The 72,089-nt window shown below is 42.1% G+C and overlaps 1 protein-coding gene across 1 annotated transcript; it reads left to right on the forward strand.

The window, feature by feature from the left end:
* The first annotated feature begins 3,053 nt into the window (after positions 1-3,053).
* On the forward strand, positions 3,054-50,545 carry LOC124259088. The gene is made up of 4 exons (XM_046693175.1): positions 3,054-3,181; positions 38,764-38,854; positions 45,970-46,030; positions 50,101-50,545. Exons 1-4 carry the CDS (start codon positions 3,173-3,175, stop codon positions 50,282-50,284), a joined length of 345 nt encoding a protein of 114 aa, XP_046549131.1. The 5' UTR covers positions 3,054-3,172; the 3' UTR covers positions 50,285-50,545.
* Positions 50,546-72,089: the final 21,544 nt, after the last annotated feature.

Consider the following 72,089-nt stretch of genomic DNA (forward strand, 5'->3'; position numbering starts at 1 on the left):
GCGGTTATATTTAGTAGTGAGCTTGGTCCACACGCTTCAAACACTGCATCTGCACATCCTCTTCATTTCAGATTGAACTAGTAATGTACGCATACTACATTCGCCGCTAAATATAGCTGTCCGCAGTCACTGTAGTCCTGTATGGAACCCGTGAAGATCCGGGTTCGAATTAATCTTCAGTAACCCAAGCCATTCGTCACCACTCGCCCCTTTCCGTAAACTCCAAGAAGACTCAATTCGTCACCACTCGCCCCTTTCCGTAAACTCCAAGAAGTCGCTATTCGGCTTGTCCCGGAATATCACGAGTTGGTCACGAATGTAACCCAAGCCTGTCGTACGAGGCGACTAACGGGATCGGGTGGTCAGGCTCGCTGACTTGGCTGACACATGTCATTGTCTCCCAATTGCGCAGATCGATGCTCATGCTGTTGATGCACTGGATTGTCTGGTCCAGACTCGATTATTTACGGACCTCCGACATATAGCTGGAATATTACTGAGTGTGGAGTAAAACTCTCACTCACCCTGTATGGTATCTTAATCAATTGGAGATGCTTTTCGTGATATACGTGAGTGATTGTGCATGATTTTATTCCGCTGTTGAGTAACGAGCGAACACTTTAACCACAAGCCTACTCCACCGTCCTTACGCCACATTTACTGCCGTAGAAATAAGAAGACCGTATGCACACGTGTTTGACGGTATCTAAAACCAAAATATACGTGAAGTGTATTTTTTCATGGTGATGTATGTGATACGAGTATCAAAGTTGGGTGTTTGGGACCTAAGGTTGCAGTGCTCTGTTACTTAACATGGCAGTGTTACGGTCTTAGGTCAGTAAAGTTATGATATTTTGGGGTCAAATCCAGTGTTCAAGTGAAATCTCTGACCTGACAGTTAATATCGACCCGGGGCAAGATCAGTTGCAATGTGTCGATATATCGATCGTTACATCCTCAATTTCGCTTGGGTGTTGAGTTTACTTAACGCCGTAACAACATTTCCTGCAATATGATCCCGATTTGTAAAACAATCGAGTATAGGGCCAGATAATCCAGTGATTGACATGATAAGAATCGAACTGCTCGACCGGGATACGATTCCATGGAGTCAACAAAACCTCCAAGCTTGACAACCCAATCCATGTAATCGCCACCGAGGACAAGCCATGGTTTGTAGGAGCCTATGAATCCCAGTAGCTTCTCATGAATATATAGGGACGGTAGGGTAGCCTAAGCCTAAGGGTTAAAGCGTTCGCTCGTCACCGTTGCATATTACCGTTATTCAAATTTGTGAACAGAACAGGGCACCGCCTAGCATTTGTCTGATGTTTATATAAGAAACAATACTGAACCGCACTGAGATATATTCCGGATTCAAAATCGTACGGACGGACGAACGAACGAGCTCGTCTCTGACCCTCGTTAAATAACGTTTAGGGATTACTAGTTAAATTAGGGTAGGCTAATGGTTTAAGCGTCCGTTCATCACGCTGAAGACCCGAGTTCGATTCCCCACATGGGTACAATGTGTGAAGCCCATCTCTGGTGTCCACCGTCGTAATATTGCTGGAATATTGCTAAAAGCGGCGTAAAACCATGCTCACTCACTCACTTATTCCACATGGATATATTGTCACGCATAATTCATATTTGCTGTTTCAGCAGCTGTAGGTTATTCACATCATAATGCCAGCCCCGAGATAACGAGGGAATATGAAGATATATATATTAGGGCGGCATGTAATACCTGACACGATGGTTACTTCAGCCTGCCACGGTGATTTATAACATTAACAGAGATAGCGATGGGAACGATGTGTTACATTCATTAGCTGTTGTCACCTTGGAGTCATTGGCAAGCGCTGTGTATTCACGTGGGCGCTGTTTTAAGTGTGCTCACTGTTGGTGCACGTCCACTACGGGAGCGGCAGGCAGTCGGTGTGAGTTTGGATCAATAGATGGTTGTATTGTGTTGGGAGGGACTGGCTTTACAAGGCATTTCCTGGGGTCGAGGTGGTGGTTCGGTTGAGGTACGGGGAGCTTGGGGGCAAGGAGTAAAATGCTTAGGATACTGGGAAACAGAAACTTGAGGAGAAAGTGATTGGAGAAAACGTTAGGAGACGGGAGTGGAGACGAGGGAGTGTGGAGGAATGGGTAAACATGAGCGGGAACAGGGAGTATGAATTATGTGTTAGAGGACGTGTTTGAGTAAGAGATGATATAGTGAGTGAGTAAGGTTTTACACGGCTTTTAGCAATATTCCAGCAATACCACGTCTGAGGACACCAGAAATAGGCTTCACACATTGTACCCAGGTGGGGAATCGAACCCGGGTCTTCAGCGTGACGAGCGGATGCTTAACCATTAAGCTACCCCACCGCCCCTGAGAGAAGGGAAAGCTAAAGCTAAAGGGAAAATGGTCTAAAACCAACGTTAAAAACACTACAATGTTATTTCAATGAGACAATATTGTATATATTTCCAAACTAAAAGTAGAGCATGGGTTACACAACAACAGGAAGTGCCTTAGGGAGAGGCATATATAACTCCTACATACAACAAGTTTCCAGTTGTTACCGCTCAGCAAAATAAACGAAGTTGAATGGTGTACCAGAGAAAACAATCCCCACAGGCGCGCGCGTCATACACCCACACCACGACATTGGGAGAAAGCCAGGAACGACCTATCTCTGAGTGAAACCTAGATCGTAATGTGCAAATCGTGCTGTCTGCGTTTACCATGGCACATATGTGTAAATATAAAAGATATCAACGAAACGGTCCCAAGCACGGGTTTCCTGCTCACGTAACCACTGTCGTCACTGACATCCCCGACCCGTACACATCCTCGCGCACCATCAACAATCAAATATGACGTCTTACCCCTTGTGGAGATCCCCCACACTACCTCCCCACTTCTGCCGAACCGACCCTCCCCTCAGTCGACTTCTGGGACATGATTGGAGGAAGCCTAACACTTCGAATGCTGTGTGGTTTAGGCAAATAGAAGGTGCCACTGACTAGCCAATCAGCGTCCACTTCCGGTCCACCTGTAGACCCCATGCGACGGCGTGATGTTGTAGGTTGATACTGGCGTGTTGTAAACGAGAACATAGTCTGTGAATCTTCTCTAATAAGACTGGACGCCACTTAGCAGCTAAAGCACAAAATGAAAAAGGTAAGCCTGTGATATTTTAATAACGTCGTTTTTCTTCTGTTCATATGGACTATTCAATGAACATACACATGAATATTGTTTTAATAATTAGAATGGGCATATTTATACTGCGCCCTATCTTTACCATAAAACCACGCTCAAAGCGGAATATAGCATAAAAATACTGTATATTTATGAAATACAGAAAGAAACTCATGACGGATCGATGAAGATGGGTCAGTTTATGTCAAAGTTGGTTATATTGATTTTTCTTATATATAATCCACATGTTTATCAAAGTTGTTCTCGGTACTATTGCCTCGTGCATACTCTAGATCTGAGGGAGGGTCATGGATTGACCTCAAGGTTTTCATTTCGATGTTTTTATCCAAACAAAGATTGGCATGCTTTAGATACTCGATATTCATTTCGACAAACGTAACGGTTTGTTAAAATACAACGAGAAATTCTCATCTATCCTTTGTTCTTTGGAGCTCGAGGATGTGCATGTGATTCTTGCCTCGCGGATTTCTCGTCACACGTTTTATGTAAATAGGTCGATTTACAGATACAGGTGTTGTAGACACACCTGCTCCGAAACACTCTGACATCTCAAACTTTAAAGGCGTGATGGGATAGTCTTGTAGTTTAAGCGTTCGCTCGCCAAGCCGACGTCCCGTGTTCGATTCTCCATATGCGTGTATTAGAAGTCCATTTGTTGAGTCCCCGCCGCGGTATTACTGGGATGTTAAACGGTGTTATACGAACCTCTGATACCCATTCACATAGTCGGCACTTATTGTTTCCCTTCCGGGATAAAACGGTTTAAGAGATTAAGTATGGCACGGAGTAAGTATATTTAAACAGCGTCGAAGTGGGTATCAATGATACATTTGCGGCAGTATATAACATTGGTCCGACTAGAAGAGGCACACACACAAATACACGAGCACGTCACCGTATATAAGCGCTACACTCTTGAAGACGATGGTACGCAATTTCACCACCGCTACCTATAACACTTTCACATGTTAGTTCCTCCTCTGGTTATTTCCATATTTGTAGGGCGGTGGGGTAGCCTAGTGGTTTAAGCGTTTGCTCGTCATGCCCAAGACCCGGGTTCGATTCCCCACATGGGTACAACGTGTGAAGCCCATTTCCGGTGTTCCCCGCCGTGATATTGCTGGAATATTGCTAAAAGCGGCGTAAAACCATCATCGCTCACTCACCCTTAATTGAACGAAAGTGTCTAGGTTTGATGTTTCACCATGACAACCTTATTGATGTTCCTTGAGCCTCCTCCTCCTCCTGCACGACGTTTGACCTGTACAAGACCAGTTATCATTTTATTCATCAATCATATGACCAGTCACGTACCAACGGAACGGACGCGACATTATACTTCCCCAAACCAGAGTTGTAGTCTTAATCTGAATTTCATGTTCTGATGACCAAGAAACGGATTAAACGCATGTTTTTGAGATCTATTCGCCAGTAGACATTTCACTGGCTCGGATTTAATGATTCGTTGACTGAATTCGTGGGATGATTGAATCATAAATCCTATCGCTGATACACATTAGAGTCAGGTTGTGTTTAAATGTCATCACGGGGATTTTCGTTTGTCGACTTCATTAACCAACAATGAGATCTGCTTGAATGGATCTCGTATTTAAGAGGTTCAATTTTCAATGTCAATATTTGAAAATCACCACAAAACATTATAGATTATATATGTATTACATTCATGTTTACCTAAAGGCTGTATGTGGATCAGTCAGTTAAAACGAAGCAATGCAAAGATACAGCTGTAAAAGAATCGGATGATAGTTCTTTCGATTTCTAGATTAGCCGTGGTTTTGATAGTTTAGGGGTTTGTTGTCAGGTTCTCAACTAACACGATGGGATATAACTGAAATGGGCTGCTATTCCAAATACACCTCACACTGAGCCATTGCACATTCCATGAGTGAGTGAGTGAGTGAGTATGGGTTTACGCCGTGTTAGCAATAGTCCAGCAATATAGGGTTTACGCCGTTTTTGCAAACCACTAGGCTCCAGCCCATTCGATTCCAAGATTCTACATGTCTTGAGAGGAATAGCTTCGCCGCGCTCACGCACGCACGCACGAGAAAACGTTTTACGATTCTACTTCACCGTTGAGAAAGTGACTTCGTTTCCTTGGTGTACCGTGTTATGTTTGGGGTTACGCTTTTTCTATAAGTGTGGGTTCGAATCCAGAATAAGATGCCACCTCCAAAACTCGTAGAAAGTCTACTTTACAGTACAACCAGAAATTATTGAAAATTTAAAGATTGTAATTTATGTATTTTCTCACTCATTACTCACGTATTAAATGTGAATATTAGCAGAACATAACTCCAGATTCAAAGACAGTTAGTATTTTGTCAAGTCACCATGGGCAGCAATGCAGGCTTCAATGCGGCGGGGCATACTACTGATACTTCAAAGAAGTAAGAAAGTCGTGGCCCATGCTGTCCCAATATCGGACCACCTCTTCTTTCATTTCAGCAATATTTGTCAGATTTTTCTTATTGACACTTTCCTTCATAAGTCCCCAAACATTTTCTATTGGATTTAGGTCAGGGCTATAGCTTGGCCAATCTAATAATGTCATATTTTGGGTCCGAAACCAGGCCTGTGAATGCTTTGAACGATGTTTTGGGTCGTTGTCCTGCTGGAAAATCCAAAAAGTTCCATAGAAAACGTAAGCAAATGGAAGTAAATGTCCGTCGAGAATATCTGTGCACCGCTCACTGTTCATATTCCCTTCAAATACACAGCGGGGCGTTGCCCCTAACACAGATATGCCACCCCACACGTTAAATTTCGGGCTGTACTTTGGGCGCTGATACAAAGGTTTTTTCAGTTTGTTTGGTCCAGAATTTCAGTGTATTAGGAAACAGCCACACAGAACTTTCATCTGAGAAAATCACATTGTCCCAGTTAAAATTTCTATGCTGTAAGTACCAGTTCAACCTTCGCTCCTTTTGTTCAGGTTTCATGATCGGTGATTGAATTCCTCGACTTTTCTGCCAACCTATTGCATGCAGCTCAGTTCTAATTGTCTCCTTACAGACACCCACAGTTCCTCTATCAATCATATCCAGCCTTAAGTTTTCTAAACTCCTTCGTTTGTTGTTAGAAACAAGAATACCAAGCCGCCTCCTGTCACCGACAGTCAATTTTCTGGGCCTACCTGCGCCTCCCTGGTGCTCAATGCCATATCCATTTGCAATATTTTTCAAAACACGATAAACAGTGGACAAAGGGATGCTTACAAACGTTTGGTTACCGGGTTGAATATGGCGACAACCATGATGAACTATGGCCTAGAATTACCACTGTGAAAACTATGACATGTGACGCTTTTAGTTAGCGGGTTGAACACAGCTGATCTTAACCATTAGGTAATATTAATATGTGTAATACGTTTTTATGTGTGGAGTCAAGTGGGCATGCTGATTTAATCATAAACATTTAGTAATATTTTAATCATTTTGGGTAGACCGCACTTAAAATGAGGCGGAAATGAAATGGACCTTTATATTAGGCGGTATTTTGGTAGTCTACCTGAAGGGTACATCAAACATATTAAACGTGTGTGCTCGTATTCGCTAATGGCCTTGAAGGATACAGGTGTGAATAGGTTCTACAGGTGCTAACAGTCTCACGTTCATGGTTAATTTGGGAGTGTTTCACGTAAACCATCTACAAACTCAAAGCCGTATTCATTAATATAAACTACAGATGCTAATTGATTTTCGTTTCATAATTTAAGCGTTTTATGATTTATGTCTCGTTTGAATATGAAAGCCATGTGCATTAGCCTTCTGTACTTTGTACATCACGTCATACAACATATATACGAACAGATAATATTCATACTGAACAGGGGGCGGTGGGGTAGCCTAGTGGTTAAGGCGTTCGCTCGTCACGCTGAAGACCCGGGTTCGATTCCCCAGATGGGCACAATGTGTGAAGCTCATTTCTGGTGTCCCCGCCGTGATATTGCTGGAATATTGCTAAAAGCGGCGTAAAACTAAACTTACTCATAAACGTATAAACTCACTCACTCATACTGAACAGTGATTCCAGTGGCCTTAAGTACTAGGAATAGAACCACTTGTCTGTCAGTCAAAACATTCAACATTCATACATATTCATGTAAAGAACAAAATGCTTCGTAAATGGAAATACATATCTCTTGCACGATCCGAAAGTCATTATACATCCTTGCATTGATTTTCCGTGTGAGGAGAAATGTCAAAAACGTCCTTTGTTATCCAGGGATGGGGATGATGATAAGGATTGTTACAGTTTGTGCTCTAATCGATTAGGTTCGTCTTATGCTCCAACTATCGGTCTGTCTGTCCAGACTCGATAATTTTCACAGTCATAACGAAACTTCAATATGGCTGACAGTTGCTGAAAACAACATTCACCCACTCACTCTCTGGTCTGAAAGGAGATCGCAGAGTTGCATCCCTCTGAAGTTCCCAAAACCAATAATTTTGGTGTGTATGCACAATACTCACGCTCTTGGATTTTACTAAATGTAAATGTGTTTTACCTTCATCAGTGACCCGTGAAGATCCGGGTTAGAACTGGTCTTCAGCAACCCACGCTTGTCGTAAGAGGCGACTAACGGGATCGGGTGGTCAGGCTCGTTGACTTGGTTGACACATGTCATCGTATCCCAACTGCGCAGATCGATCATCATGCTGTTGATCACTGGATTGTCTGGTCAAGACTCTACAGACCGCCGTCATATAGCTGGAATATTGCAGAGTGCGGCGTAAAACAAAAAACAAACAAAACCTGCATCAGTTGAGGCTTGTACCCCGACATGAAGCTGACATACTGAGCATACCGTACTGGAATACTCTCTAAAACAGCGTCAAACCAATCTCTCCTTCCATCTCGAGGTCATACAACAGTGGCGAGAGCAGGAAACCGCGCCTATCGATCTGCCTTCAATGGCGGATTTTGCTCTTAACAAAAGCAAACAATAGTATAGACCGATCCCGGTGTATTATTGTATTGTCTGCTCCCTCCCTCCATCCCTGACGGGTGAGACAAGGCGTTGATTCAGTGTATTATTGTGGAGGCAGATCCACAATCAATGCATCGGGTTTTGTCGGCCAAGGTTCAGAGGGTTATCAAGAAATGTTGTATTAACAGACCAGATGTTAATATGATGCTATTTTCTACGAAAGATACCCTAAAACCCCTGTGTACCTTGGGTGTTTTATTGAAATGGTATAGCAACAGCTTTATAAACGGCAGATTAATATTTGCATAGATTTGATAAAATACTACTGTCGCGATGATAAATCTTTACAGATCAAGTAGGATAAAGGTGGGCGTTGTCGCCGGTTCGTTTCCTGTCATGAGTGGGACAGTAGGGTAGCCAAATGGTTAAAGTGTTTGCTCGTCAGGCCGAAGATCCGGGTTCGATTCCCCACATGGGTACAATGTGTGAAGCCAATTTCTGGTGTGCCCCCGCCGTGATGTTGCTGAAATCACTCCTGTCATGAGTTCAATTCTCTCACTTGACTATGACTGACTGACTGAGTTTTGGTTTTACGCCGCTTTTAGCAATATTCCAGCAACATCACGGCGGGGGACACCAGAAATGGGCTTCGCACATTGTACCCATGTGGGATTCGAACCCGGGTCTTCGGTGTGACGAGCCAACGTTTTAACCACTAGGCTACCCCACCGCCCCACTTGACTATGAACTATATGTTTAAATAATACTGAAACGACGATTACAACACTTGACAATGTACTATGTCATTCAAGCTATTTTACGGCGATCTGTAAGCATGTCTGACTTCCTCAAACGAGTGAGTGAAAGCATGAACACCGAGCCCTGAGGTCTTAAGACCGTGACACAGTCAGTCAAGTCATGGCACTTCACCGCCGCTTCCAAACTGTAGGCGACGTTTGACGTATAGACTCTTATGACGTATTCGTGACGTATTCAGAACTGGATCCGCCCACAAGTGAAATCATTAAATCCTTATCGTTCTAGTATCATTATTCTCTCGTCTTAAGGGTTTCTTGATAAACGAAAACTACAAGGAACGAAACACTCTTTGGTCCAAAAATAGTCACGTCATTCACCTGCTGCTGAAATTTGACATATCACTCACAAACTCACATTGGGGGGCCTGGGAAGGAAAATTGTAATCATACTTGATATCTTATCAAACGCCATCCCAGAGCTACTGGTTTGATACCACAGAAGCATTGTGGCAATGGTATATAGATTTGGGGGACAGAATGCTCTGATTTGCATTGGTGACCAGATTCCTGCTGGTATTGGTTCTGAAGAACAGTCGTCCTCAAGAGTGTCAATCAATACGAAATACATCATAGATGTTACACATGAGTGAGTGAGTGAGTTGGGTTTTACGCCGCTTTTAGCAATATTCCAGCAATATCACGGCGGGGGACACCAGAAATGGGCTTCACACATTGTACCAATGTGGGGAATAGAACTCGGGCCTTCGGAGTGACAAGCGGACGCTTTAACCACTAGGCTACCCCACCGACCCGTTACACATGATGAAGTACAGATAATTTGCTAAGTGAAGGAGTGCGTTGATTGTGATGTGGCCTAAACTGTATTCCACTTGTATCACGACGAGGAGGAAAGCCCTGAGTGATGCAGTCCTAAGACATTTACATATGTGGTGCCAAGAAACCTACAAACATAATTGGGGCAAACGAATATTCGAACCTCAATCACAAGTTCCTGGCGTGCCAAAGGGACGCTACTCTTTACAGCAAAAGGCAGCGCCTCCGACGACTGGTACACACGTGTCCCCAATTTCGTTGAGAGTATTTCACGAGTTGATACAAGAAACCAAAATCATGCATATTACCGTAATTGCAAAGTGTTCGCTCGTCACGATGAAGATCCGGGTTTGATTCCCCACAAGGGTTCAACGTGTGAAACCCATTTCTGGTGTTCCCCGCCTTTGATATTGCTGGAATATTTCTAAAGGGGATCTACAACCATACTCACTCATCATTGTTTGGGGTCAAATCATTTTTTCAAGAGTATACTTTCTTTTGACCTGTAGTGTAGATCCTTGTCACGTAGGGACGGTGGGGTAGCCTAATGGTTCAAATGTTCGCTCGTCACACTGAAGACCCGGGTTCGATTCCTTACATGGATACAACGTGTGAAGCCCATTTCTGGTGTCCCCCGCCATGTTATCATTGGAATATTGCTAAAGGCGGCGTAAAACTAAACTCACCCACTCACTTCTTGCCGTTTGTTTCTGGAGAATGTAAAACCATTACATGTACACCTTACAACAAATGTCGAGCAATAACCATCGGTTTATGTACAGCCGATTCAGTTTCGAGGCATGATCTCACGCCGAAGACCCGGGTGTTCGATTCCCCACATGGGCACAATGTGTGAAGCTCATTTCTGGTGTCCCCTGCCATGATATTGCTGGAATATTGCTAAATGCGGCGTAAAACTAAACTCAGTCAGTCAGTCAGTCGAGGCAAAATCCATGAAAAACATAACAATAGTATCTCCGCCGATACACTCGATTCAGTGATGTTGGAGATGTTGCACTCACACGACGTCCAACGTTGCCATTGACGTCCCGAGTCGTCTATTTCAGTCTGATTCCCCCAGATGTCCAAGATAACCAATAAGTTAGCCCACGAACACAGGACACAGTACCGAGAGGCAAAGTTTAATCTGATTAATACGGTAACAATCTCATTTCACCTGTTATTGGTATCAAGATTAGAGTGAAATACAATACCATCTGGACTGCCCACCTGGTCGCTGATCAGATTCAGGCAGCCATACCTCGAGCACGGGGGTGGGGATAATTGGGGCGGGGAAGATAACTCATGGTAATTTTGTACCTAATGTAGATATCACGAGAGTAAGGAAACTCTCATAAGTAACGATTCTGCAAATGAACAATTTCATCACAGAAAGTCCTTGACGTTGTCGCCACCTCATATTATCCAGATTTCTAAATCTGATCAGTCGTGTACAATATTCACCTTTGCTACAGCTACGCCCCGAGTTGATACTAGCTGGACCTTCAATAATGGTAATTTAAGTGACGGAATTATAGGATTCATGGTGACAAGATGATTCACGGTATTGGTATGGAGTTTGTGGAATCTAGTTCAGACGCCAACAGATTTGAGTGATTTCTCCCACCTAATTGTTGTAATTGTTGCCATCTATTTGAAGTTGTGTAGGTTTGACTTGTTAAATGTGAATAATTAATGGGAAGTTAATTCATGGTTCGGAATACACTGCCACAACAACAGTCCGACGTCGCTCGCTATTAAAAAATATTTTAATGAAAACTCCTATTTTGTTAAAATTAAAGGTGAACCGGTAAATCAACCTAGATTTCTTAATAGCAGGGTCATTATTAATTGAGGAGCTAAAACAATCGCCCTTTTCACATGTATAAATAACAATAAGTATTTTTCTCCGATTTCATCTTATCTTTAAATCAACAATTAATGAATCGAATAATCTCAATTATGAATCTGAACAAAAACACAGCTATTTCAACGGTGCAAAAAAAAGCCTGCTTTGATATGCAAACTCAAAATGAAATCAAATCTCTTTCTCATATATAAAACTGATCTACGGCAAGATCTGGAGACACCGCCATAGATGTTTGTATTTGGTGTAGAATGCGTGGGTTTCTGAGAAAATCAAATGTCAATTTTCTAATGAAAAACTGAAAAGATCGGCTTCATTTCATTACTGCCTTGATTCGAATTGGATTTAACTTCTTTAGCAAACAGCAACAGAATACAAATATACCCTCCGAGTTAACCCTTTCGGTCATAGATGCCATGTTGCTTTCCAACAAGATGTATCAATCGTAAAGGCGCGAAAATCGTTTTCACATTTGGATTTAATCGAATTATATTCGGTTTCGAGTTACAGAAATCAGATATGCTAACATAAAAGCAGAATAATTCATAAGCCAACCAGTGCAGTACACGATGGCTGTAATTACAAGGTCTGTGTTGGGCCGACTTTAATAGCTAAGCGTCCATCGGGAATAGAGTACAATTGTGTCTAAGCCAGGATCTATCTGACAATGTCGTCTGGCAATCACAATCGATTACGACAGTCTTTACAGTGCATGTGTTCGATCAGTACATTCATGGGGACGCTGTTGTGCCCGTGTCTGTTGCGGTAATATTTGCTTGGTTTTCTGGTTTGTCAATGAGGTGAGGTGAGGTGAGGTGAGGTGAAATTGGGTTTAACGTCGTACTTGAGAATATTTCGCTCATATGACGACGTGCATGCGTGTGTATGTGTATGTGCGGCTGCTTGTACTAGCCCAGACTTAAGCTGGTTTTATAGTGCTAGCCCACTGAGATACCATGCCGCAGTGAAGCATGAATACCCCACTCAGACACATTATACTGACTCCGAGCCGACCAGTCCTTGTTGTACCCATATACAGACCAACGTGGGAAATCTACCAACAGTTATTTGATAATGATCATGACAGCTTGGTATGACGCGGCCGGGGATCGAACCCGCGACCTTCCGCACTCCGGGCGGACGCTCTAACCACTACACCACGGAGGCGGTCTTTGTCAATGAAGATTTAGATATACATACAAAAAGATAACAAAAAACATAACAACAAAATACAATATATCAGAAGTCGCTGTCCATGAAATTGTCCATCTGTGTTGACAGAATAATTATAGTCATGTGAAGAAATCGGGTTTTCTTTGATTTTGTTTGTGTGCGTGGTAAATATTCAAAACGTTTGATCAGTCACAGGAAAGTGGTATAGTTTGGTTGTTGTTTAACGCCGCATTCAGCAATATTCCAGCTATATGGCGGCGGTCTGTAAATAATCGAGTCTGGACCAGACAATCCAGTGATCAACAACATAAGCATCGATCTACGCAAGTGGGATGCGATGACATGTGTTAACCAAGTCAACGAGTCTGACCACCCGGTCCCGTTTGTCGCTCTTAAAAGCATGGGTTACTGAAGACCAATTCTAATCCTGATCTTCACGGGTCACAGGAAGGTGAGCTACGAACCTTTTCTGGGCCGAACCTGCCCGTGTCTAGCGTGCTATACATGTATATCTACTTTGGAGCACACCCTCTGTTATGCTCAGTCGGTTAAAGCTGACATAGAACAGCGGCCCATTATCAGTCGTCTCTAATGCTGGTATCCGTTATAGGTGGGTAACATGGCCAACCTTATTTGGTGATGCAACTTATTGCCATGGTAATGGTCACATTAAATGATAACGATTTAATTAAACAACAGACGTATTAGTATCCTGTTACTGCTGCCTCGCTACAGAATCCTCTACTGCTGTTTGGAACACATTCAAAGCCGAGCAACTGAAGAAATGAGAATCCAAATGGAAAAACCGATTGAGCTTTTGTCAAATTTCAGCTTGTTATTACACAATACTTGATCAAATACGGCAATTTGGAATCTGAATTTAAATAAAATTCCGTTTTATCCTAACAGCTGTAATCCATTTTAGAGGATAAGTTAATTTCGGGTCTCATAAATCTCCCTTCTGAATACATTGGACTAACTTGCAAGTGCGAGGGTTCACTTTTCACATTATCAGTTCTAGCGAAGGCAGGGCCTTGATTAAACGTCCGTTACAGTTTCACAGATTTGGAAAGTAAATGAAATTAATGATTCTGTCTAATATAAGCGTGAGCGGGTATCAGTTCCAGACACGATCCTAGTCTGTTTGCCCCTATTTCTAGAAGCATGAAATGTATCTGTCGTTCAGATATGCCATTACACCATATCGCTGCTCTCCGATATTGCCTGTCAGTTATACAGCCTCGGAATGACTCTACCATAGTCATTCGGAGCCCTTCGGCTAAATCCGTCAAAGGCTGAGACACGTCGAGTAGCATTTGAGAAGGGATAATATTTTGTTTTTCACGCTCATAACCCACTACAAAAACGATATTTACTCAAATAATTTTTCATTCTTTGTGATTTTGTTTGTAGTTATGTGGCCTCGCTTGAATGACATGTGAGTGTTGCAGCTGGAGTTTTTGAAATCGTGGAACTGGATTTGGGCAGTTTTGACTGTCACACGCTTAAGCAGTTTCAACTTGTCTTCACACTACCGAAGATAATACGTCAAGTCTCTCACATTCCCTACACCTGTGAAGGTCCGGGTTAGAATATTGATCTTCAGCAGCCCATGCTTGTCGTAAGAGGACTAACGGGATCGGGCGGTCAGGCTCGCTGACTTGGTTAACACATGTCATCGTATCACAATTGCGTAGATCGATGCTCATGATGTTGATCACTGGTTTATCTGGTCCAGACTCGACTATTTACAGACCGCCACCATATAGCTGGAATATTGCTGAGTGTGGCGTTAAACAACAAACCTACCAACCAACCACATCCCATGCAAAACACGTAAGGATCTGTTGAACTTTTACGAAGTGTACATATAAGTTTCTAACTGGATTCTTAAATCTCAACCGAGGTATCGCTTAACCGTCATTCACGACAACCATGAGAATTATTTACGATTACATAGTAAGCTGATCGTATATTTATTTCAACAATGGGAACTGCAAGTATTTATGTTTATTAATCTTCAAATCGAAATTTGCGTACGCAACTTTAAACATGAGGCCATCAAACAATTGAAACTTTAATTGATAAAATTTTAAATAATGAGCTTCTTAATTGATAATGTAATCTCCAAGTTTCGGCATATTGGGCATTTTCATATTGTTGCACCAAATGCCCTTAATGACGAGATAATCAAATATGTCAATTATGGAATTAGAATTTGCTCACAGTAGCCTAAGCTTATTGTACTGGTGTCGTGATCAGACAACTCAACGTTATACTTTACTTAAAGAATATCATTTATATCATTAATCAAGGGATTTATATCACTATCGAGGGACTGCAAGGGAGTGGTGACACGGGAAAGTTGATTATTGTTCCGGAATCAAAGGTTCAGTTGATTTCTCCGACTTCAGTTACATTGTGCTTGATGTATTATATTTTCTTGATGTATAAATTATTTTGCATAATGACCTGTATTTGCGTCAGTTTCATACCTTCACAATTAACAGTGTTTCCTGTCTCAGAATGAACAGCAACAATCGCGTGACGACATCTTAATCATTTTAACTGTGTCGCATTAGATCACGTGTTATTTTTATAACTGCTAGCCTCTGTGCATCGATCGATGGCGCCCTCTGTATCTTCGAAATTCCAACACCGTGTTGAATATAAACATTTCATTTGAATGCAATGAGTTTTATGAGGATATCTGAAACATTTAGATCATTATCATGTAATATTATACTCTCCAAGATCAATCTTATCCTGAAATAGATAATGAAGCCAGATTCTCTTGAAGTCGTGAAATGCCTTGTGGATCACATGTCAGCATATATATCACGATAACATTCTCTATTCGTGAAGTGGCAGTCGTATGGATAAAAACGCATGCAACAACGTTGTGTTTTCCAATGTTTCGATATGTAAAAAAAGGGGTTCAAGTGGAATTCTTAGCCTTAATTTTAAATGTTTCATAAATGTTTGTTTCTAATTCAGAGGTAAAGTTTGTTTTTAAGATCGCAATGAGTGTTTCTAATAGGTTTTTCTTTCCTGCATTTTTTTTCTATAAATCATGATCTTTCCAGTGTTTTTTTCTTTAAATTTTTAAAATGCTAAGTATCAATTCCAGGTGAATGAATAATAAAATGCACAATATGATTGTATGTATGTTAACACATTTCGAAAATCGCACAGGGCGCTTGGCTGGTTGAAGCGTTAGGCGGTCACGCCGAAGACCCGTGTTCGATCCCCTACAATGTGTGAAATCATGTTAGATGTTGCTAGAATATTGCTAAAAACGGCGTTAAACCCAATTCACTCACTAAACAATCGTTGTGGTTAAATCCCGATAGCCCGAGTGTTAGTGTGTTGTTTTATCAATACAGCTAATTATCGAGCCACAGCTAGAAGAGAAATAATATCAATGTAATTACAAGGGTTGATTTGTTTGTCAAGACGATGTCTCTAGGCGCTTCCTGATATCTGCGGTAGTGATTGTTGTAGAGTGGGTCAGACAGCGGTCAGCAGTGGCAATTAGCTTCTCTCTAGACATGGGATATATTGAAATAATCCTAGTTATTTTCTTACGGTAAATTATGATCTATATCTCACAGGCAGGATTAGTTTCGGAGATACGAGGGATGATGGATTTTAAACTTGATTGATATAAAATCTCTGATTATCTGTAATTTATACGATCGATAAATATGATAGATATATTTCATATGATATGGTACTGTATATATAATTATGGTGTAGTCTGTAACAGACAGACCCTGGAACAAGTACACTACTGAAGCCCATGCAAGTCTAGAATGTGTGACAGTTCAGGAACGAAGAAAGTCTATGGGCTCTCTTTTGTTATATCACTTTAAATAATTTTTGAACTGTTCTTTGTTGTAAAATATGGGTTTTAGAGACTAGATGTAAGTCTAAAATGTGGCAGTATGATATGGAACCTCGAAAAAGTGAGTCAGCATCAAGTAACGTCGCATCGGCCTTGTTTCAGCCATATAGCGACCATTGAGGGCGACCTTCACTATGGTGTGAAAAAGACAAAGTGGTCAATCAAACTCTCAAAAAACAAACGGATTTAAAGTCAAAATCAAGATAAAATAGCGTTTATGCCATAGCGTTTAGAAAATTCATACACGCGCACGCACGCATTCACGCACGTGCGCACGCTCACGTCTTGAAAGAACAGTAACATCACGGCCTGGGCCTAGATTTTCGAAGCTCTCTTAGCGATAAGATAGTCGTAAGTAAATGTTAATGTATGCTACTTACTTGGTTAAGGAAACAACACACTGAGGGTATTAGACCAGTGGTTTATCTGCCATATTGAGTTGAGTTGACGTATGTAGTTCTATTTTCTCCTGATGGATGTAGGGCTCAAGGACTGATAAAAGGAGAGATACGTATGCACGGGGGGTGGATTGAATATATTTTTGATAGATGAGTTATGTGGATGAAAAGAATGACGGAATGATAGGTGAATGAGAAAAGGGATAATTATTGAGACAGTGGTTTCAGTGTTTCTCACTTAGGGACCGTTCATAATTTATGGCGGTGTGTGTGTGTGTGTGTGTGTGTGTGTGTGTGTGTGTGTGTGTGTGTGTGTGTGTGTGTGTGTGTGTGTGTGTGTGTGTGTGTGTGTGTGTGTGTGGTTTGATGATTTTAAGGGGTCACTTATTTTGTTCTGGGGAGCTGGGGGTGGGGGTGGTGTCAGCAATTTTGTACATTAATATATGTTTAATATTATGCTTAGAATTTATGGGAAGGGGTGGGGGTCATTGATTTTGTACATGACATACAGGGGTCACTTCTTTTGTACATAAATTTTAGGGGTCCATTCATTGTACATGCTTCTCCATAAAAATCATCATTTCCCCCCCCCACACACACACACCATAAATTATGAACGGTCCCTTTCGCCGTGTCTAGAATATTCCTGGAATATCACGGTGGTGGCACCGGAAATCTGCTCCACATTTTGCCCCCATTTGTAGATTCGAACCCGGACACACAACGTTACGTCACTCCGTGCGGTTTTTTATGAGTCGTTTTTATTTCGTTCTTTTTTTTCTACTGTTTAAAGTCGAGCTCAGCTATTATCCGGTTGAATAAAATGCCGGATAGTAAACAACCCTGCCTTGCAACAGCATTGTGTAATCAATCCTGCCTTGGCCTGATAAACCAGTGGTTGATATCATGACCAACAACCGACGCCGTAGACATGCGATGACATTCAATCAACTATATCACCAAATCGGACCACCCGATCCATCAAATAGCCTCGTCCGACAATACGGCAGGCATAGCTCATGGCGGTGGGTTAAACTGGAGGTTAAAGCGTTCGCGCTGGATTCGATTCCCCACATGGGTACAATGTGTGAAGCCCATTTCTGGTGTCCCCTGTCGTGATATTACTGGAACATTGCTAAAAGTGGCGTAAAACTAAACTCACTCACTCACTCAGCAGGAGATCAGACTTTTGCCCAGATGTCCTTAACTTATTTTGAGTAGTATAGGGAGACTAGTGCGAAGGATCGAACAGGATGAATTCTACCGTTATAAATCCGACTCCGACATATGAGTATTATTGCGCCTCCTGGTGCCCACGAGAACCCCGACAAAATGAGCTTTATTGCATTCCCGGGAGTTGTTCGTCTGAGATGGTCCACGCGGAGACTAATGGTGTTAAGTCGTGCACACGATCCGATTTAATGGATGTAGATATCTATAATGGAATATAACTACCATTCGGACCCTTCTATCGATCGTGTATGAGTTTATTTTCAGAAGACTAGGCAATTGTCCTAAGGTGGAATGTTACAATCGCAGAATATGCTCAATATTCTTTTGTCTTGCACGTCATGACCAGTCGTTGGTGGCGTGTAACGTTTGCATTCTTGAACAAGTTCTGGTGGACCCGAATCTTAATCCAAGGTCAGCGGAATCAAACCTGAACCCACGGGATTCATCCCCACTCAACTCCTCCTCTATTTAGCCACCCTTCGGATATCACCCAACCAACAAACCACCGCTCTGACCCCCACCCCGTCCAGCCACTGCTTGGACCACCAACTCCATTCCTCCAGCCACAGCTCTTATCATCACATCACCCCTATAGCCACGGCTCGTGTCACCAGCCGTCCAACTACCGATCGCTTCACCACCCCCTATCCTTCCAGCAACAGCTCGGAACCTCACCCCCCTACAACCACTGTTTGAACTACAAGCCCCACCCCTAAAAGCCAAGGTTTGGACCACCTGCCCCATGCCTCCCGACACCGCTTGGACCACCCTTCCAGTCACCGCTTGGACCACCACCCTCATAGGCACTACTTGGACCACCACCCTTCCAGTCACCGCTTGGACCACCACCCTTCCAGGCACCGCTTGGACCACTACCCTTCCAGGCACCGCTTGGACCACCACCCTTGTGCTGATTCCGCCTTTTTTCTTCTCCGGATTCAAACCCAGTGTAAGGACAAGACCAGTTGTTTCCCCAAACGTCAATCGTATACAAGTCTCAGAAATATTAATCGTTGGTTCCAGTCGGAGTGTATTCCTAGTTTTGCCATTGGTGTGGGTTTAAAAAGAACTTTATCTTCCTCACGTATTAACCGGACACGCCTTGAAGTGACTGGAATACTGTTCCAAGCGCCATAAAAAGACACTCACTCATACAATACCGCCTGGAAAACATCACATAGAAGTGGAAACACGATTGATCGCTGTGATTAAATCGCGACAGTTGGTCTGAGAATCACGACTTTCCGGCAGTCTGGAAATACCACTGGGAAAAGTATCCAATCATGTTTGAGATATATAAAATACCTTAAATGGCGATGGTTTTCAGCCATAGTGCAATTGAAACTCGAACCAATTTCGTTAATCTGTCATGTAAGCGAGGACCAAATATGAACTCCAAGCAATCCGGGCTTGCAAGAAATACCGGCGGTGATTGGCAGTTCTTGTCTCAGATTACTGTATGTATTGGAATTCTCGACTGTCCAACACATCGCTATATAACTCCCCGTATCCATCAGCCATGAATCAAAGTTATTCGTCCTTTAGATTACACTCCAACAATAAACCTAGAACCGTCTCGTAACTTATCCGCAGACATCACTGATATATACTGAACAACATTAGAAACGCACCACCCATATAATACGAAGTATCCCCGTCAGTCTGAAATGTACCCATGATATCTGAGCATCGTCGGTGCATTTTAGTGTGGTGCGTTTCTAATGTTGTTCAGCATATTTTGAAGATGTAGAGCGCAGTTAGCTGCATTACCGCCACACATTTGGTTGCCGACTACACAGGTCGGGGGAGGTGAGGTGAGGTGAAATTGGGTTTAACGTCGTACTTGAGAATATTTCGCTCATATGACGACGTACATGCGTGTGTATGTGTATGTGCGGCTGCTTGTACTAGCCCAGACTGAAGCTGGTTTTATAGTGCTAGCCCACTGAGATACCATGCCGCAGTGAAGCATGAGTACCCCACTCAGACACATTATACTGACTCCGAGCCGACCAGTCCTTGTTGTACCCATTAATGCCGAGCGCTAGGCAGGGACCAACAAGTACCATATTTTAACGTCTTTTGGTATGACGCGGTCGGGGATCGAACCCACGACCTTCCGCTCTCCGGGCGGACGCTCTAACCACTACACCACGGAGGCGGTCACAGGTCGGGGGAAGACAAACATGTGGACAATAGTGTGAGCATCTAAAATAGCTTTAGATATAGGAGACAATATGTTTTTTGTTTGTTGCTTAACCCCGCACTCAGCAATGTTCCAGCTGTATGTACAACTGTAAATAACCGAGTCTGGACCAAACAATTCAGTGATCAACAGCATGAACATCGATCTACACAATTGGGATACGACATGTTTCAATAATGTCAGCGAGCCTGACCACCCGATCCCTTTAGTCGCCTCTTACGACACGCATGGGTTGCTGAAGAACAATTCTAACCCGTATCTTCACCGGTTCAATACATTTGAGAGTGCAAAATGGACTATACTCACACTGTGGTACAATTACTTCTGGGTTAAGTCAGATAAACGTTGCCCGATTTTTGTATCGTCTTGATTGTAATTTCTATATGAGGAAAAGCCAAAATTACACAATTAGCAGAATCCAATGGTTTTCACCTACGAAACCTACAAACACGGATCACAATCAGAATGTGAATTTGGGATTCGACCCCGTGTCAGCGGATCCTGGAACGACTAAACGACGCAACTCTATACATTGAAATGAGCTTCAGAACAAGCATGATGCCGTTGTGGGGAAGGCCTCCGGATGATCTATCGGTTTCGGTCATTGACATCAATGTGGCTGAGAAAATTAATCCCATTTTCAACCCAGTGCATATTTATTTATTTTATTATGAATATTTCAACACGTAGCACCCCCTAACACGTACTCCCGGAGATCGCCGAAATATCCGCGAAACACTACACCAATCCTAATACCAACTAATTAAATCTGTATTGGGCTCAGAGGAACAGTCTGTCTGGAATTGGACTCGAGTAAGCAGATTAATTGTGTTAAATCGGGCCGAAGAGCCTTCAAATTGCTGCAATGATATCGTACGTGTCCTTGAATATGTTCTCATATTTCATAGACGATTCACTTCATCGCGAATCCTACAGGATTTCGGGCTATTTCGCTCCAGATCCCCGTCGCCATGGAATCAATTAATCTGAATTTTTGACACTGATGATATTGTGTGTTTACTGATATCAATCACAGTGATTAGATTGTTGACTCTATAAACAGGAGTAATCCACTTAGGTCCGTGTGATGGTGCGGATACATCCATTCTCATTGTGCTGTCAGTCCAAAACATATTCACCGAGAAGACATTCAATTCCAATTTCAATGTACTTTATTTTGGAATGGTTGTATTGTCTCATAACCTGATAATTAAGTTGGCAAAGTTGGTTCAGCAGATAAGTGAGTGAATGAGTATGGTTTTACGCCGCTTTTAGCAATACTCCAGCAATATCACGATAACAGTGCGTGAGTGAGTTTATATTTATCGTCACATCGGCAATATTTCAGCCATATCGTGACGACACGATAACAGAAGTGGACTTCACACATTGTACCTGTCCAGGAAATAAGTGGGTCAAGGGAGCCTGGGTAGGGGGGAATAACAAGTAGACCAGGGTTCGATTCCTGAAATGGGAACAGCAGTGTCGCGAATTACCTATAACATCACAATTGGATTCTGATTCATAAAACATGCTTTTGCAGTGTGTTGTTTTTTTATTGTGTTGTATTAGTTGTTTTTTGTTGTTGTTGCTGTTGTTGTTTACGAAGCAGCCAGCAATTTTCTAGTTATATATACTGAGAATAAAAAGTTAAGCGCCACCCAGTATATTTGCCAATATAAACTGAGGGGCAAAAGAAACGTCCCCGATCATTTTTGTATCATAAAATGATACAAACACGTGCAATTCAATGTTGAAATGTTTGATATAATTTTAGAACATATTATGCAGACTGTCATTACAGAACAATTGAAACAATTTGCTGTAAGTAGAGTTTTTGTGACGTTTTTCACAGGAGGTTCAAATGTCCGGTTTTCGATCATGACAACACATGCACATCAGTACTGACAGAGTGTCTTTGAGTGTCCAACTCCTCAGTAGCGAGTGTGTCCACCTCTTGCAGCGATACATGCTGCCACACGACGTCGTGCAGAGTGCACAAGACGTCTGATCACGTGATGTGGGATGCGACGCCATTCTTCCTGTAGAGCTTGAGCCAAAGCATTTCTTGTCTGTGGGGGATGTTGACGTTGCTTAACCTGACGGCCGAGATGATCCCATAGGTGCTCAATAGGTGATAAATCGGGGGATCTTGCTGTTCAGGAAGTTCCGGGTAACAACAGCAGTGTGGGGAGTAGCGTTATCCTGCTGAAACAACACGCCTCGATTCTGCTGGAGGAAGGGTAACACGACAGGTCGTAAAACAACATCAATGTATCGACGGGCATTCAGGTTTCCCTCTATCACCAACAAGTCAGTCTTCCTCTCGCCACAAATCCCCCCCCACACACACACCATCACACTACCGCCGCCAAACGTCTCAACTTCCTGAACGCAACAACGTGCTGTGCGTTCGTTCCGACGTCTGTAGACTCGTACCCGACCATCAGCTTTGTTCAACTGGAAGCGGCTCTCGTCACTGAAGAGTACCCGGCGCCAGTTCCGCGGCTGCCACTGCCGAACTCTACGTGCCCAAGCCACCGACGACGTCGATGTTCACGCGTTAACGTCACGCCCGGAATGGTCTGTAGGCTCTGATACCGAATCGGCGGAGTCGTCTGGATATGGTCCTTCTACTGACTGGATGGGTAAGGCTGGTTGTTGCTGATGACGTCACAGTCAGGAATCTGTTGCGCAAGTGAAGCACCCGTAAATGGCGGTCTTCCTGAGGGGTGGTTACGGGTGGTCTCCCTGTCCTAGGCCTGTCTGCAGTCCGACCTGTTGTTCTGAAGCGTGTCATCAGTCTGGTGATGGTTTTCTTGCTGCAACCCATGATTCTTGCAACGTGACTGTGAGAAGCACCCAGCTGCAACATCCCAATAGCTCGTTCTCTCTGTTCTGCCGTGAGTCGAGGCATGTTCTTTGTGTCCAACGTATTGAAGTGATGAATTCGAACAGTCGAGCATAATTTTTATACTGTACTTTCATACGGGTATGTTTCCACAGAAGCATGCAAAAAACGTGAATAAAAGCAATTTTCATGCTTACAAAAAACTCCACGTGGATTTCCTTTCTGTGAGACGTGGGGATGCGTTCGGGAGATGTGTTCCTAAATAAATTTCCGTCATAACGAAAACAGAAGAAATGTTTTTTACAATTTTACTTTGGGGACGTTTCTTTTGCCCCTCAGTTTAGGTTGTCTGATAGGAAATCTTTAAGAAAAAAACATTTCCACAGCATCACATCTTAGTTTTGGCGCTTAGCTTTTTCATCTCAGTATATGACGGTGGAATTTAATTATCGAGGACCAGACACTCCAGTGATTGACATCATGAACACCGACCTACGCAATTGACATATCATGATATGCATCAACCAAGGCAGAGAGCCTGACCACTCATCCCGCTAGTCGATTGTTACGACAAGCAAGGACTGCTGAAGACTAATTGTAACCAGGGCCCCGTTCCTCAAAGAGATCGTAGCGCTAAGTTGATCGTAACTCCCATACTTTAACATAGACTTACGACAGTCGTAGCGCTAAGTTGATCGTAACTCCCATACTCTAACATAGACTTACGACAGTCGTAGCGCTAAGTTGATCGTAACTCCCATACTTTAACATAGACTTACGACAGTCGTAGCGCTAAGTTGATCGTAACTCCCATACTCTAACATAGACTTACGACAGTCGTAGCGCTAAGTTGATCGTAACTCCCATACTTTAACATAGGCTTACGACAGTCGTAGCGCTAAGTTGATCGTAACTCCCATACTTTAACATAGACTTACGACAGTCGTAGCGCTGAGTTGATCGTAACTCCCATACTTTAACATAGACTTACGATAGTCGTAGCGCTACGATCGCTTTGAGGAACGGGGCCCTGGATCTTAACAGGCCCGTGCAGGATTGCAGGGTGACCAGAACAGCGGATTGCCACTGGTGGTAGCAATAGCATGGGTGACTCCACAAACGAGGTATCTGATGAGCTTAAGATCGGAATCGCTCAATCAGTCTTACACGTATAACTCCAGAGTATTGAAAGAGGACATTGGTTTTGGTGGGGCTGTGTGGTGTTATATTTCATTTACAAGGAAGCTAGTTTCAAGATCAAGAGATCAAGATTTCAGGTTAAAGGCGTGTTAAAAATATCCATGCACTCAATAAATTGTGTAAAAGATCTTAAATAGCAGCCGTATCGAAATATATGTTTTAAATAATTCCAGTAGCAGGTTGAGCAATGTATAGGATGATTATTGGACGGTTACAACGCTTAATCACGTTCACTGCATGTCATACCGGTATTGAATGTTGTCATCAACCTTTACGTTGCCCTGCCCGGACTGGATAGGCGGAAAACAGCCGTTACACATCCAATATATTGATAACTGCAGCTTTAAATAATAATCCAATATATTGATAACTGCAGCTTTAAATAAAACTCAGCAAACAACATTTGAGACGGTAAATAAGGTATCACGTCCAAAGAAAATAATGCTGACACAGCACAAAGAGGATCGTCGGTGTACCAGGTTGATAGATCGATCTGCCTCTTGGTTGACGGTATTTTGAATTCAATGCGTACTGAACAATTTTTTAAAGAAATGAAATATCCATTAAGAGTGTATCAGACTAATTACTGCCTACACGTTGTGTAGTTTCAAGTAACAAATGTTCAAATCTCCGCGGCAAAAAACCATTCGAGTCTGGAGAGACACATGATAATTTGTCATCAAGAGTTACACGCCCATAGGTCAGATAAAAAGCAGTTGCCTCGGAAAATGCCGCATTGACGTCAGACGAATAGATATAGAAGACACTGTCTAGATTCGCTCAAGTTGTGCGTAGGCTCGTCTTGTCTATAACATAATCCCGTCTATACTTGATATCTGGTTCCGCCTTGGGGTGCATGGACGGATCTGACTGAAGGTCAGTAATACCCAAAGGAACTCGTCACTAGAATTATTCGCCATTACTGAATACAATATTTATTGACCCAACAGATATATAGGCATTTTTCTTTTATTCATCCATTCAGTTCATTTCGGTATTAAAAAGAATCAGTAATATCCATTTTGTTGAATTCAACATGCAACTGTCCAAATTACAGATCCATGTTGGGCCCCGGGGGTTAGGGTTGAAGAAGCTAAGCCTCTGGCTTGCTATCCCAATAGGGTAAAGTGTGAAAAAGTATATCTTGGAGGGAAAAAGAGGAGGCGCCATGTTGACATGCTGAATACACGTACATGGTTTCACCATCCTACTGTTGTTACATTTCAGGATGCATCATTCTAGTACCAATTCCTCTTTTTAATGATAGAATTCGTTTTCCATAAACTGTGAGATCCGGAATGACCCGAATGGATTACGTGATCTGGACATAGAAACATTTTGGAACACACCTTTACATACTGAGGAAATCTAGACTTGCTTTATTTAGGGCTTTAGCACTGCAGAGAGGGCTTGGCAGTAGGGAAATTAATGTGGTTCAGGGACTGTGAGACAGACTAACCTTTACACTGCAAACGATATAAATATTTTGGAAAAGGCAAATAGCATGTTATTTTTCGTAATTTTCCGTCTTAATTATGATTACGCTTGAACGAAATTCAAAACGGTGGAACCAAAAAAGCCAAATGCAAATTTTATTTTTCGAAAGGATTCGTTTCTTGCTTAAATAATCATCATAAAAATCCAAAATTCAATATATTGATCATTTGGGATCATCGTTCCATCCATAATACATAAATCACAATCACCGATGAGCTGGAAAAGTTGAGAAGATTAAATACAGCGAAAACCGGACACTTAATGTCATCTCAAAATGAACCGTTGCTCGGAGCAGCAAGACAGGTCCTGCATGAATACAGAACAGTTTTCTTTGGTGCCATAAGAAACAAAAGAAGTGATATAAAGGGACAGCGGGTATATTTAATTGAAAGGAAAACTAAATATAGAAAGAGGCCGGTCAAAATCAAAGTACTTTTGGTTCCTAGGGAAAGTTGTGAATGAAAGTTCAAAGTGGTAATGAATATTCATGAGGAGATGAAGTCATGTATAATTCATGACACGGAACTACACTTTTTCTCCTCTCTCTCTCTCCTCTCTCTCTCTCTCTCTCTCTCTCTCTGAAGTGGAAACTGCAAACTCATAGTCTCGCGATTGCATACGTTTTATGATCTTTACAAGATCAGAAACAAATAAAATCATATTCAATATTCCGGATATTATTGTCTTATCAAAGACTTATGAAGTCTCTCTTCTACTGACAACATTGAGATCAAACGAAAAACGGCTCATAGAAAAGGTTTTAATAAATATATTGCTTTCGCCCGTTGTCATCAAAAGCGTTAATGCTATGATGGATTGAGATCTGGTTTGTCTTTCGCATCTTTCTGAAAAAAAACCCACCACAAACGAAATGTCAAAGTAAAGTTGTTGTGTGGTGATTACTGCCACCCACGTGTCAATACCAAGTAAATCAAATGACCACAGTACACTGGGAAAGCGTTAAGATACTGACAGCCTTTCATGCTGAGAACATACACTCTTGGACTGCCTAAGGGACCGTTCATACTTTATGGCTAGGGTGTGTGTGTGTGCGTGTGCGTGTGTGTGTGACATGATTTTAAGGGGGGGTCACCCAATTTGTTTTGGGGAGCTAGGGGGGTCAGCAATTTTGTACATACGTACTAGGCAGAGGTGGGCAAGCAATTTTGTACATAAAAATATGTTTAAAATTATGTTTAGAAATTATGGAAAGGAGGGGGTCATTGATTTTGTACATGACTTGCAAGGGGGTCACTTATTTTGTACATATATTTTTTGTATTTTAAAAAAAAAAAAAAATTAGGTCATTCACATTGTACATGCTTCTCCATACATATCATCACCACCCTCCCCTAGCCATAAATTATGAACGGTCCCTAAAGACCATACCACTCACAGTTTCGAAGGGATACGAGAGAGTTTATTCCGATCAATGAGTGAGTGAGTAGCAATATATTGCTTTTAGCATTATTCCAGGAATATCACGACGGGGGCACCAGAAATGGGCTTCACACGTTGTACCCATGTACCCGTGTGGGGAATGTCATTCCGTTGAGGAAACAGGTGGCCGCTTTGTCTAAAACACTGTCATTCGCCATATCAGGTCGGGTTCGAATTCCATATTCACCGATAATATTGATGATTATGATGCAGGGACTCAGCGTGTTCGGTCCACACAAAATACACACAATATATACCCAGCTGACAATCCTAATATAATAGCAATCATAATCATACATATCGATTTCTCCATATAACGCCATTTTCTATCCAATTATGCTCAAGAGGTGGGTTAGCCTAGTGGTTAAAGCGTTCGCTCGTCACGTCGAAGACCAGGGTTCGATTCCAAACATAGGTACAATGTGTGACGCCCATTTTGGTGACCCCTGTCGTGATATTGCTGGAATATTGCTGAAAGCGGCGTAAAACTAAACTCACCCACCTCCATTCATGCAGGATTATCGATTTATAGGTCGAAGCCATCAGTGGCACATTACACAAACATTCAAATATTTACTCATTGTTTCCTAAATGCTGCCGAGCAAAAATAATATTTCATTTTCTCTGAAGTCACTGGTGGGACCACATGTTAGTAATGGCTTATCCGTACGTTCTGCGTGCAGTCATTACATGGTGTTTTCACACTTATAGCCTATGTTTAAACATAATTACTTCACTTCCCCCCAAAAAGTTCTTTTTCTCGCAAGAGCTGTTTACTGTAATCGCCGACGTCCAACATTTGTTATTTCAAAGGCGTTTATCTACTGCAACATTCTTCGGCCCAGCCATGGCTTCTGTTTAGAACATCAAACAAAGAACTTTGTGTGATCACGAAATAATGTTATAAATAGTTTACACGAAAGGTGAAAACATATGAAAATATACTACCGTGACAATCAAGTGCTCTTTGCAAGTATTTTCGTGCTATCATTACCTTTACACAGCTCAGCATGGTGTTTATGGCCCCAAATAGAACCAAAATGTCTGTTTACACACAGGTGCTCATTCCTCGTAAACAAAGGGTCTCAATTTGCTTGCGGGACCAGATTGTCTGATATTCGCAGGAACGGCATAAGTTTCTTCGTGCTGCACGTGCAGCTTTATAAAATCAACTAGATTTAAACTGGGTTAAGATATATTTGACGCTGAATTGTTGTGCGCTTTGTTTGTTTGTTAACGCCAGAATCAGCAATGTTACAGTTATACGACGGTCGTCTATGAATATTCGATTAAGGACCCGACAATCCGGTGATAGAGATACAGAACATCGGCCAACGAAATCACCGAGTCTGACAACGAGATCCCGTTAGAAAAATCACTTTATTAAAAGCTTGCCGAGGACGATGCCTAACCGCGATCATAATACCGTATTTCCTCTAATAAGCACCCCCCGGCGCTTATTTTTTCAACGGACCTCCAGACCCGGCGCTTATTAGAGGCCCGGCGCTTATTAAAATACCCTGTATTTTTAAAAGCGAGGATGAGTACAAAGCCTTCGTTCTGTCCATCATTTAAGGGACCATTCCTTAATATATTTATTTTTAGACCAAGGGAGAATACATTTGCGAAAAAATGCAAAGGTCTATACCCGGCGCTTATTAGAGGCCCGGCGCTTATTTCTTAAAGCACTGCTTTATCCCCGGCGGTTATTAGAGATCCGGCGCTTAATAGAGATCCGGCGCTTAATAGAGGAAATACGGTAAGTCACGTACTTTGTGACGCCAGTTGTTCAGACCACATGTAGTGCCTCGGTGAAATAACCTAAGATAATTGATTAGAGAATTATTTTCTTTGTAATATAATTAATATGTAATGATTGTCAGCCGCTTGACATAGCACTACAAACACGAAACGCTGACGCCGTTTTCAGTATTATCACATATTTATTCATATGCGTTAAACTATAGCGTTATTAATATCATATGTTAATCTCTATGTACTTAGTAAACTAAGGATTGGTCCTAATTCACATGTGTCGACTCAATTCGTGTTTATTGCACACATTACTCGGAACAACAACGAACTCGATAACCTGGCCTGTTTTCGCGGAAAGCGGGCACCTTGAATCTGTCTGCACGCCCTGCCTACTCAGCACGTGCTGCACGGATTGTACGTGCAATAGACACACCTAATGACCCCTTTATCCAGCAGCTGGGTGAATGAGTAGTGTTACGTCATGCGCTTTGTCAACCGCAGACCGTGATAGCGCGCGAGAAGGTTATCGGTCGGTACTTTAGGTGTAAGCAGAGACCAATATAATAGAATAATAATCTATTATATGGTCTTTGGTGTAAGAATGAAAAGAACAAACACAACCAGCAATACTAGTTATTGATGTGGAATTTTATCTGAAGTGGGAGACTGTTGAAATGTGCATCGAGTGTGTTATGCGTTATCGAGGTGTGGGCGAATGTTTTAATAGTCCTGAAATATTTCAATGCAGTCCGTATTGAGATTTGTCAACCGTGTCTTTCTGAAACACCCTTTGAACAATTTGGATTTTTGTAACCACACGTTTTTAACTCATTTGACGTGCGAGTTTAATAACTCAGGGAAGTAAGATATATTACATGACAGTTGACACTCCGTGATGTGAGTGAGTTTAGTTTTACGCCACTTTTAGCAATATTCCATCAATATCACAACGGGGGACACCAGAAATGGGCTTCACTCAATGTACTATTTAGGGAATCGAACCCGGGTCTTCGACGTGACGAGCGAACGCTTTAACCACTGGGCTACCCAACCGCCTCCTCAGTGATATATTGGAATTGCACTCGAAGCAGCGTTAAAGCCCTGTTCATTATTTATTTTCCTTCAATGCGTGACGTATGTTATTTTGTTGAAGTACGAGAGGGACTTGATTAGATCCCCGTCTCGCTCTCCCTGTTTTAATTCCGCAAATCACATGGCTGCTCCAGAAATAGTAGTGGGCAGGTACTGCTTAGTGACTCAATTAGCTGCCAAAATGGACAAACTGCTACCTGTGTCTTGCAACATGATTCACACAATTAGTCCTGCAAGGAAAACCGTGTGTTGTATCACGAAAAAACGACGTATATAATCGTAGTGCGTAGGAGAATGTTGAAATCATGGCCACTTTGGCCAATATCGTTAAACGATGAGCTGGCATTTTATTCTGTTTGACATGATACACAGGCAAATAGATGACGTGCTGTTTGATAAATAGCATATTACAGCATATCGGACTTGATAACTTACGCATTAATCGCATTTCGGAGATAAATGGAAAGTCATTTAGACTGCAATTTTCTTCTTCACGCATTCAGTCCGTACCAGAATGATAGAATTTTAATCATTTATCATGTGAATCGGTAATTTGCATTTAGGAAATCGATATTTTCACATTCCTTTGAAAATAGATATCCCACGCACGCGATTAGAGCGTGTTTTCTTTTGAACCGTCCGTCTGAAGTATAAATTATCTATGAAAAGTTCAGTTTTATAGCCCTGACACAAAGAATAAAAACAAGTCTTGACACAAATTTCGTAAATTCATGGGAGTACTTTGGTTCTGCGTATGTCAATTGTATTTTTACCCTTGAAGTGAAAGACAGATTGGAATGGATTGGATTGGATTGGATCATTTGGAATGACTCGAGCAGCCCGTAACTGTCATTCGGAATACATCGTGTTACATTTTTGAGGTTACATGATTAGAAAGCACATTCCGACTGTCACTTTCCCGATCTGGTCAGAAATCTTGTTGAGTGGTAATGAGAACTGAGATTTAACGTAGAATACCTTAATCAGAATAGCAGGCCGGACCACAAAGCGACGGTAACGCTGAGACGATCACAATTCATACTTCAATTCAGTGAGTGAACGAGTTATGGTTTTACGCCGCTTTTAGCAATATTCTATCAATATCACGGAGGGGACACCAGAAATGGGCTTCACGCATTTACACTTGTGGGGAATCGAACCCGGATCTTCGGCATGTCGAGTGAACGCTTTAACCACTAGGCCACCCCACCGCTCCCTTAAAACAGACTTAAGACGGCCGTATCGCTGCGACCTTTGTTGAGTCTGGAGTCTTTTGTTCGAGGATTGAGTGGTATGTCAATATCGAGTAAGACTTGCCATTCAGTGGAATTCCAGAGTTACAAGACAAGTTAATTGTGGGAGTGGAGCGCGAAGCAAGGGTGCGCTAGACTGACATCAGTGTACCCAACACACAGGGTAGGGCAGTTAAGCCAGAGTAAAATGTCCGAGTTTCTCAAGATAAAAACTCCGAGGGGACCGTGATAAGAAACGTTATGGGTAGTTTGTTAATGCTACAGTAGATTAAGAGTTTGATTGAGTGGCCCTACTCTGCGAACTGGCTGATAAATAATTTCAGGAAAGTGAACATTACGTCGCCCGTTTCGTATATTTAATCAAAGGACATATCAAATTTGACGGGTGGAAGGGATATCCCAGACTGGTTCTGTTAACACAAGACTCATAGTAACGGTACGCTAAACTTACGTGTATGAAATAAGCCAGAAACCCAGCCAGACACCAGGGCCTAGATTTTCGAAGCTCTCTTAGCGCTAAAATAGGAGTAAGTGACATACATTAACATTAACTTACGACTATCTTAGTGCTAAGAGAGCTTCGAAAATCTAGGCCCAGGGCTGGTAATTTCAAAATGTTACCAGCCCAAAATGGATTTAACCAGACCAAAATGGAATTAACCAGACCAGACAATCCAAGAAATTGCAATTTTTAGTTACAATGAATACTTTAATGAACCTGAGACATATATTTTCTGTCTATCAGTCTATTCACAACAGTCATTTTCAAAGAAATCCGACTCCAAGTTTTCAGAACTCCGCGCATCGATAGCTTTCAAACAGTAATTGACAACTAGTGTCAAGTCTAAATGTAACGCTCAATTTGAAAAATAGGTTTTAAGATATGGTGAATTTACTCAGATGTATGGAACATGTTATCTAAAATTTGTACCAGACCATCGGGCTGGCTAGCTGTAAATTTAGACCGCCCGTCACAAATCTGGCCCGTCTCGAGCGGTCGGACGGGCCTTATTTCATACACTGCACTTACATTAATTTTATAGTTAGGTTCAAATGTGGTAGTGCTCGCGCGCCTCTCTATTCCTTCATTTTTTTCACACCAACTCTGCCTCCGAACAACTACTGTCTCCTCCGAGGTCCGCGCGCCTCCAGTGCTGATGACTGCTCACTTGACATGACCGACCAGGGAGAGAAATGATGTAAAATGTGGAAGTTGAAAGGTGGCGATTTCCGTTTGTCTGGGCCGTGAGTCTCACCACGTCCGTGACATATGTTTAAAGTGTAATGACATTAACTAACCAGCACGTTGATGGCAAACAGTGCAGACAGAGGCACTAAACTACCCCCAATCCCATTCGGAAACTGCCAGGTCTAAATTGCGTTTGAGTTTAATCGAATTTCCAGACGATTAAGAAAGAATAGACTACTTTCCTCACGTTCCGCTTTCTTAGGGACCATATCAGACTGCAGACAGGTATTTTTTTAATTCTGTAGTTTTGTCATTTCCAGCTTATTTGAGAAAAGTTCGAATTGAATTCCTCTTTCGCTTTAAAATTTACCGACATGACGAAGAATGCATGAGTGTAAACCTTTCTTGTATGTTGTTGCATCAAAGACGTTTTGAAATCTCCTTCAACTTTTGAGAGAAACCCCGGACTGCAGCGTGCACATTGGGTTACATAATGGCTACTTCAGGGGAAGGGATTGGCTTTTATGTAATTTTCAACCCCTCCTAAAAACAGCAAATACATTTTCAACAGCAGCAGAGGTTGGAAGTCTGGTTGAGTGCAAGGGCAAACGGAAAAGGAGGGTTTCTCACTGACGCGTTTAACAGACGTAACACTAACAAAAAAGACGATTACATCCTGCGCTGTGTTCTTATGTTCAGCTGTTCCTTTATTTTCAAAAATCGTGAAGATCCGGGTTAGAATTGATCTTCAGGAACACATGCTTGTCGTAAGAGGCGACTAATGGGATCGGGTGGTCAGGCTCGCTGACTTGGTTGACACATGTCATCGTATCCCAATTGCGTAGATCGATGCTCATGCTGTTGATCACTGGATTGTCTGGTTCAGACTCGATTATTTACAGACTGTCCCCATATAGCTGGAATATTGCTGAGTGCAGCGTAAAACAACAACCAACCAACCAATCATACGCTGCGATCGCTTTGACGAACGGGGGCAGTGGTGTAGCATGAACGGAATTCCTATTCCAAGACTTAAACATTCAAAAGAATCCTTTCCATCTGCAATATGCTCTTGGAACAATTTACCAACCACCGTTCGTAATTCAAAAAGTGTTTCAACTTTTAAATCATGTACACATGTATAACTGATAATCATGCATATGCACCTCAGTTTTATTCGTGTGGTAAAAGAAGATCAAATATTATTCATACCAAGTTGCGTTATTTTGTTAGTTATTTGAACTTTGATTTGTACAGAGCTGGAATGAAAACTGATCCCATTTGTATATGTGGTGATTTTATTGAGAACTCGTATCATTATCTGTTTGAATGTCCACTGTACAAACAACAAAGAGTTAACTTCATGTTATCAGTTAAGCGCATTTGTTCATCAGCAGATATTTCAGTCGACCTTAAACTATTGTTAGAAGGAAGTGCAGACCTATCATCATGTGAAAATGCAAAAGTATTCAAGTTAGTGCAATCGTTCATTAGTGAGGCAAAACGATTTGTATAGCATATTGATATTATTCTGTATAAGCTCTATCTCTTTTTAGTTATTCTACTATCTTGTCCACTATCTGTCATCTTTATTGCGGAAATCTTAAGTACCTATGTACATACCAAGGAGAGGGTATTCTACGTTGGAGAACTTGTTCCTAATCCTTTTCTCAGTGAATAACATATGTTTAAAAAAAACAAAACAATCATACGCTGCGATCGCTTTGACGAACAGGGGCGCTGGTGTAGCATGAACGGAATAATCTTTTTTGCGTCACATAGTTATCCAAAGCCTATTTATACTCGTGCCATAGATATGGTACTATGTTAAAGAGGTGTCATATTCTCTTAACATTAATCTTTTGAAGGCGTTAACGTGAGGATCAAAACATAAGTAAGATATAGGTTTATCTATTGTTCTGAACCGGACAACGTTGACGTATGTTTGTCAGTGTCATCGACGTTGATACAAGTTTGAGGGGCGATGGGGTAGCCTAGTGGTTAAAGCGTCCGCTCGTCACGCCGAAAACCTGGGTTCGATTCCCAACATGGTACATTGTGTGAAGCCCATTTCTGGTTTCCGCCACCGTGATATTGCTGGAATATTGCTAAAACCATACTCACTCACTGATACAAGTTTGTATCACAGCCATTAAGCGTCCCTCCGTTGAACACCTGGATTTTCAGTGATCCATCCCAATGATTTTCATCCTTATTTTGCCTTTGACGTGTTTCGATACTGAATATTCATGGAGTTGACGTTTGAAGTTGAAGTAACCGATGTTCAAGGGTACCCACCGGTTAACAAAGTCATCCTGGAGAAGTGAATGGGTTGGGTTTAAATCCGCAGTACGTTTGTACGTTATGTCACGACCGCCTCCGTGGTGTAGTGGTTAGAGCGTCCGCCCGGAGAGCGGAAGGTCGCGGGTTCGATCCCCAACCGCGTCATACCAAAAAAGACGTTAAAATATGGTACTTGTTGGTCCCTGCCTGGCGCTCGGCATTAATGGGTACAACAAGGACTGGTCGGCTCGGAGTCAGTATAATGTGTCTGAGTGGGGTATTCATGCTTCACTGCGGCATGGTATCTCAGTGGGCTAGCACTATAAAACCAGCTTCAGTCTGGGCTAGTACAAGCAGCCGCACATACACATACACGTACGCATGCACGTCGTCATATGAGCGAAATATTCTCAAGCACGACGTTAAACCCAATTTCACCTGACCTCACCTCACGTAATGTCACGATACGCTAGCTAAACGAAGTAGACGTTCGGAGCTTTGGGATCGTGGCCTAATGGGTAGAGCATCAGTCTGGACAGCGGGAGATCGTTGGTTCGATCCCCGCTCGCATCGGACAAAACGCTTCCTGCCTAGGGAACGGTATTAAGGGGATAGAACTAGGATTGGTCAGTTAGGGGTCTGTATACTGTGTCAATAATGTTAAACTTTGGCATGGTGTCTCAGAACCATAAACCGTTTATATTCCGATCTATTACGCTCACACGTGCGAAAAGTATATATGTGTGCATGCGTGCGTGCGTCTCCAGCTATTTGTTTGACGAACCAACGATCCAATATCAACAACAAATATCCGATCAATTATCACCTGGGGCGATGGGGTAGCCCAGTGGTTCAAGCTTTCGCTCGTCACGCAGAAGACCCGGGTTCGATTCCCCACATGGGTACAATGTGTGAAGCCCATTTCTGGTGTTCCCCGTCGTGATATTACTGAAATATTGCTAAAAGCGGCGTAAAACTAAACTCACTCACTGATTCAAGTACTACCTTGAGCGATATTTGAAAACAAGGCCTGCTTGACAGCCTACCATTAGTTCAGAGTTGCGGCTATGAAAATGATTTAGCACTTCACGAAACACATACGTTAAAGATCATTAATATGTGTCAGGGGATGTCTTTTGTAGTGATGACTGAGCACACAGTTTCAAAAATATCCCTAAAATATTCATCATCCCTTTCCCTGTCTATTTCAGCGTATTATAATCTTTATCCTTTAGGTGGTTCCATCCAGACATTTCATGTCGAATACTCGTGGGAGTGCATACTGATGTCAGTAGCTTTTAAGTTTTAGATGCCTCGTATCTTAAGCACGGCTCTACATCTGGTGTGTATTGGCAGAGGAATACGATGTGAAGAAATTACTTCAATAATTCAAACGTTACCCTAAAAATGTCAAAGTTGCTGACGCATTTACAGAAATTGTCCATTATTACCTCCGATCCCCACCTCTATCGCCATGAATAATATGTGTAAGTGGCACATAGTTATAACCCACGTCCATCAATAATCAATAATCTTTATTAATATAAACATTATTCATATAAAATGACTCTATTTCTGTAAATATCCAACGATACTGAACATCGCCTGAGCAAAACAGGAAATATTCTCGCTCGCTTGGAGCGGCCATAGAATAATATGGTCGGATGAGATCAAATGAAATTTGGAACTGTAGAGGGATTAGATGGAAATCACCCAGTAGCAGATGAAGCAATTGTCAGCGTGGGAGGAAAGGGAGGCTGTTCTGATTGATGAGCTCGTATCCTTATCTGGTTTTAGCAATTATCTGAGGGCCCAAAGTTGCCTTTTGTAGATTGTCATAAATACCATAATTTGTCGATTCCTTTGAACCCAGCGTCTACTTGAAGAGACATGCCCCGTGCCGTCGTACGGACCCTAGCCATTTCCTCCACTGTACGGGGACTGTGCTCAGTAATGTGTTCAATTTTGTCTGTGTCGATGTCTGGATGTTGTCTTGGGGGTAAGGGGCATTATCGTAGACTTGAGACGACTCGTAGGTATAGTGTACATGGTATTTGCTGACGTGGCAAAATTGTAACTAAATGTAATAAATTCGGGTCCAGATGGTGCAGTATGGTGCTCGTGATATAAACACTGATATATTTGGTTCCAACTCTGATCTGTAATAACCATGCTGAATATATAATGTTTAATACTTAAATAATAAAGTTCAGATTATGTGTACTTTCACACCACGTCATGGATACAAGATTCCCGCCGCGCAACGGCTGTTCAGTTCTTCAATACCCGAAAAACCGTTGGGCCGGGAAAAATCTGACGAAATCACTTGTTGATGTGCATGTGCGTGTGCGTGTGCGTGTGCGTGTGCGTGAGCTAACCACCATACTGTACATATATATGTGAGGGGGTTTACCTCCACTGAACGTACTGAACGCATATAATGTCAAGCATATATCTGTGATATACTTACTTAACACGTGTGTCTGAAAATGTACAGGTTCGTGGATATTTCAGGTTAAAGCTACCGAACGTTCGTGGATATATCTGCGTTACACGTACTGAATGTATGAGTCCGTTGATGTCTACGTGTGCTAAACATACTGAACATGTTTATTTTAGTCTATATACTTGTGATAAATAGAGAATCTCACCCAAGTGTCTTCTGATATCAATTATATCAACACGAGTTGATAAAGTTACAAATATCCGAGGCTTGCCGAGGATATTTTTACTTTTATCAACAAGTGTTGATATATTTGATATCAGAAGACACGAGGGTGAGATTCTATTTATCATCCAAAATCACTCTTCATTAATTTTCAATGAAAAATGTACATCTCTGAACATGGTACTGCCATTAGACTTGCAGTGCTGCGATGTCATAGCATTGTGACGTCATCAAGTACATGACGTCATAGCATTGTCAGGGCATATCGCTTGTGTGAGATCACCTAGGAGATATCGTTTGATCTCACACAAGCGATATCTCCTCTGGAACACAGTTTTGGATGATAAATGAAAGTTCTGTGATAAACACACTGAACGAGTATAAGGTCACGGATATATCTGTGAAGTCCATACGTACATCTGCGATTAACGCACTGAACATGTGTAGGTTCTGTGATAAACTTTACTATCTATTCTGTGATAGAAAATACTGAACATATAAGTTCGTCGATATCTTAGTCTGCCTAACATTCAGGGTGCAGTTGTACAAAACAACCCCAGCGCTAAGACTACCTTAAGTCTATGTTAAGGTATGGGAGTTACGGTCACCTTGGCGTTAAGATCGCTTTGTACAACTTCATACCCGTGAAGGTCCGGGTTAGAATATTGATCTTCAGTAACCCACGCTTATCGTCGGGATCGGGTGGTCAGGCTCGCTGACTTGGTTGACATATGTCATCGTATCCCAATGTTGTTGATGCTCATGCTGTTGATCACTCGATTGTCTGGTCCAGATTCGATTATTTACAGACCGCCGCCATATAGCTGGGATATTGCTGAGTGCGGAGTTAACCTAAACTCACTCACTCACTCACCTGTACAACTTCACCCTGAACATTTATATGCTAGTGATCTGTGTAAACCTACTGAACAAGCTTATATGTGTGTGTTCGATGTACTGTAGTCGGTGTCTCGTGTTGTAGAGCTGGTGGAAGGTGTCGCTGCTGCAGCTGTCCGGTGTCGTCTACGTCCTCCTGCTGCTGTTGGTCCCCGCGTCCTCCCAGTACGACAGAGGTAAGGTGAGTCTCTCCTCGCTCTCCCGCCATTAATACTTTCTCCTTCATCTCCCAGTGTTAATACTATCTATCCACTCCATCGTCTGAGGGGGCGGTGGGATAACCTAGTGCTTAAAACGTTCGCTCGTCACGCTGAAGACCCGGGTTCGATTCCCCACATGGGTACAAGCCTATTTTTGGCTCCCCGTCGTGATATTGTTGGAATATTGCTAAAAGCTGCGTAAAACGTAACTCACTCACTCACTCACTCACTCATAGTCTGTTGAGTCGATCGAACACTACAAGAAATTAATTATACGGTTGTCTCTTATTTTATTTTCTAAAATGAAATGCATAATGCATCACAATGTTTACGCTTTAATTTTACAAAGTAAGAAATGAACGCAAAAAATGATTTACTGGAAACTGGAAAAATAAGTGATATGCGAGTGGTCTTTAAGATGGGCAAGGATAGGCTGGTATTACCGTACATTTGGCAATGAAGCTTAAAGCGTATTGTTGGTATAAACGTAATTATTATGTTTCTAGTGTTACGTCTATCCTATTCATGAGTGAGTGAGTGAGTATGGTTTTACGCCGCTTTTAGCAATATTCCAGCAATATCACGGCGGGGGACACCAGAAATGGGCTTCACACATTGCACCCATGTGGGGAATCGAACCCGGGTCTTCAGCATGTCGAGCGGGCGCTTTAACCATTAGGCCACCCCACCGCCCCTGCTATTCATGACTTTAAGTGGATCAGCCTTGTAGTAACAAGGTTCGACAGCAAGTCAGACCAACAACGTTTGAAAGCATAATGTTTGAAGCCTAAGCTTGGTCTTCCCATCTACCCCCAGCCGTGATAGACGAAGAATATTGCTGGGTATATGATAGTGGAGTCAGTTGATGGTTGTGGGGAGGGGGGGCGGATGTCTCTGATACATACCCGTTGTAGGGTAGGCTTACTGTGGTATAAACTCCAAGTTACATATATAATGCCCTGGAATATACATTTCTCGAATTTCTTGAATTTCCCGTAATTCACTATTTCACCCTAGGCCGCAGAATCCAATAATCTTGAGCTCGTCTCGCAGATTCGGCCCGATTTTGATTGTTTGTTAATCGGCTGTAATGTTCGTGGATCTCACCCAAGTAATAAGTGAAATCTGCATAACATTTGACTGCCGTACCAAAACTGAATTAAACCGTGATACTCCTGAAATATCGGTTCGAAGCGCTGTTAAACCAAACTCACTCACTCAAGCAGGGTAGCACAGTGGTTAAAGAATGGCTCCACGTGTCGAACCCGTGTTAGTTTCACTATATGGGCACAAAACCCAACTGTTTATTACTCGGAGGGTATAATTTATTATAATATTTGACAAATGACAAACAGAATAATAATCACAAAACATAATCCTTGAATTTGGTTTATTAGAATGGTGCTAAATAATATCTGCAACCTTAATTACTTTGAAGCTCCATTGCATCATATCTTTTATTTGAAATTAAGTACCACATCGTGTTCAGAATCAAAGATACAGCGAATGTTATTGTTGAACAACATGAAATGATTGCACTATTTACGAATGTGTTTACGCGCAAAACATTAGGATACATTAATAGGACGTCAGAGACAGTGCTGTTATCATCTTTGTGAAAACAAAGATAGTCGTTACACCAACAATTACTATGTTTGACGATTCCTTCGCTTTCATGTTTTCTCTCAGATGATTTGATGGGCTTTAATATTGATGTAGCTGGATAAACTGTCAAATTGTTCAGTCGATATAAAACGAATCATTATTCTGACGAACTTATTATTTCTGTATTGAAATGAACGTCATGATAATGTTATTATTCGTTTTTTAAACTCACGATGGATGAATATGTTCAGCCGTTGTTGTCGGTGTAGAGAGCGTCGCTCTGTCAATGTACCACTGTAACAGAGGAGGTGAGGTGAAATTGGGTTTAACGTCGTGCTTGAGAATATTTCGCTCATATGACAACGTGCATGCGTGTGTATGTGTATGTGCGGCTGCTTGTACTAGCCCAGACTTAAGCTGGTTTTATAGTGCTAGCCCACTGAGATACCATGCCGCAGTGAAGCATGAATATCCCACTCAGACACATTATACATCATACAAAAATTATATCGAGCCGACCAGTCCTTGTTGTACCCATTAATGCCGAGCGCCAGGCAGGGACCAACAAGTACCATATTTTAACGTTTTTTGGTATGACGCGGTCGGGGATCGAACCCGCGACCTTCCGCTCTCCGGGCGGGCGCTCTAACCACTACACCACGGAGGCGGTCCTTTTATGTACAGAGGAACAGTGTTTGAATGTCTACTGCCTACTGTGATAAACTTAAGTGTACCTGTTTGATATATGGGTTGGAACTGGTCTTCAGTAACTTATGTTTGTCGTGAGAGTTGACTAACGGGATTGGGTGGTCAGGCTGGCTGGCTTGGTTGATCGATGCCACCCTATCGCAGGAGATTGATGATCGTGATGCGAACACTGAATTGTCTGGTCTCGTCCTGATTCGATTATTTACAGACCATATAGCTGCAGCTTTAACCAAATGAAAGTAAAATATTCAGAAATATGTAAGAATTGTGCTATGCTGGAATTATTATGGCTCTGTCGTCCCGGAATCGCAGCTGAGTTAGCTATCCTATCTGTGGATCATGGACAGCTATGAACACACAACACGTAGAAGACGTAGCACTTGGTAATTCTTCATCCCTGGATGGGGCTCTTGGGCTACTATTTGGTATTAGTGATGAACGACAACTATACGTTTCCACTACAAACAAGGATTTTAACTCTGATTGACATTTAGAAGTTGGTGCACTAAGGAAGGATGATATTTGGAGTGATGTGTCGGTGCAAGTTCTAACTTGCTTGACAACGGTGTCAGAACCGTCGCTCTTAATTGTCATGAGAAGTTCTTTTTCTAGATATTCCTGATTAAGTTAGGTACAGATTATATAGCTGTAGCTTTAAACGAATAAAAGTAACATATTCAGAGATATATAAATAGTATGCTGTGCTGGAATTGTGATGGCTAACTGAAAGTCCTGGAATGATTTCTGTAAAGTGATGGAACAGGCAAATGAAATTTGGAGTGGCAAATAAAGGATGATATATATGGATGGACAACACCTTTCACAATTAGGAGCGACGTTTCGGTTTAAGTTCTTGACAATGGTGTCAGAACCAAAAGTGAACCATCGCTCCTAATGTAATAGAGAAATTGTTCTTCCATACATTTTAGCCTTCCTCGGAAGCTGGCAGTAAATTCGAAAATGACAGGACGGCTGCAACAGTAACAATCACACCACCGTCCAACATTAAGGCATGAACTTCAAAAAGCGGCACCAAGATCTGGACAAATTCATCTCTGACCCTTGCTGACCATCGATTCCGGGGCGTTACATGTCAGGACGGCGACAGGGGGATGTGAGAGATTGTTGTAGGGGTGATTAAAGAGATGAACTTCAGTAAGGGGGCGGGGTGGGGGAAATCGGCTTGTGTGGGAGGATTTAGTGATAGGTCGTGGGAGGGGCGGACTAAGCTGACCCTTATTGATCGAATGACCCGCTACTTCTCCATCGTGGTATGCAAACACCAAACATCGGAGTGATTATATAGCACGGGTGTTAGTGTATCGATTACAGGAATGGAACCAAGGCGTTCTGCAAGAGGCATTTCATCTGTATGAATGACTTGGGGATTTATAGATCACACTGGTTGTCCAGGATCGATATTATGATATGTGTGTGAGAAATACGCTTGGTATAATTACTCCGATATCCGCACCATTAAACAAGCCCGTTGCTAATGACCCTCATTACGAGATGTAACTGATCAGATAATCTAGCCCTATGCTTGTGATGCTAATTCAGAACTCATTTTGGCAAGAGATGTCACATGTACGATAACATTCCGATATAAATCATCCGAAGAAAACCTCTTAAGGAGCTAGTTGCAACGAAATGACTTTGCAGTGTGGAAAGTTACTATCGCTGAGAGACAATTCTATGTAGGCCTGGTACATACGAGGGTTGGGATGTGTTTCAAATTGGGAGTTCTGGAAGGTTTCAGAGGCTTTATATCGCGTGCTTTCAGTCCTCATAATTCTGATGTAATTCCTCTTAACATATTGGGGCGGTTGGGTAGCCTAGTGGTTAAAGCGTTGGCTCGTCACGCCAAAGACCCGGGTTCGAATCCCCACATGGGTACAATGTGTGAAGCCCATTTCTGGTGTCCCCCGCCATGATGTTGCTGAAATATTGCTAAAGCGGCGTAAAACCAAACTCAGTCAGTCTTAACATATTGAACATGGCATTGGGATATCTACTCCACAAATGGCAATGTGTTCATCCACAATGAGGACATAGATTGCCTAAAGAAGTCTTTTCTTCTGTGATATATTCTCGTTTAAAACTGGAATCTCAGTTGCAACCATTCCAGAAAAAGCGTGCTAAAGGGCCCAGATTTATAGGTTTATGACGTCAAACACTAGTAATGATTACTACGTGTGTTGTATATCATTTTACGAGACCAGTACCAGTTTATTCCAGTCACTATGACGGTTGTATATGGAGTGTGCCATTTGTCTGTTGATTCTATGTTTTACGGTTTAGGAACATACTCATCTGCCAGTATTTAACATTACCAGCTGCAATAAAATGTGAGGTACGATACACATGCGATACACAGAAAGAATCCGATATCAGATCAGTCTTCATATTGATTGAGAGGAGATTCATTTCTACATCCTCAGTCGTAAACAAGTTACCGCTTCATTTGTCTTCGTATAAATAGTCTCTGCCTTGATACATAACCTTATAGTGCACAGGGGCATTCGGCTTTTATAAACAACGAGGTTGCTCTCATCGAGTGTGGAGCAGCCATTGTTATCTATTTCTGGCGACCTGCTGTGGAGTAGGCTAATGGTTAAAGCGTTCGCTCGTCACGCCGAAGACCCGGGTTCGATTCCCCACCACTATGTGTACTATGTGTGAAGTCCATTTCTGGTGTCCTCCGCCATGATAGTGCTGTACTATTGCTAGAAGCGGCGTAAAACACACGCACTCACTCCCTGTAGTTAAGGCTCGAGTTTGTAAGGTCTGGTGACTTACTTAAACACAGACTCGACCCTATCCATAACGCTATTGTCCTGGGTGCCGTTGTACAAAGCAGCCTCAGTTCTGAGCTAGTCGGGGCGGTGGGGTAGCATAGTGGTTAAAGCGTTGGCTCGTCACGCTGAAGACCTGGGTTCGAATCCCCACATGGGTACAATGTGTGAAGCCCATTTCTGGTGTCCCCCCGCCGTGATGTTGCTGGAATATTGCTAAAATCGGCGTAAAACCAAACTCAGTCAGTCAGTCAGTCTGAGCTAGTCGTAAGTCTAGGTATGGGTATATGTTAAGGTTAAAGTTACGGTCGCCTTAGCGCTAAGATTGCTTTCTACGACGGCACCCTGGAATGACACGAATGGTCATGAATGCTAAATATATACATTGGCAAGTTACGATCTCAAGTTTTCAACATAACTGACATCATTAACATTGACACATAGGTCGAGTGTTTAGACCTAAGGTTATACTGACAGGTTGATGGATAGTCGAATTCTCTTAGGCAAGGGGAGGTGGAAAAGGGCTTAACGTTGTGTTCAGGATGCGTGGTACGGTCCCTTGCAGTCTGTCCGTGCATGCATGCTTGCTTGCTGGCACTCGTTCAGACTTATGCTTATGCTAGCATATTGAGGTACCATATCGCAGTTTAACATGGATACCTCACTCAGACTCAGCAAAGTGACGTCATTGCGTATCCCCTCAATGAGGAGCGCCAGGCAGGGCACAAACAAGTATCATGTTGGTATGACGCGGCCGGAGATCGAACTACTGACTCTCTGCTCACCAGGAAGGCTCCTTATCCACCAGACCATGCAGGTGTCCCGGGTGTAATAAATAGGGGTGGGTATTGCAGAAAATTTCATATTGCGATATATTGCGATGCGAAAGCATATATTGCGATATGTATTGCAGTTATTTCTTTTGTCAGTTTTGAATTTGCCATATATACCTATGTATACGCCTATTTAGCATGCATCCGAAGCTCCAAGTTTAATCTAAGTGAGTGAGTGAGTATGATTTGTAGCCGCTTTTAGCAATATTCCAGCAGTATCACGGCGGGGGACCCCAGAAATGTGCTTTACACATGTGAGGAATCGAACCCGCGTCTTCGACGTGGCGAGCGGACACTTTAACCATCAGGTTACCCCTCCGCCCCTTTAATCTAAGAACGTCGACTTAAAATACATTGGACTAATTACCCTCAACGCTGTATGTCGACTTCACGCGCATGGCAGTGCGTCGACGTAACACACAACTTAGTTGTACCCATTTGGGGAATCGAACCCGGGTATTCGGTGTGAAGAGCGAACGCTTTACCCAATAGGCTGCGCAATCGCCACAAAGCGACCGTAGCTCTATCGCAAATGTACGTTAGAGAATTGGAGTTATGACCTCCTTGTATTAGCGATAGGTTGTTTACCGAAGCCAGAATCCGAAGGCGGTTTGTAACGTAGCCAGCATCCCTTGAAGGTGTATCCTTTCTAACGTTTTCCCACAGAAGAGCCAATGTTTGTTGTCGACCCCCTTTAAGAGATCTATAATATGCTTTTAGTATATATTACAGCTTTCCTATGAGCGTGGGTGATTCACCCTGCAGTTACCATCGACCATATTTTGATAAACGTTATAAGGAATGTCCACATTTCCCATTATTATTGATCTGTTTGCTTCCTAGGTTTAGTTTTCATGTTTGTTTCAGTATTTCCCATTAGATAGATGTATTAACACACGAGAACATTACATTAGAAATGGAAACACTGCTTAATGTCTCTGCTATCATCTATAATGTTCTGTGTGCGTTGGTTGTGAGGTATATGGTTACAACTGTTACGTGCCAATATAAGTGAAATTAGGGAGGATGTTGTAATGGGAATTTGGTCCATTGTAGATGGATGATTGACATGTCCCCATCATCCCTTATCGTCAACAAGAAGATGCTAATTTTCAACTTGCAATCTAATCCTGGTATTTTGTTTTTCCAGACTTGATAAACAGACAGAGAAGGAACGATGAAGCTCTACAACAACTTAGGAGTATAAAAAGGTTGGTAACCATGGAAACCTATCTATGCTTGAGGATATATCCCCGTACTCTAAGGTCATTTGTATGAAGCCGTTGGCTAACATGCCATCCACTGTTGTTAAGCTGTGTCCCGAAGCTTGGTACTAGAATCATCTTTGATGTGCAAAGCCAAGGTTTCCTCCACAGATACTGTAGATCTACCGAATCAGATTGTGGTTTCGCAATTAAGGTCACGGGCACTACTTGACTCCTTTTCGGGTTCAGTATATGGCCATCTTGGAACAAGTCAGCGAGCCTGACCACTCGATTCCGCTAGTCTCCATTTTCGAGAAACATTTTACCCATCAAAAGTTTAGACTCACTAGTGTAAATATAGCTACTTACTTCAGGCAACTGTTCTAAACTAAATTTTGAAAAATATTCCACACTGTTTAAAGGTATAGTTTACACATGAACTGATGTATTGTAAAACAAATTCGTAACGTTGAAAAGATTATTGTCATGAGTTTAATAAATGATACAAATCAGTGAAAATTGGCGAATTCTTTACAAAACTTTACACCAAAACGCAGCTGTTAACATGCACGATCTTTGCACATGCTTTTCAGCAATTTGATGCATGATCCTCGTGCAATTCATCTGCATAAAGTTTGCAGTTAGTTCCCCCAAGTTAGTGCAGAAATCAATCTTCGATGTAACCACATATAGGAAGTATGGTTTGCTGAAGACGATCAGGATTAATATTAATACCTGCTCTTAAAAGCATGGGAGCAACGCATCACGTGTGCTTACTTTGTTGTCTAACAGCTATATTCAGCATTAATCCTAAGTAGTGAACCCGTTAGGGCCTCTTACGATCAATTAGGAGACGATACATGTGTTCAACTTTGCCACTGGGACTTACAACCCGTTCCATACGTATATTGAGTGAATTGGGTTTTCCGAAGCTTTCAGGAAAACACCAGCAATACAACCAGAAATGGGCTTCACTCATTGTACCCATGTTGGGAATCGAACCGGGATCTTCGGTGAGGCGAGCGAGCACTTTAACCACTAGGCTACCCCACCGCCTCCTTATATATTAGGTTGTAATGGACGTATACATGTAGGTTGCTTGTGATCGATTTTGACCCGGAATTTCCACGGACGACGTGTATTTAAACACGATCCAATTTCAACGAGTTAGTAAAACATCGTGGGCGAAAAGTGTTTGCTTTTCTTATTGAATTGCAAGCTGGTTTCACAGTTGATGCAAAATCGATAAACGTGAAAGGGAAAAAAATCGTCAAGCTTTTTCATGAAAATATAAAGGAACAAAACGTTTCCGTGATCATAAGTAATTTGAGCTAAAGCAGAATCCATTTTACCTCAACATGGGTTTAAGATCACTCACGAATGGTGACGGCGCCAAGTGTTCGCTATAAGGGTGAGTGAGTGAGTTTAGTTTTACGCCGCACTCTTGATATATGGCCTCGTTTTGTAAATAATCTAATCTGGACCAGACAATCCAGTGATCAACAGCATGAATATCGATCTACGCAGTTGGGATACGATGACATGTGTCAACCAAGTCAGGGAGACGCGAAAAGGACAGCCTCTCCTCCCGCGCCGGTGGTACTGGTCACAAACGCATGCAAAGGCAAGGTAACTGTTCCCTAAAAGCACACGGGAAATCATGGTACAAGTATAGAGGACGCCTCTGATGAACACGGAAGCCCATACCTGGCTTACATAGATGCTATACTGGACCACTGGTATAACTTCTTCAACCACTATAAATGTGGCGGCGGTCTGTAATAATCGAGTCCGGGCCAGATAATCCAGTGATCGATATCACGAGCATCGACTGGGACAACCAGATCCCGTTAATCGCCTCTTACGACATGCATGTTTGATGAAAACGAATCTAAACCGGTTTTTGCTATATGAGTCAATTTATCTGTGACGTAGATTGTTGAACTTCTTGGCAGCTGATGAAGCTGATATCCGATGTAAGACAAAACCGACATTACGAAAACCTTCATAGGTTGTGTGTTTACGTACGAGAACGGGTTGTGTTTCACCATTCCACGCTTCTAAAGAGGGCGGTGATAGTCGTTTGAAGTAATTTCTCATGATCAGATTACCAAACCGAAAAAAAACACACCACTAAAATGAGAAAATGCTGTGTTGTGAAGAATCCTTCTGTATAATTCTATTCAAGATTCATCTTACAAATGTCAACTCTGAGACGGGTTTAAAAATCGCTGTAGTATGGTGGTTCTCGTCTCGTGTTATCGCTTTCTCGTCTCGTGATATCGCTTTCTCGTCTCGTGATATCGCTTTCTCGCTTTCTCGCCTCCGAATTTTAAGGCGAGAAAGCGATGGCCCTAATCAGCCACCATACTGTAGCGATATGTTTCGTGTTTGAAACAAATCACAGTTTGGAGTGAGTGAGTGAGTTAATTTTACGCCGCACTCAGCAATATTCCAGCTATATGGCGGAGGTATGTCAATAATTTAATCTGGACCAGACAATCCAGTGATCAACATCATGAGCATCGATCTACGCGATGACATGTATCAACCAAGTCAGCGAGCCTGACCACCTGATCCCGTTAGTCGCCTCTTACAACAAGCATGGGTTCCTGAAGATCAATTCTAACCCAAATTTTCACGGGTGCCAGTTTGGAAAGACAACAACAAATTGATTCCTTGTTGGATTTTCCCCATGCCGTTCCAGATGGAGCGGGAACTGGCTGGCTAAGGTCACCAACACCCGATTGTGGTAGAAAGAGTGACTACTTTCCTGAAAGGCGAGGACCGATGCTCATGATATTGGTCACTGGTTTGTCTGATCCAAATCTGATTTATTTAGGTGGTCATGGTATTGCTTAAATAACGACGAATTCGGCGTTGGAAGTCACGCACGGAAATGACAGTGTTTGCGAAATGTCTTGTTGTAATTCTATTGGAAGTATGAACTACTAAAAAAGGAATGGTTGCTAGCATTGAAAGTTTGAAGTAAGGACATATGTTTTTTTATTACTTTTTATGTAAGTATCATTTTGAATACGAACCTAAGCAGGAAAACCATGATTACAGCGTATTGTACTCCATATGAATAGGGGTATTGCATTCCAAGTGTACAGGCGTATTGAACTCCATGTATACAGGTGTATCGTACTCCATATATACAGGCGTATTGTACTCCATACAGGCGTATTGTACTCCATACAGGCGTATTGTACTCCATGTATACAGGCGTATTGTACTCCATGTATACAGGCGTATTGTACTCCATGAGTATAGGCGTATTCCCCCGATCTCCGGAAAGGCGCTCCAACTACTACTACCACTACTACTACTACTACTACTACTACTACTACTACTACTACTACAGTGTCCTCTCACATAGCCAGATTCTGTCAAAACAGGTCTCTCACATAGCCAGATTCAGGTCTCTCACATAGCCAGATTCTGTCAAAACAGGTCTCTCACATAGCCAGATTCTGTCAAAACAGGTCTCTCACATAGACAGATTCTGTCAAAACAGGTTTCTCACATAGCCAGATTCTGTCAAAACAGGTCTCTCACATAGCCAGAGTGGGATCTGGCTGACCAGGGTTAATGTTTTGATAACGCATGTCCAGATGAGCCATATAGTCTGTATCAACAAAATCAACACTACTACTACTTTATCAACACTACTACTACTACTACTACTACTACTACTACTACTACTACTACTACTACTACTACTACTACTACTTCTCTCACATAGCCAGAGTGGGATCTGGCTGACCAGGGTTAGTGTTTTGATAACACATGTCCAGATGAGGCATATAGTCTGTATCAACAAAATCAGCAACTATTACTACTGTATCAACACTACTACATGTACTACTACTACTACTACTACTACTACTACTACTACTACTACTACGGTGTAGCACTTACTTTTGAGATATAACGGTGGAGTGTGTAATCAGTGGTAAAATATGAATGATCTCCTAGGAAAGGTCGTCTTCTTTGACCAAGTATCACGGTGATTGAGAAAAACACGGTAAATTGTTATTTAGCAAGAATTAAGAATTATCTCTATTTTCCAGGCGTGTGTCCTACAGATACGTGAGCAAGCGTCGGAAGGCCCTCGAGTGCCGAGAGTGGAACCAGTTCTGTGTCCCCTGGTCCTCGGAGTTAGAGCAGACGTGCTGCAACCCTCGCCGGCTGGTCTGTAGATGCAACCTCTGGATGCAGAACTGCAGATGCATGTCGAGAGCGTGGGGGAAGTGATGTCACTCGCTGGGACCTTCATTTCAACCAATCTGCTCAAAGATTGTCAATCTCGTGTGGGCTGTCACGTGACTTCCTGTCGTCTGCGAAGGTGGTGGAGAGGGCGTTAGAGAAACAGACCAATGTCAGTTATTTTGTATATTTTACATGTACGGTTATTGAGAATACCGACTGTGTTCAAACAGTTTCTATCGTCTTTGTTCGTTGTGCTCCTTCTGTACATATTAGCAACTATATGGCATTAAATTTGTTTTACATGCAGCTACAGGTTTGTGTCTTGTATAAAAGTGAGTGAGTTTAGTTTTACGCCGCTTTTAGCAATACTGCAGCTATATCACGGCGGGGGACATCAGAAATGGGCTTCACACATTGTACCCATGTGGGGAATCGAACCCGGGTCTTCGGCGTGACGAACGAACGCTTTACCCACTACGCTACCCCACCGCCCCTTGTATAAAAGAGTAGGGTCCTGTTGCACACAGTGATCTCACCTCTGCGACTGTCGAAGCTTTTTGGCGGTGGCGCTATTGTTAAAGCGTTCGTTCGTCACGCCGAAAACCATGATTCGAATTCCCACATGGGTACAACGTGTGAAGACTATTTCAGGTGTCCCCAGCCGTGATATTGCTGAAATATTGCTAAATGCGGCGTAAAACCATACCTAATCACATCGATGCTATGCTAAGTACGGAAGGTGAGACTCCCACGGTGATATGTTCGCCTCATAGAACGCGCCCTAACCTTGGACATCAATGTGTTAAATTGCTGCATTCTAAACATATACTACCGGGCAAAAGGGAGCAATCACTTGAAATATTGTGAGCAAACATTGGAAGCGTTTTCGAAATGTTATCAGCTAAACAACACTGACACCATTGCTCACAATGTCCTTATCGGATCACTGAACCTGAAGAGAGAGTGCATGAGTGAGTTGGATTTAAACACTGCTTTGAAGCGTATTTCATCACATCACTGTCTCAGCTTAACGTGGGAAGAACGGCTGAAGTGTTACAGGTCGCTGACACATGCAGAGGGCATTTCTAAGGAAATTAAACACAACCAATCGGAGAAAAAAGGGTTAAAAGAAATTTAACTCCACCATTGGCGAAAAGACAGGTTGATACCCATACGGACCATCCTACACGAGCCTTTGACGTGACAAGTGTATACTGTATGCAGGCTACCATGACAACCATCGGGACATGAGTGAGTGAGTGAGTGAGTTTAGTTTTACGCCGCACTCAGCAATATTCCAGCTATATGGCGGCGGTCTGTAAATAATCGAGTCTGGACCAGACAATCCAGTGATCAACATCATTTTCATCGATCTGCACAATTGGGAACCGATGACATGTGTCAACCAGGTCTGCGAGCCTGACCACCCGATCCCGTTAGTCGCCATGGGTTACTGAAGATCAATATTCTAACCCGGACCATCACGGGTACATCGTGACAGGATATTAACTTAGGATTTTTAACTGGACCAGGCCGTATCAAACGTTAAAGATCCATTAAGGTATCAGGAGTCCCCCGTCAACTAATTTACATTAAATGTGATTTAATCAAATTTTATTAACATTGTGACATTAGTACCGTTATTAAGTTTCAACATGTAAATTTAATGTCTGAACTATTAGGCCAATGAACGTTTTATGCAACCGATTTTAAAGATATTAGGGTTTGGTCGCGTGTCAATGAAGATTGTGGATTGTTCCACAGGGAGGTCGAGCACTCTTCAACTCGAGTATACTGAATAAGACGAAGTTAAGAGTGATGAATGTTGCGTAGTATATCTTTGTTTGAAACATTCAGCACACAATTTCGCCAAAAATATCCCAACATGTATCCCTAACGTTTTCCCAGAATTTGTATGATATTATATTGCTATGGAACAAAGTTAAAATGTTCGTATATTTCAGTCACCACACCGCGTGTAAGTGATCCTCGGGTGGAAATGTCATAAGCAGGTCTGAGACGTTTGGCACCCTGGAGAACACACTAACAGAACACACTAGCAGAAACATGGTACGGACAAACCTAGTCTAAGTAAACTTAGGCTCAGTATTATTCGTTACACTGCTATACTGAAACCTTGTGGAAGGTCGCGTCAGGTAACCTTTTCAATTGACCAATATAAACCCACAGCTTACCAAATCGCGAAAGTTGACATTCGCACATACCTTTTGAACTTTTACCTCGAAAACGTTTTGTACCCGAACGATTCCGAATGTTTTTTCCGTACGATCGCTTCCGAGTGATGCACATGGAGCACGCCACAACAGTGAGTAAACAGTCGCTGAAAATAGCGTTTTGTCAGTATTCAAGGATGTCAGCTTGCGGAAATATTAGCTAATGATAACCATGTCAACAGAAACCCAAAAGCGTATATACTGCAGGGCAAATATCTGTGTTGTATGCGGGTTTTCATTTGTTGTGAGATCAGTGTTGGCGACCTGGGAAGAGAAAATCCATTTTGTAAGTACCGCCGAACCCTAAGTAGTAGCCGTTGTCTGATTGGTTAAATCCGTTCGGCCGTCTCGCGTTTGATTGGGCGGTCATAGGTCGCTCAAAGGTTACCTGACGCGACCTTCCACAAGGTTTTGTTAGACTCAGTATAGCAGTGTAACGAATAATACTGAGCCTAAGTTTACTTAGACTGGGACAAACCAGAAATCGTGTCGGGCAATCAGAATGCATGCATTTATAGTGTCATAGGACACAACTCTACACCGAGTGGTTGCACTAGTGAGTGGGTGAGTGAGTGTGTTTAGCTTTACGCCGCTTTTAGCAATATTACAGCAATATCATGGCGGTGGACACCACAAATTGGCTTCACACATTGTACCCATTTTGGGAATGGAACCCGGGTCTTCAGCGTGACGAACGAACGCTTTAACCACTGGGCTACCCCACCAGCTCTAACCAGTATGAAAACCCTATCGTGTTGTAAAACTCTTAATATAACAGCACCATTCCTGGATATCATGGGAACGATTCAACTGTCGTGATTTGTTTATGTATGGATCCTAACATTCTTGATACTGACAGGGTCCGCCATCATTGTGCCACGTGACCATCAAACTGAACGGCTTCATCCATTGAAGCTGAAGTCGGATAATCATAAATCGAAATAAATGGTGGCAAAAATGATCTCTTTGAATGGAAAATATAACGTAATACAGATCTGAGCAAAATAGCACGATTTCAAATCAGGCGCTGGTTTAACCTTAATCAGAAAGTCGATATATAGCGTGAAATGAATGGTCAAGTTCACGTCCTTGGTTAATATATCGCTTAACTGGTAAATATACGTCGGATCTGACATTGATTAATAATAGCAAATCTTCGTGATTCTGTATATTCAACCGGAGCTTATAGCCACAATATATATGCGTGAGTTCCTAGCGTTAAGTGAATGAGGTTGTTTTTGCCCGATAGGCGTCAGCATTCGTTTGGACAACACTCAATTGTACGTGGAAACTATCGAACCGGGATGGAGTAATTATGGAGGTCAAGTGTCGGATGGAAGGATACGTATGTTGTGCAGTGCTTCATAGTCATTGCACTGATACAGCGACGTGTGTGTGTGTGTGTGTGTGTGTGTGTGTGTGTGTGTGTGTGTGTGTGTGTGTTTGTGATGCTTATACTTGATTTAAGCCGGTTCTGTAGTGCTCGCTCACCATGGTACCGTAGATACCCTTCTCAGACACACCACATTGACTCCGAGGTGTCATGTCTTTACTATATTTCCTTAACGCCGGATGTTGTCCGATGCTTTCATTTATTTTGTTATAACACGGGAAGAGGATCGAACTACCGGTCTTCCAATCTCCGACCAGATGCTATGTCTACTGGGCCAAAGAGGAGGCTTTGTAGAGTGAGTGAGTATTTAGCAATATTCCAGCAAGGAAAGATGACAATATATGGATGAGCAACTTCTTTTATTACAATGAAATCTCTCACTGTTATAAAGAAGTTGTTCATCAATATATTGTGATCCTTCCTTACTGACCCAACTTCTAAATGCCTCTCAAAGAAAATATTCCAGCAATATCACACCAGAAATGGGCTTCACACATTGTACCCATGTAGGGAATCGAACCCGGGCTTCGGCGTGGCGAGCAAACGCTTTAACCACTAGGGCTACGCCACCGCCCCAGGCTTTGTAGAAACAGAACAAGATGAAACTATAAAGATCTGCGTTTCTGCCACAGCATCAGTTCCTCATTTCATCCCCATGATACGACGTAATCACCAGGAACCCCTTTCATCCCCATGATACGACGTTATGTCCAGGAACCCCTTTCATCCCCATGATACGACGTTATGTCCAGGAACCCCTTTCATCCCCATGATACGACGTTATCTCCAGGAACCCCTTTCATCCCCATGATACGACGTTATGTCCAGGAACCCCTTTCATCCCCATCGACGTTATGTGATACGACGTTATGTCCAGGAACCCCTTTCATCCCCATGATACCCCTTTCATCCCCATGATACGACGTTATGTCCAGGAACCCCTTTCATCCCCATGATACCCCTTTCATCCCGATGATACGACGTTATGTCCAGGAACCCGTTTCATCCCCATGATACGACGTAACCACCAATAACCCCTTTCATCCCCACGATACGACGTTATGTCCAGGAACCCGTTTCATCCCCATGATACCCCTTTCATCCCCATGATACGACGTAACCAACAATAACCCCTTTGATCCCCACGATACGACGTTATCTCCAGGAAATCATCACTCGTGTGGACCCACGGTGACAAATCTCATGAAGTTCACGAACAAGACCTGGCTTCGACTCATCACCTTAACATTTCATCTGAAACATGTGTAAAGGGATTGCGCCTTTGAACGCGTCAAACATCCCCTGCCAGGCCAAAAATATGAAGTTGACAAAAATTAGATTTATCCTACAATTGAATAATTAAACTTTCAATTTCGACTCCTCCTCGACCATTGACAAATAATTTGTACGTGCATGTGAATTCACAGAGAACAGTTTGGATGTTTCAGTGGGTGTCATGATCATATCCACGTTTCTTACTAACAGCCCACAACTATTATTTAGGTATCAGGTTCTTTTAAAAACCAACAACTATTGATTATTCTGCAAATGTTTTGGCGCAAAACGAAGTTACAAGATATCTAAATGTTCATCGACACAAAATATATTAGTCTTCATGGTGCTTGAAGTCATCATCATCATGGCAGCCTTCATTACTGCCATGTTACGGTCACCCACGCGAACAGAACAAGACAGTTCCTGGGTTAATACCACTTAGTCGCAAATCCGTACGCTATAGAACGTTAAGCCCAATGTCGTTTTCTCTGTGCTTTTAGGCAATGCTAGTTGGGTAAGATAGCATCTGAGGATCAAACGACAAGATTTGGACACCACACAGGTGAGTCTAGGTTTCATCTAGTCAGTCGTGAAATCTCTAAGGCGAATGTTTCAACGACGATCGTGTTACCAACGTCGCCACTTCAGGACAGAAAGTGTCATGGAATCAGCTAGCATAGCAAGTCACTCGAGAACAAACGATACCCAAGGAACTACAGTGGCCAAGTCGCTGTGCAGAGTTGCGTCCCTTGGACACGGCAGAAACCAGTGTTTGTGGGTTCAAATCCCAGTTCCCCGCGATTGTTTTAAGTCGGTCAGCACCTGTTGTCTTGGAAAAGGTTTAGGCTCTGCATCACCTCTGGCGTTTCTCTCTGGGGCGGTGGGGTAGCCTAGTGGTTAAAGCGTTCGCTCGTCACGCCGTAGACCCGGGTTCGATTCCCCACATGGGTACAATATGTGAAGCCCATTTCTGGTGTCCCCCGCCGTGATGTTGCTGGAATATTGCTAAAAGCGGCGTAAAACAATACTCAGTCAGTCAGTCAGTTTGGCTTTTCTCTGGCTCTGAGCGGACATACTGGGATTAATTGAAATATCTGGAATGCTTCTCAAAGTGACGTTAATTCCAACTCTCCGCCACCAACACACGTGTTTGTATTCAGCAGTTTCGAGAAAAAACAACATTTGTTTAGTTTGACTACTTGATAAGGTTTAATTGCTTATAACATACGTCCTCCCACGCATACGCCTACCACTCTGCACCCCAATCGATATATAACGGCAGCTCTCCAGATCCATTCTGTTTCCAGGGCACACAAATGCATGAAACTGGTATGTCAGAGACATTTGAATCTCTTTAGCTGCATATAAAAACTGAATTCAAATACCAACAGAAATGTACACCAGTTTAACAAGGTTGAAATTAACTCCATCTCGATATGGATCTGTAGTTTTTTTCTTCATTCGACATAAATAATTTACCAGTTACTGAAAGGTCAAAATCCTTTGTTGCAAACATACATCGCATTTCAAATGTAAAGGGAATTCAGGTTCTAAAAAGTCGCTCTTTTCTGCTGAAATGTCAAATAAGTCGTCAGGAAAACGGCATCAATACGAGGATGCATCACCGTTAATGGAGCATGTATGATATAACATTAGTGTTAAATATGCGAAGACTGATTTCAGCAACAAAAGACACTGTTCTTTTGTTCATTCAATGAAGCTACTGGACAGATCGTCAGCGAAAACCGGAAGGTCTATGGTTCGATCCATCATACCAAAACCCTTTAAAACCTGATCCGGTTTGTTCTCTTGGAGTCAACATGCTGATCCTGAGTGTCTGATACAGCGATTCCATACTTTGGTTTCTTTAGTAAGTGCTACACTTCCGGTTATTTGCATGAAGTCAGTTCGCTCTGTCTAAGGTATTCAGTTTTCCGAACGTATTGGGTTCACCATAACCGACAACAGTCGATGTTTTATATCCTGGTTGGGCGCCTGGAATTTAACAGAAAATGTTGTTGATAAAAACCAGTCCTGCTGATTGTCTTACATAAACTAAATAGAAAAAGAGTTTGACGGTAAGAGACATGTTAAGTAACATGGCATGAAAAACCCTATTTTTTGCTGTCTTAACCGTGCAACAAAAAGTATTCTCGTTGTATCGCCAGTGGCAGTCTTAATTTGTTTCTTAACTTGTTTGTTTTAACGTATAATCTCCCTCAGCAAACAATAAAGCTATATGACGGTTACATGCCAATTTCCGGGGTTGGACCAGACAATCCAGTGACTGATAATGCAGCTCCAGGAATATCGTCATGTATACAACGGAAAGTGAGTGAGTGAGTTTAGTTTTACGCCGCACTCAGCAATATTCCAGCTATATGGCGGCGGTCTGTAAATAATCGAGTCTGGACCAGACAATCCAGTGATCAACAACATGAGCATTGATCTGCGCAATTGGGAACCGATGACATGTGTCAATCATGGATGGACGGACGGACGGATGGTTGATGAATGGGTGGATGGATGGACGTACGGACGGATGGATGGATGATGTGTGGGTGGATGGATTGATGGATGGATCGACAAGGTTGTCCCAGAGATGTTCACTTGGAAACGTGTCTAAACTAGTGTCCTGCACATAGTGACGGACGATACATGTTGCATGAGGTCTTGTCTTGTCATCCTCCGTTCAAACATGATCCGTTCTTTTGTAGGAAGGGAGCTCAACTGGCTGCAAGATTTCGTTGATGTAACGTTGTGCTACCAGATTAGCCCCTCAGCAAGTTCCGTCTGATCGAGATTACATATTCGGTCCAAATCATTACGCTACCACCTCCAAATGTTGCATTCTCCAGGAAGCAACAAGACACTGGACGTTCTTCCCGAGAACCATACACATGAATGACATGCAGAGACGGAACCTGCTCTCACAAGAAGACATGTTCCCTGCTAGTTCCTTTTCCACGAATTGTTTACAATGTGCGCGTCCACTTCAGTTTTTGACATGTCGTCATGTCAACGTGATTCAAAGGAAAGAGGCAGTCCTTGTTACAGTGAAGCAGCAGATGACAACATGCCCCTCGGCTGTTGATGACGCCAGTCAACGTGTGGTTCCTTTGATAATGAATACGTCAATACTCGCTGGGTGTTTGCCTGTTCTTGGTTTGTTCACTATCAAATATATAGGCTCTTATGGTGGCGCGTGGTCCTGTGCTCAAAGCTCAGGTCACAAATCGGTGAAGTTAAGCAGCGTCGAGCTCGGAGAGTCTTTGGATGGGTGACCGTGTTTAGCAGCTTGACCCCTGAGAGTTTCTAGGACTTGAGTCCTGCCCCACAACGAAGCACATGTGACACATGTGGTCTCACCTTAGGCAAGTGAGTTTGTTCAAAATTGTCTCTGTTCATCCAGCAGGAAAATAGGTACCCGGTGGAAAAAAGTCATACGACTATAACCTTCTAGCGCCTAACAGGCAGCTTGGGTTATCCGGGGTAATAATGTGCTGTGCCTTGATTGTTAGCGCTATGAGCATACCTAGTGTGGAGTTTGGCGCTATATAAATGGACACATTATTATTATTATTATTCTTTGACAGCAACATGTTGCACAGACACTGTTCTGTCTCCAACTGCAGCATCACCAAACATCCTCAATCTCAATTCTACCAATAAACCGTGTATTTTACTGTGTATTTCTTGGCTTAAGCATTGACGAAAATTGTGAGCTGCCGTTTTCAAGAATCATATGATCATACTGCACGTTTATGTCCCTATAGCGAGTAACTAAGCTATAGTCACATGGCAATCAAACAGCACAAGTGGTCAGTCGGAAACTCTGAAGTGATACGGAATCCGCCATATTGTCCAACAACATTTTTCATTAAAACATTAGATATTTTTTTAGGTCAACCTTTGGCATTTGCTTTTTCAATCTTTGAACAACACAGTGTGCAGATCTAACACTTTCAAGAATCATGAAGACGCGATACTTTTTAATAATGTCTGATGTGGAAGATTAATTCTCACCGGAATCGTAAATGTGGTTAAGTATCAAATGACGATAGTTGAATTTTACGTTTGTTTGTTTGGGAATGTTCTCGTGAATAAAAAGCAAATCTTCTTTCTTTTGAATCATGTGTCGCAATTGTATCTTTGGCGACCTTTTTTCAGTATTTCTTTTATTGTTGTTTCACGCCACACTCAGCAATGCCCAAGCTATATGATGGAAAATTGGACCAGACAAACCAGTGGTTGACATAATGAGCATCGATCTACTCAATCCCGTAAAAGCTCTTTCGACGCATTGTGACGCCTGAGAAGCCTTGACCTTCATATCACCCAATCGTCAGCAGCATCTCTTGTATTTATATGGTAGATGTGACTGTTCTTGAGAGATATTACTGGGTGTTACAGGTGAGCCACAATATCTAGATACAAGGTACAAGTCCCTCTATATCACCAAAGTATTTAACACAATCAGAGTTCAGGGAGCTACAAAACTGAATTCAGTTCCGAGGGGACGGGGTAGGATACTAAGAATTATGATCAAGCCTGTTTTTCTGAAAGTTATTTCGTATACCTCGCATTGCAGGAAACTTTTAATGTGACCTGTAGTTAGAGACCCTGTCAAATAGAAAAAAACAGACACATTTCCTAATATTTATATAGTTAAAAGAAAACATTATGTTAGAATATAAAAAATAGCTACTCGACATTACACAGAACTGATGTCAAGCGAAAATCGCAAGACGATAACGCGATAACGCATTTCGTTGAAACTGAAAAAGACATGCCAGTTATGAATCCACTTAATTAATGGGTTTTATACAACACCGCGTCAGCCCTTTTTCAATGTCTCAGTGGTGGGTGTAAAAAACCATACTTAATTAATATGGGTTTTATACAACACCAAGGATACTTTTAATGTCTCAGCATATATATTTCCTTTCACTCCTGATAAGGTGTTATACACATTATATGATACTTATAATCTTTAATTGTTTCTTAACATTAGTCATCTGCAGAAATAATGATAATATTGAGCGCGTTGAATGTTTAAGGACATTTAATTTGAAACGCATTCTCATAAGATGAAACGTGCTTTAAGAGATAAAGACTGGTTTAACAATGACTGTGGCGCCGGCTAACAGCGTGATTACTGGACAGATGGAAATAATATCGTCATATTTGGACAGTGTTATTAAATTCATACACTAGAGTTTACACAAAGGTTAGTTATTAATATTGTCCTGATTGTATGTGTCCCAGACATCTGAATATCAAGGCTCTCAGACCCTATGGTTTACAAAGGGTTATGTTCCGGCTGTGAATCAACGATGGCGGATTGTTTTGTTTATTGGTACTTAAACATACATTAGCTACTTTACGTGTGTTTGTGTCAAGAGAGAGTGGGTGAGTATGGTTTTACACCATTTTTAGCAATATTCCAGCAATATCACGGTGGGGGACACCAGAAATGGGCTTCACACATTGTAGCCATGCGGGGAATCGAACCCGGGTCTTCAGCGTGACGAGTGGGCGCTTTAACCACTAGGCTACCCACACCGATGTTCAATAACCGGGAAAGCTCACTTCATTCACACCGTGTGCAAAGGACATTGGTTTTGTTGTAAATTGAAGCGACCAAATTCATTTCCATAATCATGAGAAATCTTTCCTAAAACCCGTAATAGCCCTAAAACCACAATAATTGGATACGGTGCGGAACAAAACATGCTAATTATTGTAAATTGGTGGAGTTTTTAAAAGCACGAATCGATATAATTGTTGCCAAGTCCACACGAACGAATTAAACAATTAAGGAAAAGTGCAATTCTTTTAAGAGAAGTGACAAAAACTTCTAGTATCATTATGAATATAAGCCAAAGGCAGTGTCCACTGTACGACTCCGACTGAACACGAGCAGTAGCCAGGCATCAGCAATGATAGGATCATAGGATACATGTGATATAAACATGAACTGCCCGAGTCATGAATCTCAGTGTCGGGGAACATTTATGGAATATTCACACGAATTGTATTACAGATGCCTAACGATTAGGATTGGGTTTTTTCTGTCGCACTTTGTGATGAAAATTATATTGTCATGGCCTAGTTGACCAACATACGTGAGGGGCAAGCTGAAAGCAAATTATAATGTTCTTGATCAAAAATATTGGAAACCTCTTCCAATGGAAAATTATAAAGTTGTTGATCCTTATGTTTAGCTGGTGATCTAGAAACCGCTACCAATGGCAAACTATAATGTTGTTGATCCATATGTTTAGATGGTGATCTAGAAACCGCTACCAATGGCAAACTATAATGTTGTTGATCCATATGTTTAGATGGTGATCTAGAAACCGCTACCAATGGCAAACTATAATGTTGTTGATCCATATGTTTAGCTGGTGATCTAGAAACCGCTAATCCATATGTTTAGATGGTGATCTAGAAACCGCTACCAATGGCAAACTATAATGTTGTTGATCCATATGTTTAGATGGTGATCTGGCAAACTATAATGAAACCGCTACCAATGGCAAACTATAATGTTGTTGATCCATATGTTTAGATGGTGATCTAGAAACCGCTACCAATGGCAAACTATAATGTTGTTGATCCATATGTTTAGATGGTGATCTAGAAACCGCTACCAATGGCAAACTATAATGTTGTTGATCCATATGTTTAGATGGTGATCTAGAAACCGCTACCAATGGAGTTGTTGATCAATGTTTACTTACCAAAAACTATAATGTTGTTGATCCATATGTTTAGATTGATCACCAATGGCAAACTATTTGTTTAGATGGTGATCTAGAAACCGCTACCAATGGCAGGCATGGTGGCCTAGAAACCGCTACCAATGGAGGACAATAATCTACCAAAACACTTCAATCATTTAGATGCAAATTTCAGATTTGAGTATCTGGCTATATATTCTATTTCCATATCAGACAACAAACATAAGATCCTAAATCGAATTCGTGAGAGTTCGGTTTGATTCTTTTTTCAATGTGAATAGTCATTGCTGCGTCTCCTATCTGGGAGAAATCTTAGATCAACTCACATAAATATAGAAATGATTAGACGGATCGGGCATTTAAGTATCACGTTTTCTATCGTCATTGCAACCACGTGATTTTCTGGAATGGGTATTTCTGAAATTATCAAGCCACTTTTACAGAAATAATTACATACGACTCACGTTATAGGAAATGTGTAATGTGCTATTTTCTTGGGTCTTAAAAAACAGTCCGATATATAGAATTATTTAAATAAGGAATAATCGAACACCAGCTATGGTGGAAACAATAACTGATAACCTAAATATTGAAGAACAATGGTGGTCATAAGTTAAAACCCCGCCCCGTTGCTGAGAATAGGAATGGTTGCTCCAGAAATACTCTTTCCTGTTAACCCAGTTTCTCTCAATCATTGCACAAACATATTTCATTATGACAAGTTGATGTGTTTATGTCTGGTGTTATTCATTCGCAGTGGCATCCAATTTGACAGAAGACATTCATAAAAACTGACAACCGAGCAGCCCGTACACTACAATTGGGTAATGTCATTGTCTAGAATGGGATTTATCATTTCATTACGTTAATGCCATACAAATATAGATTCAGCTCCTAGTATGACGGACGGAACCATAATTGGATCTAATAAAAGTTCTGATACTGGATCAGTTAAGAGTTAAAAGAATCCAGTTTCATTTCAGCTGTTCGTGGATCCAGCCGCCCTTTGCCATGCTGGATTTCAAATAAATATTAGTTACAAACACCTTTGTCATTTCATATGAAATTTGTGTTAAATTCATCGTACGATTTTGGCTATATTATGAACACGTGTGTCAGAATAATTATCAGATAGTTATTACCCCAGTTTATCACAATTTGATATAATATCTCACATGTGTTCAGGCGAACTCCCAGACAAATGTTGCCACAGTAGAAGCGTCATACGGTTAGCCAAACCGCACGCTATGAAAATGGCACTGACATATATGTGTCCATCACTTCAAAATGGTTTATATGACCTGACACATTGATTCATGTTCAACCAGTGTCAACCACAGCTGAGGCAGTGAATATTGTTACAATGAGACAAACGCCTTGATATTATAAGGCTGATAGAGTGATTGAGTGAGTAGATAGGAGGGTGAGTGAGTGAGTGAGCAAGCGTGCATGGGGGTGATGTGTGTTGGGGTAGGGGTGGGAGGTGTTGGCAACGGTCCACCAGTATTTTCCATCTCTATAATGGTGGCCTGTAACAGTCGAGTCTTCAGTTATATCACTACATGTCAGCGGATATGTGAGGAGATGTTTCGCATGTCTTATAGTCGTTAACCACTGTGTCATAAAACATATAAACACGACAAAGACGAACCGGTGATCTAGTTCACAAGTTCCGGATACGTCTAAGGTACGTAACTCCGCATTCAAGTGGCATCTTTTCTACACTATATTAGCATACGTTTACATCTTCATTCTTACTGGTGGACCGTTGCCAACACCTCCAACCCCTACCCCAACACACATCACCCTCATGCACGCTCGCTCACTCACTCACTCACTCCCTCCTCCTACCTACTCACTCACTCACTCTATCAGTCTTATAATATCAAGGCGTTTGTCTCATTGTAACAATATTTCACTGCCTCAGCCGTGGTTGACACTCGTTGAACATGAATCAATGTGTCAGGTCATATAAACCATTTTGAAGTGATGGACACATATATGTCAATGCCATTTTCATAGCGTGCGGTTTGGCTAACCGTATGAAGCTTCTACTGTGGCAACATTTGTCTGGGAGTTCCCCTGAACACATGCGAGATATGATATCAAACATATTTCAGCTGCATGGATAAGCGTGTTATTTTCGAGCAAGGATAATCGTCCTGAACCATTCTACAAGATGTGTCTATCATCCAGGTCGTGTCTTCGCCAACACCTGGTGTCACTGAGTATTTTGAGGATTCATTCACATAAATTACACCACTAGTTCGTCTTTAAGGCCCGATTGAATCTGTTTCGGAGGATAATCGAGAATGCTTAGTTTCAAGCCTTGACGTTTACTACTTGTAGTTATTACGCCGTAAGGGGCGGTGGGGTGGCCTATTGGTTAAGGCGATCGCTCGTCACGCCGAACACCCGGGTTCGATTTCCCACATGGGTACAATGTGCAAAGCCCACTGCAGTGACATTGCTGGAATATTGTTAAAGGCGTCGTAAAACCATACTCACTCACTATTATGCCGTAATGTAACTGTGTGCATGGGATATTTTATTACACAGAACTACTGACTCGGATTAGAAACCTTGCATCCTCCTACCAAAGGGGAAGCGAATGTCCGCTCCGTACTTGACAGAAACCATCAAGCTAAATAACGTCCAGTAATATCATTTAATGGCCACTGATTTGGGGTGTTTTTTTTAGCTCTGTCGTATCATATGTCATTAGTTAATAAGAGGCACACAAATTTTTACTCCTACACTTCCTTTGGGCTAGTTTCAGTAGGTATTTAAATCCCGATCCGTAAGGTAAACGGGTTGATGGAGTACGCCGCCCCCACGATCTATTCATCAAGACTGTCATTAGTTCCACAGATTGAACCCAGTTGACCGCTGTGCATCGATGTAACTTCCTCTGAAGGATTTTACCAGCCTTGAATCCATTTAAATCTATTATGTGGTCTCTGATTTAATGAACCTTGAATGCATCAGACGCATTGAAAGATTGCCAAAGATGTTGTTGAATCTAAACAATGCATCTATTAGTAGCGGTTCATTTAAGTACATCAGTGGTTACTTACTTAATAGTAATAAGCATGGTAAGACATGCGCTATTGTCAGTCCCATGACGGGGTGCCAACCGTCTCTGGATACGCCGGCAGCCAAGCCATGGTAGGTATTCCTTTATGCTGCTGTACCGCTCAATGCCTTAAGCCTATATCGCCATTTCATTCCTGCCATTTATTGTTCGACTTTTTTGTGTGAAATATCAATCCGATATTATATTTCTCGGTCCCGGGGTACTGCTGGCCCAAATCAGATGGAAAAAGATATAAGAGAAGGCACAAGCAAGGTTATAACATGAGCTCAAAAAGCTTATGTTATGAATGTTAATTATGTTAGGTTCATGTTAGAGGTATGATATTATGGACTCTGATATTTGAAATAAATTAACACTAAATTAACAGGCACTAATTCACACTCAGAACACTCATTAAAAGGTTTAATATAGCCACTTCAAAACATAAATTTAGCAATCAAGAATTATTTGTATAGAATATTTATTGCGAGGCTTATGGGCACGGATGGTTATGGTTTCGTAACGAAAATACCATTTTAATTTACTTTACTTGCTATTTTCACTAACTTGACTCACGAGTTCATGAATTGGACGCAAGGACAAATTAAGCAGTAATAAGGAGGGACAGAGGATGAAGAAGGTACCGCCAAGCTGCCATAGTTTCATTCGTAAACATCATTTGTCATTACAGGATGGAGAAGGCACCGCCAAGCTGCCATAGTTTCATTCGTAAACATCATTTGTCATTACAGGATGGAGAAGGCACCGCCAAGCTGCCATAGTTTCATTCGTAAACACCATTTGTCATTACAGGATGGAGAAGGCACCGTAAACATCAATTACAGGATGGAGAAGGCACCATAGTTTCATTCGTAAACACCATTTGTCATTACAGGATAGAGAAGGCACCACCAAGCTGCCATAGTTTCATTCGTAAACATCATTTGTCATTACAGGATGGAGAAGGCACCACCAAGCTGCCATAGTTTCATTCGTAAACACCATTTGTCATTACAGGATGGAGAAGGCACCGCCAAGCTGCCATAGTTTCATTCGTAAACATCATTTGTCATTACAGGATGGAGAAGGCACCGCCAAGCTGCAATAGTTTCATTCGTAAACATCATTTGTCATTACAGGATGGAGAAGGCACCGCCAAGCATTACAGGATGGAGAAGGCACCATAGTTTCATTCGTAAACATCATTTGTCATTACAGGATGGAGAAGGCACCGCCAAGCTACCATAGTTTCATTCGTAAACATCATTTGTCATTACAGGATGGAGAAGGCACCGCCAAGCTGCCATAGTTTCATTCGTAAACATCATTTGTCATTACAGGATGGAGAAGGCACCACCAAGCTGCCATAGTTTCATTCGTAAACATCATTTGTCATTACAGGATGGAGAAGGCACCACCAAGCTGCCATAGTTTCATTCATTACAGTAAACATCATTTTTGTCATTACAGGATGGAGAAGGCACCACCAAGCTGCCATAGTTTCATTCGTAAACACCATTTGTCATTACAGGATGGAGAAGGCACCGCCAAGCTGCCATAGTTTCATTCGTAAACACCATTTGTCATTACAGGATGGAGGAAGGCACCGCCAAGCTACCATAGTTTCATTCGTAAACATCATTTGTCATTACAGGATGGAGGACGCCCCGCCAAGCTGCCATAGTTTCATTCGTAAACACCATTTGTCATTACAGGATGGAGAAGGCACCGCCAAGCTGCCATAGTTTCATTCGTAAACATCATTTGTCATTACAGGATGGAGAAGGCACCCCGCCAAGCTGCCATAGTTTCATTCGTAAACACCATTTGTCATTACAGGATGGAGAAGGCACCGCCAAGCTGCCATAGTTTCATTCGTAAACATCATTTGTCATTACAGGATGGAGAAGGCACCGCCAAGCTGCCATAGTTTCATTCGTAAACATCATTTGTCATTACAGGATGGAGAAGGCACCGCCAAGCTGCCATAGTTTCATTCGTAAACATCATTTGTCATTACAGGATGGAGAAGGCACCCGCCAAGCTGCCATAGTTTCATTCGTAAACATCATTTGTCATTACAGGATGGAGAAGGCACCGCCAAGCTGCCATAGTTTCATTCGTAAACATCATTTGTCATTACAGGATGGAGAAGGCACCGCCAAGCTGCCATAGTTTCATTCGTAAACATCATTTGTCATTACAGGATGGAGAAGGCACCGCCAAGCTGCCATAGTTTCATTCGTAAACATCATTTGTCATTACAGGATGGAGAAGGCACCGCCAAGCTGCCATAGTTTCATTCGTAAACACCATTTGTCATTACAGGATGGAGAAGGCACCGCCAAGCTGCCATAGTTTCATTCGTAAACACCATTTGTCATTACAGGATGGAGAAGGCACCACCAAGCTGCCATAGTTTCATTCGTAAACATCATTTGTCATTACAGGATGGAGAAGGCACCGCCAAGCTGCCATAGTTTCATTCGTAAACACCATTTGTCATTACAGGATGGAGGAGGCACCGCCAAACTGCCATAGTTTCATTCGTAAACACCATTTGTCATTACTGGCTTAGAGTGAAATCTCATTTCTATATGAGGTCGCTTGTAATTTGTGTCAGTTACAGTAACGCTCAAACTTCCAAGCTATCACACTGAGAGCTCAGGGGTAGACGAGATGTAAATCAGGCGTTGCCTGAATGTAATCAAACACACCTGCTCTTTCCATTCTATAACTGTACAAGTTTGGTCCGACAAGTGATTGAGCGAGTATGGCTTTACGCTGCTTTTAACACTATTCCAGAAATATCAGGGCTGGGGACACAAGAAATTGTTCGAAATATGGCGCTTATTGAAACAGGTTACGTGCGCCGGTTTAATGTGCGCATATACTTCCACAAGCTCCTCACAGTGTCATATCCGTCCCTTGAGACATCGTGCCATGCATGGTATTCATAAAGAATTCATGTAAAAATCATATGAAAGCCCTCATGGACCGCATCGCTAACCCAACATTTATAAATGTGGCCTATAATCACCGTTTTTACCATGGTATACATGTATATCAAAATTGGTGACTGAAGAGCATAATTAGTGGGACATACTAGTGGTGGTCCGATTAATTGAAATAATCGAAGATTGATCGCAGTGGCCAAACGACCAAGCAATCGATCACATTTTCTCATAATCGAACACAAACGATTTTGGAACCGCTGTAATAGAGTTTGAAATACTTGATGATGGAACATATCTATGACGTTGTCAGGGCCTGAAAACGTGTTTATTTCTAAGAAAACTCACTTCACTTTCTGAAAAGTCATGACTGAATATTTCTTGAAGAATCTGGGAAGTTAATGTTACACTGGAACTGAATCATTTTACACTGGATGTGAAATCTGCAAATGTAATTTGTGCAGTTTCTAAAAACCCCAGAGAACCAAATGTTTTTTTTTTTATACTTATCTGCAACTACAACCTGAATAGGAAAATCTAAAAAATGACGCTAACCATTTTTTTTCGATGATTGGTCGTTGGTATTGAACCAATCATCAATTGTGAGATTTCAACCAATTCCCAACACTAGGATATACAGCTACAAGTACATACTTGAGAGATGTCGATATGTTATCATCAGATTGTGCTTCCTACATACAGACCATCTTTCCGAGCGGGGGCGGTGGGGTAGCCTAGTGGTTAAAGCGTTGGCTCGTCACGCCGAAGACCCGGGTTCGAATCCCCACATGGGTACAATGTGTGAAGCCCATTTCTGGTGTCCCCCGCCGTGATGTTGCTGGAATATTGCTAAAAGCGGCGTAAAACCATACTCAGTCAGTCAGTCTTTCCGAGCGTGTCCCAAGCGTGACCACTAATCTGTGTGAAAAATGTGTTTCCACCATGGCCAATTACAGCTAACTTTCTTTGTACTAATATATAAATGGACTGTGGCACGTATCCATCGTCCAATCACAGAACGTTTTACAAAATCAACATCGATATTCGGGTGGCTGCAGTTACGAAGACTGCCATCGCCTGTTGGGTTTGGTTTTATATTATTCCAATTTAAAGCTTAAGCTTCGACAGATATGTTCGATGTGGTTCAAAGCTTTTAACCAACTCGCCTAAATACGTTGATATATTTGAGTGCTTGTGGTGTTTAACTTAACGACATTGTTTCAACGCCCGAATCGTTTAGTCACTATTAATGAGAGAGACATACGGTAGTAATAAGTAGCTTTACTGTAGGGATTTGTCGTTTTGAATGTCAGTCAGGGATGAAATGGCCAATTCTTATTTTGTGTGATTGGCTAGATCGTTTGCAACGATTGCAATATTGTTGTGCCTTTCGAAATAAATGTAGCGATCTGATTGGATATGACGTTCATCACGAGGGCTTGTACACGGGGTGGCGCCAGAGTAGCAGAAATGGCCTAATCAGATGTATTTCACAAATACACCTTTTAGTCCCAATTGAATTTATTCGAGAGATAATCGAGACTTGCTATTCTCTGTCGTTGACGTTGTATGTTTAAAGTAACAAGCTAATACTAGTGTAATATCATACAGAGTATTACCTATATGTCATAATCATAACTGGTGAGTTAGTCTCTGAGTCAGCCTAGAACCTGCCTCTTCACTGTGACCTCAAACGGCCATCATTGGTTACTGTTAAGCTGTTTATACCCAGAATTCACATGGAGAAAATAATGCAATTAGCGTTTCCATATCTTTGATACGTCGGGTGGCGTTCATAAAACGTGCCTTTTTTTAGCAAATTATTTGAAATTGCAGATGCTTCTGGGAGGGCAGGACATGCTTATCCTTAGGTTGAACACCTGGTGTCATCGCTTATTTGATCGCTTTTGCCTATACACCCGATGGAATCTTTTTCAGCAGACAACCGACTGATTATTCTCTGACGTGAACGTTCTTTATCCTTTCCACATATTGATATATTCAACTGATCAACGTTTAATTATGCTAGCCTTATATACTCATGCCAATAATGGTTGTCACCCCCCTCCCCACCCCAACCCCCACCTCACACCCACACCCCACACCCCCTCTCCAATTAAACAAATTGAAGGGGGTGTCAACCATTATTGGCATGAGTATGCTTGTGTCATCTATCCCTGAAGTACGGGATGTTTTTTGCAACCTAGATGTGTATTGAAAGTCTGTTTTGTAATCGATACAAACACATTAAGATATCATGCGCTTTCTCCGATAAAACGTTTAAGAGAGAACGTTTTTTTATTTATTACAATATGTACATTGCTGCTATGTCCTTATTGACCCAAACCAAACGCTAAAACCTCTCCCCTACTTGAATAGCAATATTTATCAATTTGCTCACGTCCATATCCAATGCCGAAAGTAAATAATGTTCACTGACGCCAGTTTAAATGCCGACAGTTATTTTCGTCTTGGTGTTTAATACCTGAACAGTACCAATTTGACAGTAATACATTCATGGGGTTATTTTCAGCAGATCTTTCAATCTCGATCCTCAGAGAAAACGAGTTCATTGAATAAACGCCCACACGAGGTTTTTTATAAAGATTTTTTTTCGATGTGCAGATTGATCCTGTATGTCTGTTGCTCATCAATCTGAATTCCTTTGGGAGATTTACCCACATTGATCTTGGTAGCTAAGCAGATATTAAAGTGAGTGTGGTTTTACGCCGCTTTTAGCAATATTCTAGCAATAACACGGCGACGGCCACCACAATGGGCGTCACACATTGTAGCCATGTGGGGAATCGAACCCGGCTCTTCTGCGTGACGATTGAACGCTTTAATCACTAGGCTACCCCACCGCCCCGCAGATATTCCAGATTAAAGATAGATGCATGGAAGGGAACTTTGGTACTATTCATTGCAGATCTAGTGTGTGGTTATTTCTATTTTACAATTTTCAACAGATCTAAAGTCGGTGTTGTGAAATGACATTCAAAACATTTTAACTTTTCTTTTGATCTGGTTTTGGTTTCAGAAACAGTTCCATGGTGTCGACGTAGGATGGCTGTAATGCCACTTTCCACTCAATCAGATAATCGCACTTATACCATTGAACACTAGTGTGAAATACATTCACACATGTACTTTAAATATTCTGAGAGAGGTAATATCTACTATTTACACTTTGCTGAGGATCAAATCATGGAATCAACAGAAAACTATGATGTGGGGTCATAATTGGTTTAAATATCTAAGCTTATTGTACGCATGGATCGTAGGTTTCAGTATGTCACTGCATCTTGTGGATCCCATACCTGCCATTGACAGGTGTTGTTTATTTGTCAATGACTCGTTCCATGATTTGCAAAATGGTTGATTGGTGCCATGAAAACCATTTTTATGGTTACTCATGTATCAAGTGCATAAGGTTAGATTAAAGAGGCCATAGAGGGGTTACCATATTATTATTTATCCAGTTTTAAATGGATACAATTTCAAATTATAAATCTACGTTTAAAGTGAAGTTAAGCGAATCGCCCGATGCCCTTAATCGCTCGCTGACCACTGTATGCACTTAGTCGCTCGATGACTACCCGATGCCCTTAGTCGCTCTTAGTCGCCCGATGCCCTTAGTCGCTCGCTGACTACCCGATGCCCTTAGTCGCCCGATGCCCTTAGTCGCTCTTAACCGTCCGATACCCGTAGTCGCTCTTAGTCGCCCGATGCCCCTGGTCGCTCGCTGACCACCCGATGCCCTTACTCGCTCTTACTCACCCAATGTGCTTAGTCGCTCTTAGTCGCCCGATGCCCTTAGTCACCCGATGCCCTTAGTCGCTCTTATCCGCCCGATACCCGTAGTCGCTCTTAGTCGCCCGATGCCCTTGGTCGCTCGCTGACCACCCGATGCCCTTGGTCGCTCTTAGTCACCCGATGCCCTTAGTCACTCTTAGTCGCCCGATGCCCTTAGTCGCTCTTAGTCGCCCGATGCCCGTAGTCGCTCTTAGTCGCCCGATGCCCTTAGTCGCTCTTAGTCGCCCGATGCCCGTAGTCGCTCTTAGTCGCCCGATGCCCTTGGTCGCTCGCTGACCACCCGATGCCCTTAGTCGCTCTTAGTCACCCGATGCCCTTAGTCACTCTTAGTCGCCCGATGCCCGTCGAGTTTGGGT

This window comes from Haliotis rubra, unplaced genomic scaffold (assembly GCF_003918875.1).
Source record: "Haliotis rubra isolate DU_JTF1 unplaced genomic scaffold, ASM391887v1 Scf71, whole genome shotgun sequence".
Lineage (NCBI taxonomy): Eukaryota > Metazoa > Mollusca > Gastropoda > Lepetellida > Haliotidae > Haliotis > Haliotis rubra.

Excerpts from the sequence above, each read along its gene's own strand:
- LOC124259088 (XM_046693175.1), top strand. Across the intron at positions 38,855-45,969 it reads GTCCTCCCAGTACGACAGAG|ACTTGATAAACAGACAGAGA; the intron begins GTAAGGTGAGTC and ends TTGTTTTTCCAG. Across the intron at positions 46,031-50,100 it reads CAACTTAGGAGTATAAAAAG|GCGTGTGTCCTACAGATACG; the intron begins GTTGGTAACCAT and ends TCTATTTTCCAG.